Below are 72,089 nucleotides of genomic sequence, written 5' to 3'. Positions count from 1 at the left end.
AAATTATGGCACAAACATGAAATAAAACACTATTCAGCTATTTTAAATCCTGCTGTTGAGTACTACCCTTTCACTCTGAAAGACGTTTAGGACAATAAAAAAAAAAAGATTAGAAAGCAACAAATACAGTATGATGCCACATGGATCTCATATACACACCACCTTCTGTGAGCCAATCCCCAGCACAGCGTCAGCCCAGTCCAACACAAGGAGAGGAAAGAGTCAGGACCACCTGAAGTGAACGGCACAGTCCCAAGGGACAGGAAGCACTGCTGCCGATGTCAGCTGTTGCACCTGCTGCATGTACACTCTGCCATTTAGTTTCAATTCAGCCCTATTGGACCGAATTTTACCAAAGACCCCTTTTTTTGCACAAAGTTCAGAATATCATGCTGGGCAAAAAACACAAAGAGAATCTCATTCTGAATTTTGGATGTTTAAAAAGCCCCAAATCAAGACAGTGATATTGACAAAATCCATTTAGTGGATTTCTAGCCAATGGACACAGAATATTAACCAAATTGCTTCAGGCCTATTTTAGCATCCACGTGACGTGTGTCTGCATGGGTTCCCATATGTGCACACATGCATATGCGCAAACGCCCAGACACACAGTCACACACACACACACACAAACACACCATGAGACAACATGAAAAACATTCTGGGTTATTGGGGTGATATACAGTATTAGTCTAGTTCTTTTTTTAAAGTTGTTTATTTATTTGAGAGAAAGAGAGTGAGCATTAACAAGAGAGAGGGGAGAGAACATGAGTGGGGCAGAGGGGCAGAGGGAGAGGGAGAAGCAGGCTCCTCGATGAGCAGGGAGCCCAATGCGGGGCTCAATCCCAGGAACCCAGGATCACAACATGTCCTAAAGGCAGATGCTTGACCAATGGAGACACCCAGGTGCCTAATCTAGTTCTTTGATTAAAAGAAAAATGCAGGGATCCCTGGGTGGCTCAGCAGTTTGGCACCTGCCTTTGGCCCAGGGCGTGGTCCTGGAGTCCCAGGATCGAGTCTCACATAGGGCTCCTGGCATGGAGCCTGCTTCTCCCTCTGCCTGTGTCTCTGCCTCTCTCTGTCTATCATAAATAATAAATAAATCTTAAAAAAATAAAAAAGAAAAGAAAAATGCATTTTGGCTGTATTATTTCAAGTAATGAGAACTGTACCATCTGAACACTTGGAAAGAGAGGTTCCTGGGTGACTCAGTCAGTGAAGCGTCTAACTTCTGATTTCAGCTCAGGTGAGATCAAGCTTTGCATCAGGCTCTGAGTGGGTAGAGACCCTGCTTAAGATTCTCTTCCTCTCCCACTGCCCCCCCCCATTAATAAAAACCAACATCTAAATAAAGAGAAATTTTAGTTGAGATGTCAAACTTCAAAGGAATTCACAACTGCCAAGACACCAGCCACACAGATACCAAGGTGCTTCTCAATTAGAAGGCCGATGTTGCCTCTATGGATGTGCTGGAAACCAGCTGGAAGCCCAGCTAGTTAACATGACAGCTAATAAGCACCAAAGCTTATCAGATAAAGTACACTTACCATAAAATTGTCACCACTGAAGAGATTTAAATTTTGACCAACAGGATACCATGAATATAAACAACAACAACAACAACAAACAAATACTTAGGGGCTCCTGGGTGATTCCATTAGATCAGCATCTACCTTCAACTCAGGTCATGATCTCAGGGTCCTGGCATTGAGCAGTCAGGCTCCCTGCTCAGTGGGGAGTCTGCTTCTCCCTCTGTGTTCCCCTCCCCTCCCCACTCCAACACCATGTGTGCAATTCTCTCTCTCAAATCAATAGTCTAAACACCCACACTCACACACTAAAGAATACTAGTTGGCAGAAACCAGAGAAAAAGAATAAAAATATCACAATCAAAATAATAAATCACATTTCCCATAATGAAAAAGTACAAGGAGGGCTTCAATTAAAATAAAAGCAAAATCAAAGTCGATGTTGGCAGCAATAAAAAGCATGATTCGTGCTACAGAAAATCAGTGATGCAGAGGATGAACCCTTGAGTAGCTACCCCGCAGTAGAGCAAGGGTATAAAAAATGAAAATTAGGGAAAAGAAAACAGTCCTAAGTGACCAGAGAAGGGAGTGTTAACTAATGGGAAACCATTAGTTCCTCAAAAGAAGAGAGAATAGATGGAAACCAGCCAATTACCAAAAGTAACAGAAAACAAAAATCTTCCTCAGCTGAAGAAATTAACTGTGTATAAAGCTTATCATAATCCTGGAAAACCAACTAAGAAACTGACACAGGGGGATCCCTGGGTGGTTCAGCGGTTTAGCACCTGCCTTTGGCCCAGGGCGCAATCCTGGAGTCCCAGGATAGAGTCCCACATCAGGCTCCCCGCATGGAGCCTGCTTCTCCCTCCTCCTGTGTCTCTGACTTTCTCTCTCTCTCTCTCTCTCTCTCTCTCTGTCTGTCTATCACAAATAAGTAAATAAATAAATAAATAAATAAATAAATAAATAAATAAATAAATCTTTAAAAAAAGAATGAAACTGACACAGGCATTTCAAGGTGATAAAGGAAAAAGGATAGAAAGCTGCAGTAGGAACCTAAATTAACAGAGCTGGAAATGAGGCTTAGATGACAACACATGTTGTGCAGCAGGAGAACAGATACACAGCATGGCCACAGTCACTCGAAGGTGTGTTCCAACAGTTCCTCCAACATGAGGAGCCCCTGGTACAGGTAACCACAGGATGAATCTCAAAAACATGTTAAGTGGAGGAAGCTAGACACAGAAAAATGTATGAATCCATTCAAACGTAGTAAGAGCCAAAACTTAATTAGGATGATACAAATCAGAAAGTGAGTGGTAGAGAGGGGGTGGGGAAGCAGGAGAACTGACATGAAAACGGCAAAGGACTGTGAATGGAGGGGGGGAATGTATGTGTTCTATAGATCTTAGGTGGTGGTTTTAAATAGGTAAGTGTCAGAAATGCACTGAAAGAAACCACAAAGATCTGTGTATTTCACTGCATGTTAATTATACATCAGTAAAAATCTAACAATGCATACTGTGAAAGCCTTAAATTGGGTTAAGAGTGAGCCAGAAACCTGACAGTAAGCATGGTAGTAGTCTAAACCACACCCCAAAATGATTCACGGATTAATCTACAGGCCAGAGACTGATGGAGAGATCTCTACTAGTATTTGCTTTAGTGGCTAGAGCAGCAAAACACGTATGCTGAGCAACTCAGCAACATCTCATCAATCTCGTTTCATCCTCCCCAGTGATGTTAGTTCAGAGAACACTTACCCTCTTCTAAATTGGCCATTTCCCATTATGTCCTGTGGTTTTGCCCCACACTAAGAGGTGGGGATGCAGGTATTTTGCTAGCTTATGAATTCCAAGGTCGCTTCAGAAAGATTACACATGATGCCCTCATTCAAAATATCTGAACATATACCAAGTTCATGAGACACTTCAGTTTCTCTCCAAGGTCTCTTTCTGACACATAATAGATAATTTTCTTAGAAGTGCACACACGTGCATGCACACACATGCGCACGCGCACACAACACAAAAGCAGGTGGGTCCAAGAGTAAGGCCAGCCAGCCAGCATTCTGTCTCTGACCAAGGGCAGTATGGAGGAAAACAATAATAATGGAAGGTTTTAGATAAGAGTACTTACACATTTCATTCAATGCCTTCATATACATTTTTTAAAAATATCAAAACCACAGAAAATAAGATAAAACTGGAAAGTACCAGGGGAGCAAAGAACACTGCAGATAGCACTGCAAGGAATGCAGAGATTAAATTGTGAAATGCAAACAAGATGAAATCAATAAAGAGGCAGATCACTGTGGTGATGCTGAAGTTCTGTATCTCTGATTTTTGCATGGCAGTTCCATGAATTTACACCTGTGATAACACAGTACCCAGGACAAGTTCCTGGTTATGACACCATGGTATCATGATGGGAGATGTAACCACTAGGGGAAATGGTAATCCCTCTATAAGATCTTTATAACCTACTGTGGATCTATAATTTTTCAAAAAAAATAAGATCTTAATGTATTACAGAGACAATAAGTGCCAAAGTCAAGCAAAATAGATCCCACATATGCATCACCCAAGTTCTGGGGGCTGGAGCAAATTGTCCTTAATAAATAAATTGCTTGAGTCTACATAAGGAAGAGTAACCATGAATCGTCAAGTCAACAAGAGACTCAGCAAACTGAAGTAGACTTGAAGGAGAGAGCATCTTTGGCAGAAGCTTACAAGAAAAACATTCAAGTGTGAGGCAGGAAGAACTGAGGTGCCTCAGATTTCCCTCCTACATTCCACAGAAACAGGAAAGCTATCCCTACAAAATAAAAAATATAAGGGATGAAAACAGAAGCAGACAATTTGAAGCACACCCTGATATGCTTTCATTATCAAAGCCACAGGTTAACTGTGGAACATGAAAGAGCCTAGTGAGTACTGTTCCCTCTCCTCTGAGCAAAAGACCACAGAGTACATTCTTTAGTCAGTTGGGCGGGGAGTGGGGGAGAGGGACACCTGATGGCTAGATAAGAATATATTTAACGACAGAATAAGAACTAAACAAGTGTAGGATATGGTGATCAATCAAAATGCAAATGAAATGCCAATGTAGAAATTATGAAACTAAAAAAGAAAAAGGTGGAAAGGGAAAGAACATGAGAATAACTCCCCAATTGTGTCCTTGGTCAAGGATGCTATTATGGGTTGAGCTGTATTTCCAAGAAAACAAATGTTTAAGTATTAAGACCCAATACTTCAGAACATGACTGTATTTGGAAATGGGATCCCTGTGGATGTAATTAGTTAAAATAGGATCATATTGGAATAGGCTGGGCCCTTAATTCACTGTGAATGCAGAGACAGAGATTAGAGTAATTCATCTACAAACCAATGGATGCCTAGGACTACCAGGAGCTGGAAGATGTAAGAAAGGTTTCTCCTGTAAAAGCTTCAGTTGAAAGGCTTGATTTTAAGTAATCTCTACACCCCACAAGGGGTTAGACTCCACATCCCTCAAATCAAGATTTACGGGCTCTACCAACTGAGCCAGCCACGCATCCCTAAAAGTTTCAGGGAGAATATGGCCCTGAACTTCTAGCCTACACAGTGTGAGGCAATAACTTTCTGTTGTGTTAAGCTGCCCAGTTTGGGACACCTGGCGATGGCAGCCATGGGAAACTAATAAACTTGGGACTCAAAGTATATCATTTAAAAACTGACAAAGCAAGTGTCAGAAGCAGAAGCATATTGGACAGTACAAAGATAAATGCTCAGATAACTTTACACACAAATATGAGAGAGGAGACCAAGAAAAATCAGTAGATGACATCAGTCATGACAAGGACAGATCATGTTCAAATTTCGTTGGGCTAGATGAATTTTAATGTCTTACATAAACTGTTGAGACAAGGCTGTACATATGAAAAAGTGTTAAGATGAGGTATCTAAGTGTCACTGGAACAGGAAGGAATTTTAGCCCTCTACTAAGCGTTCTAGCTTACCCATACCATTTCAGACAAATATGCAAAACTCCAATGGCAACTAGGGAACAACTTACTAGGTAACTTTGAAATCAGATTGAATTTCAACTTGTTTACTGAACATTTTTGATAATGTCACTGTTTAGGTAAGTTTTCCTATTTATAAAAATCTTCGAATAGGGAAACATATAAAAGATCTTTTATAAAGCCATAAGAGGGGCACCTAGGGAACTCAGCTGGTGTCTGACTCTTGATTTTGCTTCAGGTCATGATATCAGGGTTGTGAGCCTGAGCCTCACATCAAGCTCGACGTGGGGCACAGAGACTGCTTAAGATTCTCTCTCCCTTTACATCTTTGGTTAGGTTTATTCCTAGGTATCTTACGCTTTTGGGTGCAATTGTAAATGGGATTGACTCCTTAATTTCTCTTTCTTCAGTCTCATTGTTAGTGTATAGAAATGCCATTGATTTCTGGGCATTGATTTTGTATCCTGCCACGCTACCGAATTGTTGTATGAGTTCTAGCAATCTTGGGGTGGAGACTTTTGGGTTTTCTATGTAGAGTATCATGTCATCGGCGAAGAGGGAGAGTTTGAGTTCTTCTTGCCAATTCGAATGCCTTTAATGTCTTTTTGTTGTCTGATTGCTGAGGCTAGGACTTCCAGTACTATGTTGAACAGCAGTGGTGAGAGTGGACATCCCTGTCTTGTTCCTGATCTTAGGGGAAAGGCTCCCAGTGCTTCCCCATTGAGAATGATATTTGCCGTGGGCTTTTCATCGATGGCTTTTAAGATGTCGAGGAATGTTCCCTCTATCCCTACACTCTGAAGAGTTTTGATCAGGAATGGATGCTGTATTTTGTCAAATGCTTTCTCTGCATCTAATGAGAGGATCATATGGTTCTTGGGTTTTCTCTTGCTGATATGATGAATCACATTGATTGTTTTACGGGTGTTGAACCAGCCTTATGTCCCAGGGATAAATCCTACTTGGTCATGGTGAATAATTTTCTTAATGTACTGTTGGATCCTATTGGCCAGTATCTGGTTGAGAATTTTTGCATCCATGTTCATCAGGGATATTGGTTTGTAATTCTCCTTTTCGGTGGGGTCTTTGTCTGGTTTTGGAATTAAGGTGATGCTGGCCTCATAGAACGAATTTGGAAGTACTCCATCTCTTTCTATCTTTCCAAACAGCTTTAGGAGAATAGGTATTGTCTCTTCTTTAAACGTTTGATAAAATTCCCCAGGGAAGCCATCTGGCCCTAGACTCTTGTGTCTTGGGAGGTTTTTGATGACTGCTTCAATTTCCTCCCTGGTTATTGGCCTGTTCAGGTTTTCTATTTCTTCCTGTTCCAGTTTTGGTAGTTTGTGGCTTTCCAGGAATGCGTCCATTTCTCCTAGATTGCCTAATTTATTGGCATATAGCTGTTCATAACATGTTTTTAAAATTGTTTGTATTTCCTTGGTGTTGGTAGTGATCTCTGCTTTCTCATTCATGATTTTATTAATTTGAGTCTTCTCTCTCTTCTTTTTAATAAGGTTGGCTAATGGTTTATCTATCTTATTAATTCTTTCAAAGGACCAACTCCTGGTTCTGTTGATCTGTTCCACAGTTCTTCTGGTCTCGATTTCGTTGAGTTCTGCTCGAATCTTTATTAACTCCATTCTTCTCTTGGGTGTAGGATCTATTTGCTGTTTTTTCTCTAGCTCCTTTATGTGTAAGGTTAGCTTTTGTATTTGAGTTCTTTCCAGTTTTTGAATGGATGCTTGTATTGCGATGTATTTCCCCCTTAGGACTGCTTTTGCAGCATCCGAAAGATTTTGGATGGTTGTATCTTCATTCTCATTAGTTTCCATGAATGTTTTTAATTCTTCCTTAATTTGCTGGTTGCCCCTTTCATCTTTTAGCAGGATGGTCCTTAACCTCCACGTGTTTGAGGTCCTTCCAAACTTCTTGTTGTGATTTAGTTCTAATTTCAAGGCATTATGGTCTGAGAATATGCAGGGGACGATCCCAATCTTTTGGTATCGGTTCAGACCCGATTTGTGACCCAATATGTGGTCTATTCTGGAGAAAGTTCCATGTGCACTTGAGAAGAAAGTATATTCAGTTGAGTTTGTATGTAAAGTTCTGTAGATATCTGTGAAATCCATCTGGTCCAGTGTATCATTTAAAGCTCTCGTTTCTTTGGAGATGTTGTGCTTAGAAGACCTATCGAGTATAGAAAGAGCTAGATTGAAGTCACCAAGTAGAAGTGTATTATTATCTAAGTATTTCTTCACTTTGGTTAATAATTGATTTATATATTTGGCAGCTCCCACATTCGGGGCATATATATTGAGGATTGTTAAGTCCTCTTGTTGAATAGATCCTTTAAGTATGATATAGTGTCCCTCTTCATCTCTCACTACAATCCTTGGGGTAAATTTCAGTTTATCTGATATAAGGATGGCTACTCCTGCTTTCTTTTGAGGACCATTCGAATGGTAAATGGTTCTCCAACCTTTTATTTTCAGGCTGTAGGTGTCCTTCTGTCTAAAATGAATCTCTTGTAGACAGCAAATAGATGGGTCCTGCTTTTTTATCCAGTCTGAAACCCTGCGCCTTTTGATGGGGTCATTAAGCCTGTTCACATTCAGAGTTACTATTGAGAGATATGAATTTAGTGTCATCATGATAACTATTCAGTCCTTGTTTTTGTGGAATGTTCCACTGAACTTCTTCTTAAAGGGGAATTTCAAGAGTCCCCCTTAAAATTTCTTGCAGAGCTGGTTTGGAGGTCACATATTCTTTTAGTTGCTGCCTGTCTTGGAAGCTCTTTATCTCTCCTTCCATTTTGAATGAGAGCCTTGCTGGATAAAGTATTCTTGGTTGCATGTTCTTCTCATTTAGGACCCTGAATATATCCTGCCAGCCCTTTCTGGCCTGCCAGGTCTCTGTGGAGAGGTCTGCTGTTACCCTAATACTCCTCCCCATAAAAGTCAGGGATTTCTTGTCTCTTGCTGCTTTAAGGATCTTCTCTTAATCTTTGGAATTTGCAAGCTTCACTATTAAATGTCGAGGTGTTGAACGGTTTTTATTGATTTTAGGGGGGGATCTCTCTATTTCCTGGATCTGAATGCCTGTTTCCCTTCCCAGATTAGGAAAGTTTTCAGCTAGAATTTGTTCAAATACATATTCTGGCCCTCTGTCCCTTTCGGCACCCTCGGGAACACCAATTAAATGTAGGTTTTTCTTCCTCAGGCTGTCGTTTATTTCCCTTAAACTATCTTCATGGTCTTTTAATTGTTTGTCTCTTTTTTCCTCAGTTTCCCTCTTTGCTATCAACTTGTCTTCTATGTCACTCACTCATTCTTCCACCTCGTTAACCCTCGTCGTTAGGACTTCTAGTTTGGATTGCATCTCATTCAATTGATTTTTAATTTCTGCCTGATTAGCTCTCAATTCTGCAGTCATGAAGTCTCTTGAGTCCTTTATGCTTTTTTCTAGAGCCACCAGTAGCTGTATAATAGTGCTTCTGAATTGGCTTTCTGACATTGAATTGTAATCCAGATTTTGTAACTCTGTGGGAGAGAGGACTGTTTCTGATTCTTTCTTTTGAGGTGAGGTTTTCCTTCTAGTCATTTTGCTCAGTGCAGAGTGGCCAAAAGCAAGTTGAACTGGGAAAAGGAGAAAAAGAGGCGAGAAAGAAGGAAAGAAAAGAGAAAGAGAAAAAAAAGGAAGAAAAAAAACGAAAAAAAAGAAGAAAGAAAGGAGAAAAAGGGGGGGGGTGGGGGAAGGAAACAAATCAAAAAGCAAAACAAAAAAAAAAAAAGAAAAAAAAAAGGAACCACGGGGGAGTATCTTCTGATTCTGTGTACTTAAGTCCCTTGGCTTCCCCTGGAAGTTGTCAGTCAGTCTAGCTGGTCTTCTGGGGGAGGAGCCTGCTGTGCTGATTTTCAGTTATTAGCAGTTGGGGGAGCTGCTCTGCCCCTGCCTGGTGCAGGGCTCAGTGGGGGCTGTTTACCCCGTGAGGCCCCAGGAGCAACAGCCCTAGTGGCGGGGCCAGCTCTGGAAACCTGGATTCAGCCCCCGCAGGAACTCCGGAGCTCTCCGTCTGCAGGGCCTGGAGGATCTATACCCTCAAAACTATAGAACACTTCTGAAAGAAATTGAGGAAGACACATAGAGATGGAAAAATATTCCATGCTCATGGATTGGCAGAATTAATATTGTGAAAATGTCAATGTTACCCAGGGCAATATACACGTTTAATGCAATCCCTATCAAAATACCATGGACTTTCTTCAGAGAGTTAGAACAAATTATTTTAAGATTTGTGTGGAATCAGAAAAGACCCTGAATAGCCAGGGGAATTTTAAAAAAGAAAACCATATCTGGGGGCATCACAATGCCAGATTTCAGGTTGTACTACAAAGCTGTGGTCATCAAGACAGTGTGGTACTGGCACTAAAACTGACGCATAGATCAGTGGAACAGAATAGAGAATCCAGAAGTGGACCCTGAACTTTATGGTCAACTAATATTCGATAAAGGAGGAAAGACTATCCATTGGAAGAAAGACAGTCTCTTCAATAAATGGTGCTGGGAAAATTGGACATCCACATGCAGAAGAATGAGACTAGACCACTCTCTTTCACCATACACAAAGATAAACTCAAAATGGATGAAAGATCTAAATGTGAGACAAGATTCCGTCAAAATCCTAGAGAAGAACACAGGCAACACCCTTTTTGAACTCGGCCATAGTAACTTCTTGCAAGATACATCCACGAAGGCAAAAGAAACAAAAGCAAAAATGAACTATTGGGACTTCATCAAGATAAGAAGCTTTTGCACAGCAAAGGATACATTCAACAAAACTCAAAGACAACCTACAGAATGGGAGAAGATATTTGCAAATGACATATCAGATAATGGGCTAGTTTCCAAGATCTATAAAGAACTTATTAAACTCAACACCAAAGAAACAAACAATCCAATCATGAAATGGGCAAAAGACATGAACAGAAATCTCACAGAGGAAGACATAGACATGGCCAACATGCATATGAGAAAATGCTCTGCATCACTTGCCATCAGGGAAATACAAATCAAAACCACAATGAGATACCACCTCACACCAGTGAGAATGGGGAAAATTAACAAGGCAGGAAACAACAAATGTTGGAGAGGATGCGGAGAAAAGGGAACCCTCTTACACTGTTGGTGGGATGTGAACTGGTGCAGCCACTCTGGAAAACTGTGTGGAGGTTCCTCAAACAGTTAAAAATATACCTTCCCTACGACTCAGCAATTGCACTGTTGGGGTTTTACCCCAAAGATACAAATGCAATGAAACGCCGGGACACCTGCACCCCGATGTTTATAGCAGCAATGGTCACGATAGCCAAACTGCGGAAGGAGCCTCGGTGTCCATTGAAAGATGAATGGATAAAGAAGATGTGGTTTATGTATACAATGGAATATTACTCAGCTATTAGAAATGACAAATACCCACCATTTGCTTCAACATGGATGGAACTGGAGGGTATTATGCTGAGTGAAGTAAGTCAGTCGGAGAAGGACAAACATTATATGTTCTCATTCATTTGGGGAATATAAATAATAGTGAAAGAGAATATAAGGGAAGGGAGAAGAAATGTGTGGGAAATATCAGAAAGGGAGACAGAACGTAAAGACTGCTAACTCTGGGAAACGAACTAGGGGTGGTGGAAGGGGAGAAGGGCAGGGGGTGGGAGTGAATGGGTGACGGGCACTGGGGGTTATTCTGTATGTTAGTAAATTGAACACCAATAAAAAATAAATTAAAAAAAAAGATTCTCTCTCCCTCCCTGCCTGCTTTAAAAGAAAAAAAAACATGTAAAACAAATTGGGAAATTTAATAAATTTTCTATATGGCAAAAAATACAAGCAAAGTAAAACAAAAAAATTTTCTGAAGACTAGGAACTATAACTCCTTCTTTACAAATGGTTATTCATTCTCCCTAATACATCAAGAGTTGCTTGAAATGGAGGCCAAAAGAAGACTAAAAATCCATGAAAAAAAAAAGGAGCAAGAAAAATGGATAGTCATAGCAAATAGAGAGGAAATGATGCTCACAATCACCCCAACAATTTGAATTAAAGTTATACCAAGATACTATTTCTTTTGCCTATCAAAATGTCAACCATCCAAAAGTTTCGATGAGGGTATGGGAATACAGGCCCTCTCTAAAACTGTTGGTAGGAAAACTAAATAAGTACCTTTATGGAGTGGTTCTACTAATTTAATATGAACATGAATACAAATACTCTTTGATCCAAAAATCTTTCTGAAAACTTACCCTATAGACCTATTTCACATGACCAAAGTGATGATAATACAAATTAAGCTGTAATAAGTAACCTTATATAGCCAAACATCCACAGTAAGGATATATATTCTTATTTGGTTATGCATGCATAAGAAAACTCTAAGATACCTAATAAACTAATAACAGCAGTTCCCTGGTGGGAAGGGATTCGGGAACAAGCAGACAAGGGACGCTGTAATGAAGGAAAATGCACACAGGTGCACGAGTGCATCTAAACGCAAATACACATGTAGACATTTCATAAAGCGATGAATTTCCACTGTTCAAAAGGTACACACACATATACTTATATATATGCAGACAATTTTCAAATAATGCAAATTATGGCCTTTTAAAATATGACACTTTAAAAAGTCCTTATAACTGGATGGTTAAATTAGTTTACAGCTTCAGTTAAAATCTATGAAGTATCAGTATTCTTCTAGTATTTACCAATCTCCAGGCTTAAAACCTTAAATTAATACTACAATATAAAAAAAAAAAAACAACCTCTAAACCTTTAAGCTATTTCAAATTCTGATAAGAAAACAGTGAGATGGATATTCTCCTCATTCACTGAGGTGAGAACATGAGTCTTTGAGACCTATTTAGAAAATAATATGCTAATAGTTTCACCTCTAGGTATTTACCCTTAGGAATTCAGACAAAACATTAAAAAAGTTTTACAGGCAAAGCTGTTCATCACAAATGGCAAAACAGACAATAAATAAAATAAAATGGCAAAACATAGTAAAATATAGTATCAACCCCTACCCACCAGGGGCATCATATAATCCCTGACTGATTCACGATGTAGGCTGTAACATTATTACTTTTCTCTTAAATACAAAGAATCATTATAATAAGTGCAAACAAGAAACTATTAAAAGTTGCAGAGAAAAATGGTTTGAAACAAATTCAAAAAATATTTGCAATTGTTACCTTTGAGAAATGAACCTATAAGTGATACTTTTCTTCTCTACACTTTTTCCAATTTTCTTATACTGAACACATATTTTTATTAAAGAAAATAAAAGGTTAAGTACCTACCCTCATAAACTTTTTCCAGAAATTTCGCTAGGAGAAGAATGATTCAGTGGAGAAGAGGAAGGTCTGAAGCTATCTTGGTCATCCTCTGAGCCATGTCCACCATCTTCAGGAGAGGGATTTTTGCAAACCTATCAGAAAGGTGTCATTTTCCAATGAGAACAACAACACAATCACTTATAATTCTGTGAACGTGAACAATTACTTCAACACTTACCAACATTCTTAGGTGCAACTATGCAATGTTTTCCAACAAAAGTCACATGTTTTCCGCTGTTGCTTGCTTCACTAGCACACTCATTTTCCCTCTGATTTTCTTCATTATTTGGTATTTCTTCACACTTTTCTGACAGCCAATCAGTTGCTAGGTGGGGATTCCTTACTTATGAATCACTATCAGATTTTGGAGTGGATACCGATGGGGCTGTTACACGGTTACCAATATCTGGTAATTTGCTGTCAATAGGATAGGGCTTCATGTCAACTACCATATGTTCACTCTCTTTTGTATTTGTAAGAACTGAACGTGGAAAGTTTGTTCTAAATGATTCCTGATTCTCACTCTTTCCATTTTCACCATAAAAAGTAAATACTATATTTTCTTCCGGTTCCCTTAGGAACCGGGTTTTATTAGTAGCACCCAAGTCCGCTGTATGGATGTCTTGTATAGTCTGTTCTTTTGGCAAAGATAAATCCCAAATATCAGATGTACTACTGGCTCTTGAAAAGTTTTCCAGTCCGCATTCATATCTACTAACTTCTGTTCTTGTAAGGTATTTCTCCATATCAAACATGCTGGAGCCACTACTTTTTCTATATCACTAGGGAAGAAATGAGACTCCGTGGAATAGTCCTTCTGTTCATTATCCTCCTGAAAAGTCTCCCTGGTTTTATTTGAAAGTGCCTTGATCATGGCAGCAAGTTGGGAAGGATCAGTACTCACTGATGTATCTGCAATGGCTGAAGCAATGGTGCTTATCAAATGTACAGAATCAACACCAGTTGGTAGCTTGTGTTTTGTCTCTTTTGGGTTTACTACCCATGAGGAAATTGTCCTAGAAAGAAGAAAATTCACATCAGATAAATATACTCAGTTCCATGGACATGTACATATTAGTGTAATCTTTAGACATTACATAAAATTTCACAGCAGCTAAAAGTTAATGGCATACCGATTAAATACCCTCATTAAAGGACACTTTGTATCAACTTAAACAATAGAGTACTGGGTTATTCAGAGTTGGATTATCAAGTAAACAAAAATCTCCAGGAGTTAAAGAGATGATAAAGAGGAGTTAAAACTGAACCAGACAGTAATTGAAAGCAAAAAATTTGGGCACCTAGGTAGCTTGGTTGGTTAAGTGCCCAATGGTGGCTCAGTTCATCGTCCCAGGTTCCTAGGACCTAGACTTGCATTGAATTCCCTGCTCAGGGAGGAATCTGCTTCTCCCTCTCCCTCTGCCACTCACCTTGGTTGGGACCTTTCTCTTTCTCTCTCTCTCTCTCTCTGACAATAATTAAAAAATGAAACAGAAACTTAAGATACTGAGATTGAGAAGCCATTGAGACATTGTGATTCCAAGTATAATTCTTGGTAATTTCATTCAATTGTTAGAATGATTTATATACCAGACATAAATGGGAAGCATGGGTAAACAACTGAAATGCAACCAAAAGCAAAGAAACATAAACCTATCTAATACTTAAAAATCCAAGGTAAGACTTCTATCTCCAGTACTAGCAGACTAAGCAATGCAAACTAACTCTGGCTGAGAGCAATTAGAGCTGGATAGCATATCCAGAAGCATCTCTTAGAAGGCATTGGAGAGCTAAAAATGAACAAAAAAAACACCGGCTCAAAATCAAAGACAAGAAATGATACCAGTACTGAGGAGGCTCTTACCGGGGGGGGGGGGGGAATCTGTTGATTCAAGATGATGCTGTGGATAAGACTTGAAGAAGAAATTCAGCAAAGCTATTCCTATGGGAGTGAGGGTATAGAAACAGAGTTCCATGCCCCAAAATGATTAGCGGTAAGGAATAGCCGGGGCAAACACCCATGCTTTCGGATGAGACCACAAAGGGCTACATACCCTCAGAGAAAAGGAAAACCAAAACTAGGCTGCCCCTCAGAAGGACAGAGGGCCACTTCCAATCAGCTTCAATCTCAGAACTGGACTGAAGAGATCTGAGACTGCTAGTATTCCTCATTCATGTTAGAAGCAAACAGAAGTCCTGTCTGGAAGATTGTACCTCCCATGCCCTCAAATTATTTCCGTGACTTTTCATGTAAAAGTCCACCCCTCCATTCATGAATGACACATGACGTTCCAAGATAATGTGGCCCAAATTCCAGAGAAACAGACTCATGAGGGATATACAGCAATGAAGTCATCAGAATTCAAAACACATCTAAATCTAAAATAAGTATCAAAAACATAAAATCTAAAACATACTTAAGGAAATAAAAGAAAATAATGAGAATCAGAGGACTAGAAATTATTAAAAAGAATTAAATGTAAGTCGTATAATCCAAACTTACAGTAACAAATTAAGAATCCAGTGGATGGGTTGCATAACAAACTGGATCCAACTGAAAAAAAGAATGAGACTTAGAAGTCTGGAAAAAAATCCAGAATAAACTATGAAAGAGAAAGTAACAGAAAATACACAACAGAACAGAAGAACCAGAAAAAGGACTACTCTGAGAAAACCTAACATACTTCTACATGAACTTTCAAAAGAAAAAGGACAGATAATGGAACAAATGGTTTCTAGGAAGATATACAGGCTAAGAATTTTCTAAAACTTGTGAAAGTCAACAATTCAAGATATTAGGAGGCCTACACACACTAAGCAGGATAAAACAAGAGATATCTAAGCACATCACAGTAAAATAGATAAAAATCCAAGTAAAAATTTTTGAGAGCAGCCGGAGATAGTGAAATACATTATCTTTAGTAAAGTTACCAAGAAGATTGGTAACAGACCTTTAAAATGAAATGTGAAATGGTCTATTCAAATTGCTGAGTTATTTGTAACATGGAAGTCTACACTAAGTAAACACATGCTTCAAAAATAAAGGTGTGAGCAGCCCTGGTGGCTCAGCAGTTTACTGCCGCCTTCAGCCCAGTGTGGGATCTGGGAAACCAGGGATTGAGTCTCACGTCAGGCCCCCTGCATGGAGCCTGCTTCTCCCTCTGCCTCTGAAATCCATCTGGACCAGTGGATCATTTCAAGCTCTTGTCTCTTTGGAGATGTAGTGTTTAGAATATCGTTCATTAGCAGAAATTGCCGTGTGGAATTCTTCAACTATTAGTGTATTATTTTCTAAGTAGGTCTTTACTTTGGTTATGAATTGATTGATATTCTTGGCAGCTCCCACATTTGGGGCATAACTATTCATGATGTTTAGGTCCTCTTGTTGGGTAGACCCGGTAAGTATGATATAGTGTCCCTCTTCATAGAGATAGCATTCTAATTTGTATGTACCTAAAAAGAGAGCTTCAAAATTTTTAAAGTAAACACTATCAGACTCACAGTGAATATCGGACAAATTCATCATCATAGTGTGAGACATTAATATCTAAGTAACCAAAAGAGCAAGTACAATAATTTTAAGCGAAGTTTCCACACTATGATTTAATGTTTTACCTGAATAAAAATATAGAGAAGAGAGGAACCAAGGATCACACCAAGGCATTCCTGTCACATGCATAGAAAATATTTTGAAAAACGGAAAAGGGTATCCCTGTGTGGCTCAGCAGTTTAGCGCCTGCGTTCAGCCCAGGGGATGATCCTGGAGTCCTGGTATCGAGTCCCACATCACCCTCCCTGCATGCAGCCTGCTTCTTCTCTGCCTGTGTCTGTGTGTGTCTCCCATGAATAAATATTAAAACCACTCTGAAAAACTGTTTGGAGGTTCCTCAAAGAATAAAAATAGATGTGCCCTACGACCCAGCAGTTGCACGGCTTGGGGTTTACCCCATAGATAAAGATGCAATGAAATGCCGGGACACCTGCACCCCGATGTTTCTAGCAGCAATGTCCACAATAGCCAAACTATGAAAAGAGCCTCAGTGTCCATTGAACGATGAATGGATAAAGAAGATGTGGTCTATATATACAATGGAATATTACTCAGCCATTAGAAATGACAAGTACCCACCGTTTGCTTTGACATGGATGGAACTGGAGGGTATTATGCTGAGTGAAATAAGTCAATCGGAGAAGGACAACGATTATATAGCCTGATTCATTTGGGAAGATAAAAATTAGTGAAAGGGAATAAAGGGGAAAGGAGAGAAAAAGAGTGAAAATATCAGTGAGGATGACAGAACTTGAGAGACACCTAACTCTGGGAAATGAACAAGGGGTAGTGGAAGGGGAGGTGGGCAGAGGGTTGGGGTGACTGGATGATGGGCACCGAGGGCAGCACTTGGTGGTCTGAGCACTGGGTGTTATGCTATATGTTGGCAAATTGAACTCCAATAAAAAATATTAAAAAAAACAATCTTTCTTCTTTTCAAGGACATTACTGTCTGGTAATTCCTGAGACTGTTCGAATAATTCTAGGACTGAAAATGAAGCAAGTTTCTAAAAATGCATAACCCGTGACTTCAGTGCATCCCCGCCCTCCTGCCCTGGCCCTGAGCTTTCCCATGTCCTCACCAGCCTTAAGCAGATCCCTTTGTAGCTTACCTGCAGGAAGGAAGTGCACACTCAGGGCTTTGTGTTCCCTCACTGGCTGCAAATCCGTAAGCATCTCTAAGGCCTTCCTGCATGTCACATGATCTGGGAAGGTGGGGGAACACCTAGGGATGAGGCTCTGTGCTACCGCCTGTTCCCCAAGGTGGTCTTCTGTCTCCAAGCACAGGGCGGGAGGAGTAAGTGAGTGAGCATTACCCAGGGTGTGAGAGTGTGAATAAACACCCATTGGGGGGAGGTTAGTGAATGGGCAATGGCATGAGTGGAATATGTTCAGCATGAGACCAGAGTTTCAGTCTTTCCCATTTATACTCATACCCTTGGCATCTGGATTACGGGAGGTGCCAATAAATATGCCGATAGCTGAATGCATGAGTGAGCAGTGCCATAGACATTGTCAGGATGCCCACTTCTCAGATGAGCACACTGAGACCAGAGAGGTTGGTAAGGGGCAGAGATGTCACTCAGACGAGGAATTCCTACTCCCGATCCACTGTGTCTTGTGTCTCCATATTAAAGTGGTCGTGTGTAGGAGGCACCAGACCCCATCTTTTCAGTCCATGTGGCCTGCGGACAGTTGCCCCACACTTTCAGAGGCTGGGCAGGTGCAGGAGGGGAGGGGAGCAGAGGCATCAGGTAGGGACATGAAGGGCTCCCAGGGCTTCCCCACCCGCTAGACTCAAGCTGGGCACAGAGCAGGGGGAAGTGCTTGTCCTAGAGGGCAGCAGGCCATGGCACAGGAGCTGCCCTTCCTTTGAGGGACAAAGTTTGGGGGACAATCAGCAGCCTGGGCTCCAGGCTCTGTCTGTGACCAGAGCAAACCCAGCACCTCTGGACGTTCATTTTCCAATCTCTGAAAGGTGGGCCTGCCCCTATTTCCCCGCTGTAAGCTCCTGACCTCTCCCTCTGCCTTCTCCCCATCTACTGGCAAGGACAGCCGAAAGGATGCCCTGGGCCAGACAAACCCCCAGGTCAGGACTCCCCCATGCTCTCCTCCCACCGACAGAGGCTCTTCTGGCCACTGACCCAGGTGGGCACCCAAGCCTGCTGGGGAAGAGACATGGCCCATGGCTGCTGCTTTTCTTCTTCTCCGTTGAAACCTGCCCTAGGAGGCTCCACAGCACTTCTGCTGCCTGACACCCATTGCTCTACAGATGCCCTTGGTCCAGGACTGAGTCACCTCATCACTATCCCCTTCTCAAACAACATTCTCCTCCTTGAGGCAGCCTAGGAATCCTCCGTGTCTCAGCCCTTTTACCTGCGAGGGTCACCACTGAGTAAGCCTGTATTTGTGTGTGTCGTTCAGTGCACAGCCCTAAGGAACGTAATCTCATCATGGTACAGGGAAGAGCATCCCACGGGCCTGGGGAACAGACACCCAAAAAGCTCTACACAATAACACTGCAGTTCAGAGATCCCCTCAAGGGCTGGGGTTGGCAAAGTGGACCTGGGGCCCTAGATCCCCTCACAGGTGAATAGGGAGCAAATTTCTGGATCTGGTCTCTAATGTCAGCATTCAGGGTGTGAAAAATAGAGCATCACGGTGTGAAGTGGACCCTTTCTACAATGAATATTAATAAAATGGTATAGCATCTTCCCTAGACAAAGCTTTTAAGAAAAATGAGGTATCATAACATGAAAAGAAATGCAAAAATTGTACGTTCTGTAAGATAATTACTCATCTTATGAATTCTTAAAATCAGAATTTAGTTTTTCTTTTAGAGAAAGTTGAAAAATCGCATGCAGAGCCTCCTTGGAGTTAGAAGGCCCTGAGACCATATCTAGAACACGTATTTGAATAATTTGACACCCAGACAATCTTCCCAATGTTTTTCTGTTATCCCAAAGTGGCCTTTAACTACAGGCTACCAACTTGCCAGGATTTATGTGTCAGGCTGTTTTCCTGGCTTTTCCAATTAAGTGTTGCAGTGCTCTCCACTTGTGTACAGCAACGAAGTCAGATTTCTGCTCCATGGGGTTTTCAGCCCAAAATAAAACATTTGCCTCTGCCCACCCCCCAAACTCCATTTTATATCTGAGCCTTCTCAAAAGAGAGGCCATCCCTTGTCTATTTGTTTAAAACATAACATGGAATCAGGTGAAATTTGCACATTCGAATTCAATTCAAACGTGTTTGAAACGGTATATGCATTATTTTTCAGATTTGAGTTAAATAAAGCAATGAGATCCAAAGCAGTGGTAAAACCCATGGGTTTCCTGTCTGTCATCCACCCTGCTATTGGCCAGCAGCTTTGTCTCTGGCACACAGAGCCACAGTCAGGCTTACTGAGCGCCAATCCTTTGACTAAATCCCTTTGGGGGACAGGACCTGGACAGAGCTTTGTTTCAAGTCATTCACAGCTCTGGGCTGCAGGGAACAGACATGGGACTGTCTGCAGATCTTGCGGCAGGGGCTAGGGAGGGAGCTCTGTGTGGCCTGCAGCAGGAGGGATTTGGGGGACACAGGGGGCCGCCAGTCTTGGTGCTTTAGGGTCTTCTATCGAGATGTATAAACCAGATCCCCGGCCCCCAAATGAGAGATTCTGATTCTTCAGCTTCTGTGCTGAGAAACACATATCTGCAGGGAACAAAACGTTCCCACATGACGTTCCTGCATGGAAGAGAATGAAAACCGCTGAATGAGATCATCGGGACAATGAATGGCCTTGAAAAATGTGAGGTAGTGAGTTGTATTTCTGCCAAAAGAGGGACTGGGTGGCACAGAGGTTATGAGCACAGATTTTTCCTGGTTCACACTCGGTGTTGTTGGGCACAGAGCTGAAGACCCAAAGTGTGAATCACCTACTTTAGCTTATGTCATTTCACATAAATATCACACAGTTATAGAAACCCAGCATTTGGATTTCTTAGAAATCATCTGGGTAACTTCTCTCCATTCAATTCATGAATGTCATCTGTAATATCTCCTTCACTTCATCTTCTACTGTTTACTGGAATTGCTCAAATGAACTATTTGATCATCAGTAAATTGTGCCTCTCTGTGAAAAAAAAATATAGGCTCCACAGAATCAATAGCATTTTCCTCACATGTGAACCAGAATCTCTGAGTCTGAAACATTCCACCAGCCTCTGTCCTCAGTATCAGGGCTGACTGCTGTTCCCGTAGACTTCATGTTGACCCCATTTTCCCCTCCATACTGTAAGGGGTGTGACTTGCATCTCCTCTCCAGCATGACGGCTGCAAGATTGATCCCACTTCAATGAGGACATCACCTCAGGAAGTCAGATGTTGGGACCCGCCTGCGTCTTGGGATAGGCTTCCAAAGTACAGAGATGGAGCAGTAAGCAGGGGCTCCCTGGTTTATAGACCCTTAATGAATCTGCCAGACAGCTAATGGTATCCATAACAAAACTTTGGAAAAGTCAGTCACAAACTACCATCCTGAGATTCAGCTTCCAAGAAAGGATTATTCAGTGGGAGGGAGAGGAGTAGCACGGGTGAAGGACTTGCTGCCCATCGTCCTGGGACCCATGGGTGATCAGACCTGCTTTCTCCAACCCCCAAAACAACCATAGGTTAGAGGCCTTTTTGTGCAGAATCCAATTGCAACCTGCATTTCTCACGCATTTGAGCCCAAATCCTTTCTCTTTTGAGCAGCCAGTGTGCAAGTCCTTCCTTAGCTAAGGTAAACTGAATTTGTAAGCTGCTGAATCATTCTGTTGTCCTGTTTGCTGGCTTCCATTGCTTCTTGAATTCATGGCCCAGGTGTGGGCAGCTTCCTTCTCTAGAGAAATAACTTTTTATCTCATATGGATCTTCTGCAGTGGACGGAAGTCACAACCTACCTTGATAGTCTTCCCCCAGGGCCTTGGTCACCCTCTTTTGAAGATCCATTTTTTAAAAATTATCTACCTTAAATATATATTGTTAAGATTAAAACTTGTTTTCCCCTCTTATGTTTCATTCTCCAAAACATCCAAAAACAGGAACTGAACATCTGCTTCTACACGGGCTCCTTGCAATTGTCTTTGCCATGCTTAACGACATCAGTCACCCTCTATGCCAAACCCACCCTGGCCACCGTCCAAGAACAGGTTCTAAATGCAATATTCTGTCCTGGGTTGCGTCTTGGAACCAGAAAGACACACTAGTGAAGTTATGACTTTGTGAAGTCCAACAAAGTCTAGAGTTTAGTTCATAGTAATGTGCCAGAGATAAACTCTTTGTTTTAACAAATGTACTATAATTATGTAAAATGTTAACATGAGGGGAGATTGGGTAAGGGCAATGTGAAATTCTCTGTATTATCTTTGCAATTTCTTGTGAATCTAAAATGATTCCAAGGAAAATATTTTAATCACACTAAGGGAAAAAAGTTTTCATTTGAAATTTCCCAAGGATAAAGTTTCCAATCATCTAAAATCTGGAAGTTTGAAAGACGAAAATCAAAATGGGAATTTTATTTACTTTTTTAAAAACCTTAAATTCAATGAAGCCACCTATAGTACATCCTCAGTCTCAGGTGTAGTGTTCAGTAATTTTTCGGTTGCCCATCACAGCCAGTGCCCATCACGTGAAGTACCTTCCTTCATGCCCATTACTGTGTTACCCCCTCCCTCCACACCCTCCCCTTTATAAACCCTCAGTGTGTTTCCTATGGTTAAGTGTCTCTCCCTCTGATTTCTTCTCAGTTTTCCCTCCCTTCCCCTACAATCCTCTGTGCTGTTTCCTATATTCCACATATGAGTGTCTAGATTTGTGCTGTTCTTAAAATGTCTGAAGCACTTTCACACTCCTCTCTTGTACCCAACACACCTGTTCGATGAGTCAGGCACTAGATCCACATGGTACCTTGAGAAATCCAGGGCCCAGGGGGACAACAGCCTTTGTGTTCTGGCTCTAAAGTCAGCAGGCTTCCTGCACGCTACCTGGGCCATCGCAGACCACAGACTCACAGCTCTGACCTTCTCACCAACAAGCACAAATTGGGATTCCATGGTCCTTGGCTGTTTATCCACATCATCTAGTCTCACCACGCAAAACACAGAGGAGATTCCAGCCCTCCTCTAGGCTGGAAGCCCAGGACAGGGGGCATGAAGTACCTGGGAGAAGAGAAAGAACACCTTTTGTGTCTTTTCCCTCTAAAATGCCCCTGCCAACCTCTAATAGTCTCAGTCTCAGTGGTTTTGTTGCCTCCCTACACATAGTAGCCAGAGGACCTGTGAAAACACAAATCAGATCATGTCACCATCTAGCTCTGCACCTGCAGGGGCTCCATGTCTCACCCAGGGTAGTAGCCAGCACCTTCACAGTGCACCCCCTGAGCTGGTTCCTCTATCATCCCATCCTTCTCCTCTTCCCTCACTCGGCCCTAGTCCCACTGCCTCAAGGCCTTTGCATTTGCTCTTACTTCAGCCTGGAAGGCTCTTTCCCTGAAGCACCCACACAACTTCCTCCATACTGATTCCAAACTTTCCTCACATGGAATCTTTCCAGTGAAGCCCAACCCAGTGACCCAGCATAAATCTGCCACCCTCACCCACCATTCCCACTCAGTGCCTCTTCCAATTCCTTCCATAGTACTCATCACTACTTGTTCATACACTTTAGCATTTATTATTTCTGTATTTTGGCCCTTGTCTGTCGCTTCTCACGGGAATGTGACCTCATGGAGGACCTGGCGTTCATGGTTTTGCTTTGTTCACAGTGTGTGGCTCAACACCAAGAGTAGTAGTCACTTGGTAGATATATACCAAATGTTGAAATTCTGATTAAATAAATGAGTGAAATGCAAGCTCAGAGAGGCCATTTCACCGTCACCTGCTTGTCACACATAAGTTACATCAGCTCATGATTTTCTCAGGGCAATTTGCTATTTCCTTTGAGGAGGTGCTATGACTTGTAATTAATCATATGATTGTTTTTACCTCTTCCATGTTTTTCTCCCCGACTAGAATCAAATCTCCTCAAGGGTAACTACTGAGTGTCTGTCAGATGTTTGCCCCAAACAACAAGTAGAATTGGTTAGATTAGAGTATTCATGAATTAGTATGCAGCAGACTAGACAGACTTATCATGTTTCAGAGAGTTAAAAATTATATATTTTTTTCTGGAATGTTGGCCATGGATGTGACTGGTGCACACGCACGTCCCCCCCCACACACACACGAATGAACTTACATGTACCAGCACTGACTGTCCAAGAGCCTGAGGATGTTCTCAGCTCATAAAGCCAGGTCATGAGATGTGAGTTATTCATGGGAAAGTAAGAGAAAGCATGTTAAAGGTACTGTGTATGTGATTATTTCCTTCACTGAGTTTAACGTGAAAACTTCATTGCCCTCGACTTGTCTAGCCTCTCACACAGACCTCTAGGTGTCTGGGGTTCTATGGCACAATTTTTCCCAGGAATCTTCAGCTGACACATTCAGGAAAGAGAGAAATCTAGTTCCTTTACTGAGTCTGACTTTTAAAGATCATATTTTTTTAAAGGCTTATCCCTAAAACAACAGTTTTGAGATCAGAGAGTGGGTGTGAGAAGGTTGAGGAGGGGAGAAAGGATCATCTCATACTACATTTTGTGGACTGATTTCCCTGGCGAACAAGCTACCATCTGGGGATGGAATCCTGTGATCACAGTCACACATGCACCCATGCACACATGCACTATGCAAGAGGAAAGGGATGTGACTAGAATAGAGGACTGTGACCACACCTGTCACACCCATGGTGCAGCTTCTGTGGCTCCTCTCTGAGGTGAGCACCGCCCCGAGGGATCCTGCCACCCTTCACAAAACATCAGTCTTCTCTGTTGGAAGGCTTTTGGTTGGAAGAGTCTTCTTCACTTGGTTTTGGGGTTGTTGCTCTCAGGGACCAAGACAGGAGTAGCTTACTGCCTCCTTACTGGCCACCTGAGAACACCCAGGACTTCTCTTGGCCCAGGTTAACTCAGTCATGAAAAAGAATTCAAGAAAATGGCAATGAAAATGAAGGTGATGTCAGAGTCAGGAGGAAATGTCATTGCCACAGTAGAAGATGCACTGCTCTTGGTTTCTCATTCAACACTCATGACACAGTTGAGTGACCCTTGTTTTAATTCTTTCATTCATGACTTCTCTTTTTCCTTGACCACATTCACCACCATGAGCAAGGATTTTCCCTTAAAACTGGGCTTATTTCAACAAGGATATTGTAACATTACAAACAGAATCCCATCCCCTAAAACAAATCCTACAACTTGCCACTGCTTTAGCATGCCTTCTACTCCCGCAAAAGGCCTCACTCAAACATTCCTTGGCTCCTAAATGTCTCCGCTCACCAACTACCTGTTCCTCTCAAGTCTCACCTCCTCTAAGAGGTGTCTCCAACTCTCCCTCACTCAGATTCAAAAATTTGCCCTCTAGAGAACAAGTTCCTCAACAGTGCCATGACTGTGGGGTATGAGACCCTGAGGGGCTCTGTGGGCCCAGCTTAGAGCCTTCCACATAGTAGAAATTCGGTCAATGTGGACCAACCTTGATGCCAAACCTGATAGGCTGAGGGGCCTGTAAGGCTGCATCTGTCCTCCTCTACAGGATGACACGATGGAGCAGCTGTGCTTACTGCAGGATGCCAGTCCTTCCTGCTAGCCACTGCCTGATTCCCCTACCCCAGCACATAGGAGATTCTTCCAGGCAATCTCCTCTCCCCTAGGGCTGCCCTGCAATGCTCACCCTGCTTCACCTGAAGAGAGGAAGTGCTTCGTGAAAAGTCTCAGCATGCAGTTGAGACTGTGCCCAGTTGCTGGGCACACAGCATGTGCTTCCTCTCCTCCTAGCCAGGGAAGCATTATTACCTAACAGAAATGCCCAGAAGAGGTTCCTAGGCCCCTGTGAATGAGATTCTTATGGAAGCTGGAGGTCACCTGTATGCCACTGGCTCTCCTTCACTTCTCTTCTTCCTTCCTCCTTCCTCCCCTCCTCTGCTCATTCCTTCCTTTCCCTCTCCCTCACTCTCTCCCTCTTCTTTCCCTCTGCATCTCTTTCCCCCTCCCTCTCCTTCCTTCTCCTACTTTTTTTTTTTTGAATCCAAAAAGTATTTATTGAGTGCCTGGTATGTGCTAGATAATGTTCCAGGTACTTGGAACACAGCAGAGAACATGACCAAGGGCCCTGCCTTCACGGAGCTTACAGTCTAGCATTTTTCATCCCCACACCTGCATGTAGTCTGTGACCCTGAGCAGGCCACCGCTCTGTGCCTGCTCTTGGCTCCTTGACATGGGAACAGGCAGGCCCGGCTCAGAGGGGGACAATGTGCCTGCTACACCATGAAGGCCAAACAGGACACCCACCCCCAACCCACCACCCAGACAGTAGAAAGGGCTGGAAGTTGACTTTTCATAATAAAGTACAAGGGGGGAAAGGCAGAGAGAATCGAGCCAGGTGGTTGTGTGTCTTACCGCACCAGGGCCTGGGCTAGCTACACAAAGTGCTGCTGCTGCTTCATGGCGGCCTTGCTGGCAAGGTCGTTGGCCTTCTCTGTAGTTGCCAGCGCTGTCGTCTCCTTTGCCTTCTCCTTGGCTTCCTTGGCTGTCTTCACAAGGGTTTTGGAAGGGGCATCACCTTGCAGCTTGGCCAAGATATATTCGAAGGCCTTCATTGTCTTGGTCACATTTATTTTGAATCAGGCAAGATCAAATTCCTGGACAGCTCTGGAGACACGAAATAAGCTAGAGGAGACCCAGGCTTCCTGGCAGATTTTGGTCCAGCCAGTGTTATCAGAGTTCACACAGTAAACACATCGTTCCTCCACCACCATCGGCTGGGCGTGGTTGATGTTCCAGGTGAAGGTGGTCATGGTCTGGTTCTTTGGGTCCACAATAGAATCCTCCAGGATGTACATCGAGTGAGCAACATTGGCAGGAAACAGTCTGTCTCCCCCAGCAGGGCATACTGTTGGTCTTGGTCAGGAGATGCTGGGACAGGAGTTTCTGGTCAGGGGTCACCTCCCAGTGCACTATGTCTTCCATCAAGACATGTTTGCTATAGAGATTCGGGTACTGCTGCCAGAAGGCAGTGAACACTTGGTCCCAGAAACTCCAGAGCACGCTCTGGCTCAGGCAATACTTCATCATCGTCCCGGCCGGGGTGGGCTAAGAACCCGCACAGCATCAGGGGTGTGAGGCTGGTGGGGGGTGGGGGGATGCGGAGGCCGGGTCGGGACTCAGCGCACACTCACCAGACTCATAGCTCAATAACCACCACGCCTGCCCAAGGAGCCGCCGCCATGAGGACCTCCTCATCCTTTTTCTTCCTCATTGTCCCCTTTCTCCCTTCTCCTTTCTATCTCCCCTTCCCCTCCTCCCTCATCCTTCCTCTTGCTTCCTCTCTTCCATTCCCCTCCCTCCCTTCTCTCTCTTTCCCTTCTCTCCTTCCCTGCCCTTTCCTTCACTTTTGCCTTCCCTCCTTCTTCCTCCTCCTCTCTCTACCTTCCTCCCCATCTCCCTCTTCTCTCCCTCACTTCCCTCTGTCTTTCCCTCCCCTGTCTACTGTCCCTTCTACTCCATCTCTTTCCTCTCTTTCCCCCTTCCTCTCTCTCTTCCTTCACCCCTTTCCCAACCTACCTCCATATGTCTTAGAGGAAGTTCTTTGTGAAGCTTGAGATGTGTTATTCTCAGTGCTTTCTAGTTCCTGGACAAGAAGATACTGAGGTTGACACTTGGGGTTTGCTCGGAAACCATCTCTCAACCATGACATTTCTTTCATCTCAGAGGAGATGGGACAGTCTCCTCCTCCTCAGCTAGGGACGAGGTACCTGCTGTAAGGGCAATGCCTTCAGCACCCACCTGCCCCTCTGACTTCTAGCCAAGGCAGGGTTTCTGATTGAGAAACACAAAGTTAGGGGAATCCCTGGGTGGCTCAGCGGTTTTGCACCTGCCTTTGGCCCAGGGTGCAATCCTGGAGTCTCGGGATCGAGTCCCACGTCGGGCTCCCAGCGTGGAGCCTGCTTCTCCCTCTGCCTGTGTCTCTGCCTCTCTCTCTCTCTCTCTCTCTGTCTATCATAGATAAATAAGTCTTTTTAAAAAGAGAGAGAAACACAAAGTTAGACTGAAAAGGAAGTTCAGCAGCATCCAAAGTCATGACTGTGAGAATATGTACTTAGATTTTGAGGTCTGACACATCACTCCTTTGGAGAGGACAAGGGGGCAATAAAAGTGATGGGTCATGGATGGGTCAAATGATCAAGGCCTTTTATAACTGCCATGAGACTCAGCACATTTACCAAACTACATGCTCACATAGCTACAAGAATTATAGAAAATCAATTGATCCTTTTATTGTACACTGGGTGAATACAATGGCCTGAATTTTTTTTGAGAAGCATTTACAACAGAAAAGTAGAGATCCCCGAGGCCAGGAAACAGAAGGTTTTGGATTCCCATAAATAGATCCATGGGGTCAAAGGGCTTGAGAATTCTGGGGGCAGCACTGGGGAGAAGTCATACTGGGCTCTTGCTAAATATCAGGGACAGGTGACCAGACACCCTAAAAACTCCAGCTCTGGCTAGAATTATAATCATGGGTATTTGTTAGCATCCAAAAATAAACCAAATCATTCTGTCAAAATTAAAGTTTATTTGTTTGTCATCAAGGATGGCAAGGTGCAATAAAACATACAGTAACTTTGTAACTTGTAGCAGTAGACTGAGGGAATCAAATTATCCCCAAAGATCAGAGTGAGAAATATGTTCTCCTTGTTAGGTTCTGGAATTTGCCAAGAGACATTTGATTTAAAATGAAGGAAAAGAGGGAGGAATAGGCAAGAAAAAAGAAAAAGAGGAAGGCAGGAAGGAAGGAAGGAGAGGAAGAAAGGAAGGAAAGAAGAGATAGAAGAAGAAAGAAAACCACCACAGCAGTGTCTTCTTTAGAACCTCTAAGACCCTGCTTTTGCAGTGCCAGTAAGTAAGCCCAGAGCCCCAGGCCTGCAGGCCCAACTTGTATGGGGAGCCAAGGAGGAATGCAGCCCATGTCTACCACCTGCAGGAATCCTTATTTTACTGGTGGCATGTGGTTTGTGTAAAACATTCATCAAAGGGAGATCACACTGCAAAGGGCTCCCCATTGTTCACATGTCTCCCCATGTAGGAAGTCCCAGATTGGAATCATCATCATATAAACCAGCCAGTACTCTATGTCCCTATCTCTATATTTTGCCCCTAGATATAGGATAGTCTGTTACTTATTGCCATGAATCCTTATGAGTCAAACATACTGATTAACACTTCACTTTTCTGTGCATCATGGTAATTATAATCACATTTCTTCTAACACTTAAGGCCTGGTTTCTCCTATCCCATTCCAGAAACCAAGAATCTCCATTCTAGAAAACAGTATCGCTGCATAGTTCTTCACCATAAATACTAGTCTTCAGAGGTCCTCCTTCGCTGGACTTGTCAAAATATTCCGATGCCCCTCTAACTACTGAATCCCTTCTTGCTTTAGTAAAGATTTCCTCCTGTCCATTCAAGGAACACAGTCAGAAGATGTATTCCCAGGAGTTACATGGTAGAAGTATTCTAGTTTATTTGAATTCATGAGTCTTCTGAGTCCATCCTCAATGCTATACCAAGGGAGCTCCAATATCTCCACCTCATTGACTATTCTCCATTGAAGTAGATAAGCTTCAGAGAATCTTCTGAAGCACCCTTTCAGAATACTTCCATTATTGTTCTCAACTTCCTACTGGTACATACTAGCCAAATCCTGCAATGTATTCAGCAACTAGGTGATTGCCTCTCATGGAAAGAACTACACCTTTCATTCAGCTTAGAAGATAAATAAATGAGAAGAAATAGTTTCATCTTTACATGCATTTAAAGGCTGCATACCTATTATTTCCTTTTGCAAGGTTTCAAATGCCACAATAAATGTCAACAGATACCACATTTTTATATTTATCCTTGCACACATATAAACCAAGCATCATCATTATTCGTATCCCAGGCTCTCAATGTATAATTTTACTTCATCCCAGTACAAAAGCCTTCGAATTCTGAGACCAAAGTATAGCAGGGATTATCACTAGTAGCAGTGTGGAACCCTAACACTCATACTGAGGATTTGATTATAAATATTGTCAAATTTGGGCACACTAGAATATGTGGCAACAGATTATGTGGTACTGAGAACTTTGGCTCCTGGGAAGATGAAGTAGAAGTACTTTTCCTTATTATTCCTGTTAAGTATGAATAAAACTTTTAAAACTTTTAAAAAGTATAATACACTGAACTGTTGAGAGAAAAAACCAGACCAGTAAGATAACTTGAGGAATAACACCAGGTCGAGTTCTCTGAATTTTCTTTCTATCTCATATTCCATATTTGGAGACAAGGACAGCAACTCAGAAACAGCAATGGGAATAAGCAGCAGCAACAACAAAATGGCCCCAACAAAAGTCTATTCTTTCTAGCTAAATGATCAGGGAAGGGATAATGTAGATGACAGAAAATGTAGAAAACAACCACCTTAATCCAGCCAAACATCATAGAAAATACCTGTGGTCCCATGTTACCCAATGTCAGGAAAGGCTGAGTAGGGAGTCTTGATTTCCACCCTTACAATGCTATATTGCGGTACCTCATCCTTCCTACATACCCTTCCAGGGATGTGGTAGAAAAGACTGGGTAGGAGGCAGACATTTTTAACTCTGTTTGGCATCAGCTTCAATGGAGACCATATAGGGGACATGGGCTTTCATTTCTACCTGGCAGTAATGAGGTGCCTTCCTCCTCCCCGTTGAGTGATATTAGGAGAGACCTCATAGAATTCAAGACTGTCACCACTGCCTCTGCTAAAGAAACCCTCCTCCTGCCTCTGGTGTCATTTAAGGACATCTGAGGAGCAGTAATGAGGAGGAGCCTCTCTTAACCAGACTGATATCAGTGGAAGACCATGGGACCCAGAATCCCAATTCTTAGTCACCAGTAACAAGCACACCTCCCTACTTTGTCAGTTGAGATTAAGGGGTAACCTGAATTTCTACCACCACATGGCAGCAATAAGCCAGTAGAAACAGATGGTTTAAATAAGATACAAAGTCTCATTACATAATATTCAAAATCTAGGTTCAATTAAAAATCGCTTGTCATGCCAAGAAACAAAAAAAATGTCCATTTGAATGGAGACATACAGGTGACATAACAACACTGAGATAATAGAGGTGTTAGAATTACCTGAAAAAGATTTGAAAGCAGTCATTGTTAAAATACTTCAATAGGCAATAATGAAAATGCTTGAAACGCATGAAAAATTAGAAAGACTCAGCAAAGAAATAGAAGATAAGAAGAAAAAAATGGAACATTTCAAACTGAAAAACACAATAAAGGACACTCAAAAACTCAATGCATTGGTCAACATCAGAATGATGGAGACAAAGGAAAGAATCAGTTAATTTGACATTTAACAATAGAATTACCCAATTTGACCAATAAGAAAAAAAAAATAGATTGAGGGAGAAAAACTGAACAGAGATTCAGGGAATAGTGGGACTATATAAAATATCTAACACTTGTGTCATCAGAGTCCTGGATTAAGATGAGAAAATTGTTGGAACTGAAAAAAATATATACAAAAAAATAGTGGTTGAAATTTTCTCAAATTTATCAAAAAACACAAGCTAATAGTTTTAAGAAGCCAAACTAATCCCAATGACATCCAGGCAAACCATAGTCAAATTTATGAAAACTAAAGTCTTTTTACTTATAGGAGGGTGAAAATATTGAATGGCAATACATTTCTCAACAGAAACCATGAAGATAATAACGTATTGACACAATTCTTTCAAGCACTGAAGAACAGACTATCAATCCAGAGACATATCCAGGAGAAATACCCTGTAGGAATGAAACAGATATCATGTCAGTGTCAAAAGAGGAAAAGTTAATACAATTTGTTGCCAGGAGACATACTTTAAAAGCATAAACAAGAAATGTCTCTAAACAGAAAATAATAAAAGAAGAAGTCTTGGAGCATATGGAAAGGATAAAGCTATGGTAACAGCAGAAATATGGATCAAAGGTAGCCTTTAGAACTCTTAATGATTTTTCAAATTGTCCTTGGACCTTTAAGCAAGAATTATAACAGAATATAGGAAATGCCTAAGACAATTACACTACAAACGGGAAGGATAAAGGGCTATGAACTGTGGTAGGGATTTTACACTTCACTCAAACTCTAGCAAAGTTCTTATGTACTAAATTATGTTAACGTTCATTCAAATTTCATGGATATAAGTTAAAATGTTAATTTTAGTCTCCAGGGCAAGCACTAAGAAATTAACTCCAAAGAAAAATTAATGAAAAGAGAAACAAAGTGTTACACTAGAAGGTATTTTTTTAATGATTTTATTTCTTCCCGAGGACACACACACAGTGAGAGAGAGGAGAGAGAGAGAGAGAGAGAGAGAGAGAGAGAGAGAGAGAGGCAGGCAGAGACAGAGCAGAGGCAGAGGGAGAAGCAGGCTCCAAGCAGGAAGCCCAATGTGGGACCTGATCCCGGGTCTCCAGGATCAGGCCCTGTGCAACCGCTGAGCCACCCGGCTGCCCTAGAAGGTATTTTTTAAAAACAGACTAATGAAGCAAATGGAGGAAAAGAGAAGCCATTACTACCAAATTTACAGAAATAAAAAACGTAATAGATTATGAATAACTGTATGCTGCCATATTAGATAACCGTAGAGGACATAAACAAATTCCTAGGAAGACACAAACTGCAAAGCTGGACTCAATAAAAAACAGAAAGTGTGAATAGGCCTGTAATAAGTAGATAGAGTCAGTAATTTTTTTTAAAGATTTTATTTATTTATTCATGATAGTCACAGAGAGAGAGAGAGAGAGAGAGAGAGAGAGAGAGAGGCAGAGACACAGGCAGAGGGAGAAGCAGGCTCCATGCACCGGGAGCCCGACGTGGGATTCGATCCCGGGTCTCCAGGATCACGCCCTGGGCCAAAGGCAGGCGCCAAACCACTGCGCCACCCAAGGATCCCTGAGTCAGTAATTTTAAAAAATGTTTAAAGAACTTTTAACAAAGAAAATTCAAGGTGAGATGACCTCACTGGTGAGTTTTACCAAACACTTAAGGAATACCACCATCCTTCAAAAACTCTTCCAAAATGTAGAAGAGGAGAGAACACAATTCAGCTAATTCTGGTTTCAGCTAAGAAACCAGAAGAATTGAGAAGAAAAGAGATACATATCAATAACTTTTATGAACACAGATGCAAAAAATTCTCAATAAAATACTGGCAGACAGAATCCAGGAGCATAGATTCCAACAACATGATCTAGTATTATTAATGTCATGAATAAATCTTAGCTTAAGATATAAACATCAATAAACATAAAACAACATATCATAGGGTAAAGAAAGAAAACATAAATATCTTAAAAGACAAAGAAACATCTTTTGAGAAATACCAACATTTTAATGGTAAAAACACTCAGTGAATTAGATATAGAAGAGAACTTCCCCGATCTAATAAAGGACATCTTTGGGGGGAAAAAAAGGTCTTGAAATGTCTAACAGTGAAAGAAAAATCTTTCTACCATTAGGAATAGGACAAGAATATATGCTTTCCATATGAGGTTTAGGATTAGCTTTTCTATTTCTGCAAAATAAACAGCTGGGATTTTGATAGCAATGGTATTAAATCTGTAGATTACTTTAGGGAGTATTGCCATTTTGACAGTATTGCATGGCAATGAACAATCTGAAAACGAAATTAAGAAAACAATTCAATGCATAAAGCATTAGAAAGAGTAAAACACTTAGGAATAATTCTAAGAAATACATTTTCGAATAAAAAGTACAAGACTTGTATCCTGAAAACTAAACAATCATTGAAAGAAATTATAGAATACCTAAATAAATTGGAAGATATCCGGTGGTCAGGGATTGGAAAATGTGTGATGTTGGTGTTAAGATAGACAGATAAATCAATGGGATAGAATTGAAAGTCTTTTTTAAATTTAATTGAAATTTTAATTTAATTGAAACTCTAAAAATAAATTTATACATTTATGTAATGAATGTAATAAATGCATACATTTATGGATAATTGATTTTCAGCAAGAATTCAAAGACAATTTGATGGAGAAAGAAGAGTTTTTTCAGCAAATGATGCTGATACAACTAGATATCCACATATAAAAGAAGGATATTCAGCTCTTAACCTTGCATCATGTGCAAACGTTAACTCAAAATAGAAGATAAAACCAACTAAATATGAAATTAAGGCTAAAATAATCTCCTAGAGGAAAACACAGAGTAAATCTTTGGGAAGTTAGGGTAAATAATAATTGGACAAAAACACTATCCAGAAAGTGACTTCTTTACAATTCTCAGAAAATTAAGTACAACTGACAAATTATTGGACACTGCACCTGAAACTAATGATGTACTACTATATGTTGGCAAATTGAATTTGAATTTAAAAAAGAAAAAGAAAACTAAGGCTGGAAGTAACTTCTTCAACTTGATCAAAAATACCTGAGAAAGCTCCACTTAACATTATATTCAATGATAAAAGATTAAATACTTTCTGTTATGTGGTTAAAGACAAGAATGTCCATTCCACAACTTTTATTCAACATATACTTGAAGTTGTAGCCTAAACAATAAGGCAACAAAAGGAAATTAAAGGAATACAGATTAGGAAAGAATAAATACCAGTACCTGGATGGCCCAGTTGTTTAAGCGTCTGATCCTTAGGCTCAGCTCATGATCCTTGGGTACTGGGATAGAGCCTCATGTCAGGCTCTCTGCTCAGTGGGGAACCTGCTTCTCCCTTTCTCTGCCTTCCCCCACCACCACATTCAGGGGCTCTCTCTCACTCTTTCTTTCTCTCTCTCTCAAATAAATTAGCAAATAATCTTTTTTTTTTAAAGAAAAGCAAAGAATAAAGTGTTGTTATTTGCAGATATGATTGTCTAAGGAGAAAACCACCAAGAATTCACAAAACAAGAATAGAAGTAATTAGTAAATTCGTGAGGTCACAGCATATAAGATTTATCTACAAAAACCAATTATGGTTCTAAATACCAGCAGTCAACACATGGATACCAAATTAAAATTACAATTATAAATATTGAAAGTACTGTGAAATTCTTAGGAGTAAATATAACAAAACATAAAGGACATGCATGCTGAAACTATCAAATACAATTGGAAGAAATAGGACAAGATCTAAATAAAAGAAGACACATCATGTTCATGAGTTAGAAGGATTAGAAGACGACATAGTAAAGGTGTCAATCCTCCCCTAATTTGGTATCTAGTTTTAAAGCAATTATTATCAAAATTCTAGCACATTTTTTTTCTATAAACACAAATAGAATTATTCTGAAATTTACATGGAAGGAAAAAGAATGAGAAAAGCTAAAACAACTTTGAAAAAGAAGAAAGCAGGAGAAATCAGTCTCGTATATTCCAAGACATATTATACAACTCTAGTGATCAAGATTGCATGGTATTGGTGGAGGGATTGACATAGAGGGTAATGAAATAGAAAGGGGAGCCCCAAAACAGACTCATAAATTTGTCCACTTTATCCTTACTAAGGTGCAAAAGAATTCAATGAAAGAAGGGTAGCCTTTTTAACAAATGGTTTGAGAGCAGTTGGACATCTATCTATGGGCAAAATATTTAAAAATTAAAAAAAAATGTCATAGACCTAAACCTTACACTTTGTACAAAAATCAACTCTAAATGGGTCACTGACTTACGTATAAAATATAAAGCTATGAATATTTTTAAAAATAGGAGATAATTTGGGAGTTTGGGCCAGAATTGATATCAGAAGCATGATCCATAGAAGAAAAAAATTGACAAAATGGACTTCATCAGAATTACATAAAAACTTTTGCTCTGCAAAAAGGCTCTCTGGGGGCAAAAAGCCTCATAAGTGGAAGAAAATATTTGCAAACCACATAAGCAATAAAGGGCTAATATCTAGAATATGTAAAGAACTCTCAAAATGAAAAATAACAACAAAACAACTGGAAAATGGGCAGATATAAATAGAGACTTCACTGAGAAAAATACACAGATAGTAACTAAGCACATGAAAAGATATCCAACATCCCTTGCCAATTCGTCATTAGGGACATACAAAGTAAAACCACAATAATATATCACAAACTAATATATACCTATTAGATTGTCTGAAATTAAAAAAAAAAAACCTGTGATGATAGCAAGTGCTGGTGAGATTTCAGAGAAACAGGATCCCTCTGGTCATGAGAGCATAAGATGGTGGGAAAGTAAGCTGGTATGGCCATACCATCCTGTACTCCATTATACAAACCAGGAATCACATCTCTGGGCATTTATTCCAGAGAAATGAAAATTTTTGTTCGCATAAAACTTTCACACAAGTGACCATACTACTTGATTCATAATATTGCAGGGTGGAAACAATGTGGATGTCCTTTGGTAGGTTACGGGTTAAGTGCACAGTGGTGGCACTAATGGTACCATGGGGAGGCGCTGAGCAAGCTATCCATGTGAGTGAACCTCCGAGGAATGATGACAAGTAAAAAACACCAACCCCAATAGGTTGCATACAGTTTAATCTCATTTCTATCACATTCTTAAAATGATAAAATTACAGAAATGGAGAGCAGATTAGTAGTCGCCAATGGAAGATGAAGAAGGACGGGAATGGAGTATCCCTCCATGAGGGCACCATGAAGTATTTTGGGCTGTGTCTTGGCTGTATCAAAGTCAATATCATGGTTGTGATCTTGCACTATAGATACTGCATGAGGTCATCACCGGGGGAAGCAGAGTGAAGGGTAAAGGATCTCTCTGCATGATTTCTGTCAATTACTTATGAATCTATAATTATCTCAAAATGAAAAGTCAAATTAAAAATTAAAAATAATTATGTGGTACCATTTCATTGGGGCAGGCACTCCGGAGAGGCAGGATAGAATGAGGGAAGGAGGGGCAACAAATATGAGGCCTGTCACGGAGCCAGAGGTCCTATGAACCACTGCTCCTCAGGACTGCTGTACCCCAGGACCAGGAGCCAATGTGCCCACTGCACCTTCCCTTTCTCCTGCTGCTCCTCAACCCCAAGAGGTCCTAACTTCTCAGCACTTCCGGATTATGTCACGTCTAAACCAAAGGTCTGTGTGTGTTTGAGTATGCCCCCACGTCAGCTAGAACATAAACACCTTGAACTGTACCTGTTCTTGGTTAGGCTAGAAGACAAACACTGAGAAGGTGAGGAGCCCTACATGTATCCTTGTTTCCCCAGAATAATAGCACCAAACACAAAAGAGGAGTGGCGATTACATGCCAGGGGCCTAGGAGCCATCACCACATATGTCAGTCCATTTCAAGATCAGAGCAACCTGTTGTGTTTCCCTCTAAGTCTGTAGAAGAACAACTATGGCCAGGATTGTAACCCAGGAACATCACATCACTAGGAGGGGAGGTCCTGCAGCTTATGGTAAGTAGTCGTCCCCCGCTTCCTTTCTCGATAACACATACACACACACACACACACACACACACACACACACACACAAAAAAAACTACTCAACAGCATTATGAGTTTCGAGTGCTAACACTTTTGCCAAATTATATAAGCTTTTTATGACTGGAGTATGGTCTAACAGATTGTTTGGGTTTCTGAGGCTTTTATCCAAAGAATACCCTGGATCACCTTCAACAAATGAAAGATCCCTAGGGAAAGGCTAGGCTGCGAGAGTGGGGCTGTAACATAGGGTCTCAGGAAGAATCTGGAAGGTAGGACAGAAATGGCCTCTGGATGGTGGAATAAAGTGGGGATGAGATGTCTCGCCGAAGGACCTGTGCGGGGTGGGGGGCATGGGGGTCGCTTATGGAAAGGAGTAGGAAGGAGTTTGCAGCATGACGCCTACCCCACACAGGACCAAACCCATCTATGTGCGGTGCTGATTTCACAACAGTCCTTTGCAAGGGACAACTCCCTTTCTGTTTTTATTTCCCATTTTTTTATGCTTGGTAAATTTCATGTGGCCCGAGGGAGAACATAAAACCCCCTACATCAGCTCATTATCCTTATCACTCTGTAGTTTTGCCTTGTTCTCTATAAATAACCCACATTATGTAGAGCCCTCTTAGCAAACCTACGTTCTCTGTCCCTGCCCCCTCAAGGCCACCCCTCACCGCACCCCACTGTCCCCTCACAGCACCTCCGCTCCCCACTGTCTGTGCCTGGAACCTTGTAGATGGGCCCAAAGGTTGAGGATGAGGCTCTCAGGGACACAGCTTGAGAGGGGATCCCAGTTTCAGGCTTCCCAGCTTTTGCTTCCTACAGTACTGGTTCCCACTGGTCGCAGTGCAGCAGCCTGAGCCAACAGCAGTGGGACAGTGAGCTACAGCCTCTCTGGGTGACAAAGAGCAGAGGGGGAAGATGTGGGCGGGACCCAATGCTTGTGATGCCACAGGGGTCCCGGTGGGCCACCTGCATGCCTGGGGTTGCCACCACGTGATCCCCATGTCCCTGTTCACACTCTTGGGGTGGGTCGTCCAGCATACCTAGGATTGTTAGAGAAGGACTGAAAGCTCCATTCCTACAGGATGCGGTAACTTTGCTTGGCTCCATGCGTGTCCTCAATGAGGAGAAAGAGCCTTAGACACACAATAAAATAGAGAATTGATGACTCTGACAGCTAATCATTTGAAGAAACAGCAGATGCACTTGCAATGAAGACAGGTTTTGTGATATTTTTTGAAGTATGTTTAACTAACTGAATAATGTGTTATAATGATCACACTGGTATTTCTAAAGGTTTTAAGGATGATATTAAAATTTTTCTTCTGAGGACGCCAAGGAGATTTACCTAATTGGTGATGAAGTTAAAATAGGGGTAGGTGCAGACTTTTTACAAACCCCCCACCCGAAGCTGCAGACAGTTTTGACAGAGGAAAATGCCTCTGGGTTTTGAAGACGGGGATAAGGGCCCTCAGTGAGAGGGACACAGGCCACGGAAACACACCCTGGGCCACAGCACCTACAAATGAGATGTTCAACGGGTGACATGCAGGTGGGGACCCAGCGGTTGCCGAGCCCCTGGAGGTCAGCACAAGAGGTTCTCAGCATAGCAGGAGGCTTGCCTGAGACCCCATGAGTGTTTCCTGAAGCCAGGAGCTGGGGGAAAGCCTCCTGGGAGGTGAGGCCTAGCTGGCCAGGGAAGTAGGGCCTGGTGGTGGGAGGAGCCAGGTCGGGAAAGGCTCTGGCCCAGGTCAGCTCGGTTGCTGACACAGCATCTGGACCTGCCTGCGTGTCACAAACACCTGGACAGCGGGCAACGTCTGCTAAACGACCCTTTGCAGAAACTGGAAAAAGGATAAGGTTACTGAGCAGCATCCACATTCATGAAGCCTTCACCATCCTGGGGTCCAGGAGGCCTGCATCTTCCGTCAGGGCCTCTGATGGGGATGCCCCGTCAAGAGGCGGCCAGGTCATGAGTGTGACTTGTTGTATTACTCTGCTGGCCCTTGAGGCTAAGCAAATATCCCTCATACAGGCTCATTACAGAAGCCACCTCATCTAAGAGCTTCGTTGATTTTATTAATTTTATAATGACCTAATTATAGCTAATTAAAGATAGGAGTTCTGTTCTTTTTTATTGTTATTTTTTAAAAGATTCTGTTTATTTATTCATGACAGAAAGAGAGAGAGAGAGAGGCAGAGACACGGGCAGAGGGAGAAGAAGGCTCCATGCAGGGAGCCCGACATGGGACTCAATCCCGGGTCTCCAGGATCACACCCCAAGCCCAAGGTGGCGCTAAACCACTGAGCCACTGGGGCTGCCCAATTCTGGTCTTTTTATAGTTGAAAATCAGATTGTGTCACTTTCTAAAGTCTCCCCATCACTTTAAATACAAATCAAAATTATTACCATGACCTACAAGGCTTGACACTGCCAGACCTACAGTCCTCCATGTGCAACCTCTTCTTCTGAGACAGTGGCCAACAACAGGCTTCAGCCTCTGCTCATGCTGCATCTCCATCCCTAGCCCCTGTGGCGGCATCTGAACCCACAGAGGTCAAATGCAGCTCCTTTTGGCTCCTTGGGTTCATTCCTTATCAGAACTGTAGGAAGCTGATAAAATACACTTGGCATCAAAATCTACAAATTATTTTTTATAAAGGTTTTATTTATTTATTCATGAGAGACCCAGAGAGAGAGAGAGAGAGAGAGGCAGAGACACAGGCAGAGGGAGAAGCAGGATCCATGCAGGGAGCCCGATGCGGGACTTGATCCTGGGTCTCCAGGATCATGCCCTGAGCCAAAGGCAGACACTCAACCACTGAGCCACCCAGGCATCCCAAAATCTACAAATTCTTGAACAAAGATTTTCAGTTGGCTCAGATTTCCCATTTCAAGGCCCATTGTCAAACTTGCAGAGCTGAGAACTCTCAATTTCGTGTTCACTTCAATGAATGATGCATTTTTATCTGAGAATCTTGAAGCCAGGATTCCCAGAGACTCACGGGAAGGAGGAGGTATCTTGGCCCGAGCTATATTCCATACACCAAACACGACCAGGCCCGCCTTCTTCATGCCATCAGTGCTCTGCACATGGGCCTGTGAGTGCTTGGCTCCCTGAGCCCTCAGAGGTTCGTGTTTCTGTTCTTTTTTTCAATTCAACTAGTGAACATATAGCACACCCTTAGTTTCAGGTGTAGTGTTCAATAATTCATCAGTGGTGTAAGACACCCAGTGCTCTTCACCCATGCCCTCTAAAGAGCTAAACCGCTGAGCCACTCAGGCTGCCCCACCATTTCCATTTTTGAGAAGAGACACTGAGGCTCACAGGGGTTAAGTCACTGGCCAGAGATTATGTTTGTCTAGTATGTGGTTGAATGGGTCAGGGGCTGGTGTAGAGGCCTGAATGGCAGGCTGCAGATATGGTGGCACTGGTGGATTGAGAGCTTGTGGGAGCCAATGCCCTCTGATTCCTGCATCTGGAAAAGCTTCCCCAGAGTGTATGCTGTTGTGTCATAAATGGAGGACTTTGGAGAGTCACGTCAGGGAGAGCTTTGTTTACTTTTATCTCTATTTCATTACAGAAACTTTCAATAATACACAAAAGTAGGAAGAATACTAAGGGAGCACCTGGGTGGCTTGGTGGTTGAGCGTCTGCCCTCAGCTCAGGGTACGACCCTGTGGTCCTGAGATCGAGTCCTGCATCAGGCTCTCTGCATGGAGCCTGCTACCCCCCCTGCCTGTGTCTCTGCCTCTCTGTGTGTGTCTCTCATAAATAAATAAATAAATAAAATTTAAAAAGAATATTAAATAACATTCCATTTAACCTTATGCACTCATCTGCCAGCTTCAAAGTATATATGTGCATCCATCTTATTTAACCTGCTCACTCTCCTTTCCTCCTGCAGATTTTAAAGCAAATCCCAGGCATTATATTAATTTTATCTGAGGAAAACTTCAATATGTATTTATGATAATACATATTTTTTAAGATTTTACTTATATATTTGAGAGAGAGAGAAAGAGAGAGAATGAGAAAGAAAGACACAGATGGAGAAGGGGAGGCAGATTCTCTGCTGTGCAAGGAGCCTAATGTGAGGCTTGATCTCAGGACCCTGAGATCATGACCTGAGCCAAGGCAGATGCTTCACAGAGTGAGCCATCTGGGAGACCCTATGATAAGTATTTTAATCATGACCACAATTCTAAATCACATCTAATAAGATTTCTAACAATGCTTTAACATCAATACTTGGCTTATGTTCAAATTTCTTGATTTTATTTTTTTAAAAAAAAGAATCCTTCCTACAGTCGGTGTATTTAATCAGGATCCATAGAAGATGGACACATTGCACTTCTGGGCTGTAAACCTCTCACACTTCCCCTTTTCCCATGCCTTTTATTGTGTTGACAGGGGGTTATTTGCGCCTATAGAATTTCCCACATTCTGTGTTTACCTAAGTGGTATATTTGACTGAAGTGTAACCTGGATGCTTAAATATAGAGGCTTGGTTAGCTTCTTGCTTGTTGTTGTGCAGGGATATTTCATCATGGTCTTGCATTCTTATCTCATGGTATCTGATTTTGTCAAACTGATGAATCCGGATGGAGGTTTTCAGATGATAGCGATATCCTGGTCATCACAATCATGGTGACAAGGAAACAACACCTGCCTGACACTTTGCTAAATGCTGCATGTATGTGTTTTCATTCCAATCTGTCTTCATTTTACAGAGGAAGTGGATGGACAGAAGGACTAAATATGAGATTACCTAGGCTACGCCGCTGGTATCTGATGAAGCTGAAATTAAGCCCAGATCGGTCTCACTGTGTTGTCTAAGTGTCTTCAGGGTTGGATAACTTGGGTGCGAGGAGGCATCCCACATGGGATGTTGTCTGGGGAACGGAAAGAGGGAGATTTAAGTGAGATTTAGTTTAAATGAGTCAAAGAGGGTGCCCCACAGCCCGGGCTCCTGAAGGAGACAACCAGGAAAGCTGTCTCTGACCTGTCTAGAGAAGGGATTCTGTGAACAAGGGCTATTTAGGGGTGTGTGTTAGGTATGGGTGATGCTTGCTTCATCCCTGTTCTATTTGATGGCAGGTATATGTGGAGTAGGGTAGAATTGTGAAGCCAAGCCAGGATCAATTGGGGAGGCTGCACTTGGCTGCCGAGAGGTGACCATGTGGGGGTCCCTGAGGGGTGAGGAATTCAGACCTCAGCCTATGTGTGAACCTGTCCTCAGAACAAGACACCATGGCCCACTTGTCAGGAAGTTCTGGTTGGCCTTGGGATTAGTATCCAAGAACGAGCGATGTTTGCGCTGGGATGGAAAGACAGGCCAGGAGGCCCAGTGGGAAAGGTCATGCTTTCTCATCATCAAGGAGGCTAAGACACGTAATCATAGCCTTAGAATAATTGTAGCTCTTACTGGATTCTCTTCTACTAGAAAAAAGTGTTGCCATTAGAATCAGAAGACCTGAATTTGTGTCCAGCCTTTAACACACTTAACCCTAAGTGTTCGTTGAAACTCAGTAGGCCTCTGTTTTCTCTCCTCCTTACTGGGGACAACCCCTTCAGAATCCACTCACTAACCAGTTGTGGTATGTTCCTTATGTGCCAGAAATTATGTCCTGAGAACTGGAAATAAAAAGTCATGATGGTGAGTCATGGCCCCTGTGCTCAAGAGCTATGGGTGAGGGGATTTCGAAGGAGCTTAAATGAGACAAACCACTGAGATTTGTTTATAAACTACTGCTGGATACCAAATGGGGTAAGGCCTCTTACTGATGGTTTGGATCTACTGTGCTTTTCATTGGATGCAGGGCAGAGTTTACCACAGAAGGTATGAAGAAGATGAAGAGGATCCCTGTCCTCAGAGCACTAGAATATTGAGGAGGAGGTAAATCACATACAAAAATGGCAACAGGACATGGCCAGAAAGTAAAAGTGTCACGATCAACTTATAAACAAAACATCATGGTTTCGGGACAGGAGAATATGGTGTTCAAAATGGAAGAGGTCATGTATCCGAAAGACTTCACTTTTTTTTATTTGTTTGTGTATTTTTTAGGATTTTACTTATTTATTCATGAGATGCAGAGAGAGGCAGAGACACAGGCAGAGGGAGAAGGAGGCTCCCTTCAGGGAGCCCATTGTGGGACCCTATCCCAGGATCCCAGGGTTGCACCCAGAGCTGAGGGCAGACACTGAAACCCTGCGCCAACCGCGCATCCCAAGGCTTCACCTTTGAATTGCATCTGGGAGACTGAGGCACCTGGAAAGATGGATTCTTAGACAAAACAACCTTCTGTCATTCAAAGATGAGCCAAAGAAATGGTCCAGCTTCCTGGCAAAAACACTGGGGAAATCATCCTCGAGGAGCCCATCAGCTGGGGAATCAGCTCCAAGCCATAAGTTCTTCTTTAGGCTAAAATTTCATGTGTGTCTCCAGATGTAAAGTGTTCTCTGAAACCACAAATCCTACCTTCAAATTGACAATGCAAAAAGGAGACCAAAGGGGACTCTAGGTGATAGGGGTTCCCTGGCAAACTGAGCCTACATACCAAAGAAGCCTTTTGTAGAGGAGAGCCCCCGGTGCCTTAGAGGTCGTGTTTCCAGAAAGCAGCCTAGTCATGGCAATGCCTGGAGAGCATCCTTTTAGGGACCAGTGTGGGAGCAGTTTCCACTTTCCTGCCCAAGCTCCTGGATCCAACCTATGCCCTAAGATGTACTTGAGCAGCCTCAGGCAAACACCTTATGGTGGTGATGCCCAGAGAAGAATTGACAGGTCTTTAGGGGCTATCATAATGAAGCTGCACTATGACTATAGGCCTTTCAAAGTTAGAGAGAGCTCTAACCCTGCCACCTCATCAGATCATCATCATGGGGTTTGTTCAAGGTCACAGTATGGGGAGAATCAACGTACCTCTGATATGAGTCCTGTTTGTACTATGGTTCCTGGGGAAAGATAGAGGACTAGAGATGAGGCAAGTTTCCAAACCTGACTTCATTGCCCTTCCCCACATCTAACCCACATGCAAACAAGAGGGCTTAGTCCCTCTCTGTGAGGTTGTAAACTACTGTCATGTGCGAGTGACGTCAGAGAGCTGAGAGGTTTGCACCATGGCCAAGCAATGCTTGGGGTCCTGCCCAGGACCACTCCACAGAACCCAGGGGGTCAAGGACCAAGTCTCAGAGGTTATGAGACTGACTCAGGACATAGGCTGGTAAGCGGTGGGCACAAGCTCATCAGCGTTTGGTGCTTTCTTTTGATGACTTCCTCGAGGTATCCTCAGTGACCACGGTTCGTTCTCAGTGTCTATGTAGTATTTGCAGTGTAAATAACACACCTCCTTCCTCCTTAGTCTGGAGCTTTTCTGGGACAAGACCAAGGTCTCCTCCCTGGTGCATTTCTTCACAGCTGCCCTAGGTCTCCTCGCCTACATAAAGACAACCTTTCTTTATTGTGTCCCAATTGAAATATAGAAGAATTGCATGTGCCTACGTCCAAAGCACAACTCATCGCCATTGGTGAAGTATCTCCTGTGGGGCCGCCCACCGAGGGGTTCTCGCTGGGTTGCCTCAGAGCACGGAGAGCTGGGTTCCAGTGTGGCACTTTCCCTGGCAACCTGACCTATCAGAGTACCCTTTCTTCTCCTGCTCCCCTTGTAGACACAGATGTCGTGCTACCTGCAGCATCACCTCTGAGGTTTGCCCAGAATGTGCCTCCCTTCTGTCTGCACCACCTGTGACCTCTCCAACTTGTGAACTGCCTCTGTTCATGTGGTCTAAAGCCCCAGATATTCACATGATGTCAGAGACCAATGATCCATTCTGTAAATGAGGAAACTGAGATCCAGAGAGAATAAAATAAGAGGCAAGAATAAAGTACCTGGTAAGTTGGCTGCACAACAGGGTGGAGCCCTGGGCTGCTGGTCCTTGTTCTGATGCTGCTCTCATTTCCACACCCTGGCCCCCTAGGAAGAATAAGGAGGGAACAAGCTCTGAGACCTGGGTCCCGTGGCATTTCCCTTGCAGGATCTCTGGACCCACTTCTCCCTTGACGCATAGTAATGATGGTTCACATTTCCTGAGCACTTGCTGTGTACCAGGCGCTTGGCTCAATCCTTACTATGCTTTATATCATGTTATCCCTTACCACCAGTCCTAGAAAGTAAGTGTAATCATTACCCCCATTGTACAGAATAGGGAGCTGAGGCTTACAGAGTTTAGGTCATTTAAGGAATCAGCACATTTGTAGGGAGGAGTCTCAAATCAATTACATTCGATGGAGCTGTGAATAGGGACTGAGCCTGGCCACACAGCTTAATCAGAGCGATCTGTTCTGGGTGATGCAGAAAAAGAAGGGAAATGATTCTTCTGGATTTCCAGGGGTAGGTTCACTGAGTCCAGGTTGCTATCACTTCTGATCAGCAGGATAAGTTGGCAGGGGCTGCTCAGAGAAGCCAAAGTAAAGGACTGGTCATGTTAAATAAATGTATCACAAGCTACTCATCTTATCCCCAGTAGAATAAGTAAAACAAAACAAAACAAAACAAAAAAACAAACATACAAAAAAATCTTTCCTGACTAATGAGCAGAGAAGCATCATGTCATTATGTCAACCTCTAGGACATGATCTTCACATCACCTGATTAAAAATCATGGCCACAGTCACATCCAATTGTCCTCAAGAAGTTACATGCCCATGTATGTCTTTATATATCCACCTATAGATACACATACATACCCCAGGCTTATGCTAAGAGTTCATCTTTCCTCTCAATTTTGCCACTATATCAGTCACTAATGCCTATTGATCTTACATGCAAAATGGTTGTTGCTGCTCCATTTATTTCCCTTCAGTCTCCTCTTGTGTGAATTCAGTCTCCACTGTTGGAAGACAGAGATGGTTTATCATGCAAGTCCGTCAAGGTGCAGTGCTTCAGGAGAGTGGAGCACAGCCATAACTGTAGGGGGTAAGGGGTGATGTCAAGGGAGGCTCAGAGGCTGACCTGCCATCTTGCCTCCTCTCGCATCCTTTCCTAAGGCAGCCTCACCATGGAGAACCTGCCTTTGTATTCTATTCACATCTGTTCACTCTTGTTCATTCCTTTGTACTGTACTCCTTTACTCCCTTGTCTGTGTTTCTGGAATAGTCTTAAAGGTGACAGCTGATTTCTCCCTCTATCTCTGGTTCTATGTTCAGAATCTTGTGAGAAACTTTGTAAATATTGGCTTAGTTAATGAGAAAATGGGGTTCTGGTTCAATCTGGATCAATAACTGATTGAAGCAGCAATGAAGAGTTATGAATTAATGGGTCAGTTGTATTTGTAAAATAAGCCAGTAAATGATTTTTTTCTGTTGATATGTCAATAAGGGAATATCAGGTTATCGATATTTACACAAAGAAGTTGAAAATTAGCGCCCATGCAAGCTTACACAGAGATGCTTTTAGCAGCTTTATTCATAACCGCCAAAGGTCGAAAGAAACTGACATGTCCTTCAGTAGGTGGATGGAGAAACAAACTGTGGCACATCCAGATAATAGAATATTATTCAGTACTAAAAAGATATGGATTATCAAGCCATAAAGAAGACCTGGAATAAATTTTAATATATACTACTAACTGAAAGAAACTCCATTCTTAAGGGGAAGAATTTACAAACGGTACGATTCCAATTACATGGCATTCTGGAAAAGGCATTTCAAATCAATATGTATTGAGTTTTGACTACATTCAAAGGCTTTGTGAAGTTAGGCATCATTGCTCCTGCTCTGCATATAAGAAAACTGAGGCTAAAAATTAGTGAAAGGGAATAAAGGGAAAGGAAAGAAAATGAGTGAAAATATCAGTGAGGGTGGCAAAACATGAGAGACACCTAACTCTGGGAAATGAACAAGGGGTAGTGGATGGGGAGGTGGGCTGGGGGTTGGGGTAACTGGGTGATGGGCACTGAGGGGGGCACTTGGCGGGTTGAGCACTGGGTGTCATGCTATATGTTGGCAAATTGAACTCCAATTTTTTTTAAAGAAAGCCAGTTCAGAAGCACAATTAAAAAGTTATTGGTAGCTCTGGAAAAAAAGGACAAAGGATTCAAAAGACTTCATGACTGCATAATTCAGATCTAATCAGGCAGAAATTAAAAATCAATTAAATGAAATGCAATCCAAACCAGAGGTCCTAAGGATGAGGTTTTATGAAGTAGAAGAACGAGTGAGTGACATAGAAGACAAGTGATGGCAAGGAAGGAAGCTGAGGAAAAAGAGAAAAACAATTAAAAGATCATGAGGAAACATAAGGGAATTAAATGACAGCCTCAGAAGGAAAAAGCTACGATTAATTGTGGTTCCAGAGGGTGCCAAAAGGGACAGAGAATCAGAAAGTGCATTTGAACAAGTCATAGCTGAGAACTTCCCTATCTTGGGGAGGGAAACAGGCATGAGTTCCAAGATATAGAGAGATTACCCCCTAAAATCAATCAAAACTGTTCAACACCTCGACATTTAATAGTGAAACTTGCAAATTCCAAAGCTAAAGAGAAAATACTTAAGGCAGCAAGAGACAAGAGATCCCTAACTTATATGGGGAGAAATATTAGATTAACAGCAGACCTCTTCACAGAGATCAGGCAGGCTAGAAACAGTTCTAAGTAGAAACCATATCATAGAGGTATCAAATCAGAGGGAAAAAGATTTCCACTGTGATGGTCCATCATACGAAGACTGGGTTAGCAATAGAAGAGGGACTTACTTCTGTAGTTTAACATGCCAGTCATATAAACTGTCATTTATGGGTCTCACTGAATAAATCCCTGTAAAGATACAGAACATGTAGGATTCTCTTTTTTTAAGGGAGATAGGTGTGGGAAGGGACAGATGGAGAGAGAGAATCCCAAAATGGCCCGGAGCCTGATGTGGGGATCAATCCTGTGACCTTGAGATCATGACCTAAGCAGAAAAAAGATATCAAATGTTTAACCAACTGAACTACCCAGGTGCCCCTAGGTTACTCTTTTTAATTATTACTTCAGTGTAAATGAACACGTTAGACAATCATGAAATCTACATATTTTGAGTTAAAACACAAAACAAAAAATAAATAAAAACACAAAACAATTAAGCTATATTGTAAATACTTTGCCATTGGACCTGAATAGCTTAGGCTCTTAACAGATAATTAAAGCCATCAACGAAAAGGCTTCTTTAAGGAGTTGAGAAAGTGTTACCATTAATTGTGAGTGGGAGGAAAAAATTATGCGAAATCATATGTCCTTAAATATTCTTCTAAACACATGCAAGTATTTTTATAAAAATGGAATCCCAGGCAGTCCTGGTGGCTCAGCAGTTTGGCGCCATCTTCATCCCAGGGCATGATCCTGGAGACCCGGGATCGAGTTCTGCGTCAGGATCCCTGCATGGAGCATGCTTCTCTCTCTGCCTGTGTCTCTCAAAAATGAATAAATCTTTAATGATTGAAATTACCAGATAGGGTGACAGAACATGATAGACTCCTAACTCTGGGAAATGAACAAGGGGTAGTGGAAAGGGAGGTGGGGCGGTTAGGGTGACTGGGTGACGGGCACTGAGGGGGGCACTTGACAGGATGTGCACTGGGTGTTATGCTATCTGTTGGTAAATTGAACTCCAGGGAAAAGAAAATTATAAAAAGAAAAAAATGGAATCCCTCTACATGGTTTATAATCTTTCTTCGACTTCCCAGGGCATCTTTTCAACTTAGTATATAAGGAGTCTATCGTAAATTTTTAAATAACTCAATGGAAAATTATTTTATTCATATACCATAATTTAACCAATTCCATGTAATATCTGATTATTAATTTTAATGTACTACAATGCTATAAAAACAGGAATTTTTAACATTTAAAAGTAAACCCATAGGTAAGTACTTAACTGTACTTTATTGGTTTTCTACAGATAAACTTTTAGATTTCTTTTAAAAAACAGGATCACAAAACATCTAATAACTCAGACACAAGGATGGTTTACCTTAAAACCCTAAAGCAAAAATTTTTTTTCTTGTTTTAATTTAAGTGAGCTCTAATGATTTATATTTGGTCACTCTGATAATTACTGAATGGATCACAAAGCTACCTTCAAACATATTAAAGTTCAACTGTTTCCCTTATTCAATACAGTTAGAATCTCTGTGACAATAAAAAGGAACTTTACTTCAAGTATTGAGATTCCACAATATTTAAGTCACAATGGGTAAGAAAGAATAAATGATGAAATGAACTAAAAATCCCACATATTTTTTAAACCCACCTATTTTTAAAGTTAGACCATAAATACACAATAAAAGTTGATTCTGTTGTTTAAAGAAAAGGAAAAAATCAACTCAGCAACAGTTCTTTGTTCATATAATCATATATATATACATATATATACATAATTATATACATCATAATATATATGTATCTATGTATCTTATTTCCTTTCTAAAGCAGATATTACTAATAGTTTTCCCAGAAGATAAAAATCATGAGTTAATCCCCATCAGCAAGAAGACAAATACTTTTTAAGATAACAATTTTCAAAAATCAAAAGAACAAATAAACAAGTAAACTCATCCTACTTTACCTTCCACATCTTTGACTTACTTGAGTAAATCTACATTTTACATTCCTAAAATCAAGTTGATAAGCCTTTCTGCTTCTATCTAGTTATAAGAACTGAAGTTTTCCTCTCTGAAAATTAAAAACAGCATTAAGGAGAGCAGAGATCCAGAGGTCCTTACCTGCTTTATACCTATGTGATTGTATATGTCCCTGAGCTCTGTCATAAGTCTATCTGAAGCCTGCATAGACCTAGACACTGCACCCTGCAACATAAAAACTGCTGTTGACCAGGATCTATGGAGTCAAATAACTGAAAATTTCAGTAGAGAAACCTGAAATGAAAATATCCAAAGACATTATAAAAACAGATCATAATTAGACAATAAAAAATCAAAGAAGTTTAATTAATTGATGATTATGAAGTTTCAACAGGAATATAAAATGGGGAATAAGTCTGGCCTATTTCCTGTTTGTTAACATCTGAATAAAAAATGTCTAACCAGCACATCTATTTTACCACCGCTCCTGCAATAACCTATAACTTAGAATTAACCTATTTCAAACTCCACTTATTTTTTGAAATATTACTTTTTTTTAGGATTTTATTTTTTAGAGCACTTTTAGGTTCACAGAAAAATTGAGACAAAGTACAGGGAATTCCCATATAAGAGCTCCCACCACACACGGTCCCCCTCATGATCAATATCCCTCACCAGAAGGCACATTGCTTAAACTGAAGAGTCTACACTGACACATCATTCCTAGTGAAATCCATTATTATCTTAAGGCTCACCTTTGGTGCTGTACACTATATGGGTTTGGAAAACGCAAGGACACATATGCATCATTATATTAGCATACAGAATATTTTCATTGCCCTAAACATCTTCTGTGCTCTGTTTATCCCTCAACCTCAGATTAAATGAATACAATAAGATGGAAGAAGAGAGACTAATCTATCTCCATACAACATCTGGTATCTCCCTACATAGCAATTCAATCCTGGTTTCTGAACCTGTGTCTAAAGCAAAGGTCCTCCGATGTCATGGGTTGGGAGGAGTGGCAAGATGGTGGAAGAGTAGGGTCCCCAAGTCACCTGCCCCACCAAATTACCAAGATAACCTTCAAATCATCCTGAAAATCTATGAATTCGGCCTGAGATTTAAAGAGAGAACAGCTGGAATGTTACAGTGAGAAGAGTTCATGCTCCATCAAGGTAGGAAGACTGGAAAAAAAGAAACAAAAGACATCCAAGGGGGAGGGACCCGCCAGGAGCCGGGCTAAGGCCAGGCGAGTGCCCCCTGGACAGGAAAGCACCGTCCTGGAGAAGCAGGAGCTGCACCAATCTTCCCGGGAGGAAAGGCACTCGCAGGGAGTTAGAGCGGGACCCCAGGAGGGGTGGGGATGCCCTCAGACTCCCTGGGACACTTATAGATACCTGTGCCCCAGGGAGAGTGAGCCGAGCTCCATAAAGGGCTGCATTGCGTACACGGCTTGACCTGGGAGCAGCTCGGATGGGATCGGGTGGCGGCTCGAGGAGAGGGGGATGCGAAGCCCCTGCAGCAGCTCCAAGGAGTTCAGGCGGAGGCTCCGCAGAGAGGGGGCTGCCCGGCTGGCTGGGAGAGCCAATCCAACAGCACAGACCCGGGAGCACAGGGCACCAGGGACACAGCCCAAGATCCGACCTCTCTCTGGGACAGGCAGAGGCCAGGAGAGCCCAGGACAGCAAGGACACTCCTGCTCCAAGCTGAGCAGATCAGCAGGCCCGTCCGCGGAGCATCCAGGCCTCTGCAGGCTGAGAGCTCCATAGTTACTGCGGGAGCTGAATCCAGGGCTCCAGAGCTGGCCGCCGCCACTGTGGTAGTTCCTCCTGGGGCCTCACAGAATAAAGAACACCCACTGAGCCCTGCACCAGGCAGGGGGCAGAACAGCTCCCCCAAGAGGTAACACCTGAAAATCAGCACAACAGGCACCTCCCCAGAAGACCGGCTAGACGGACAAGATCCAGGGGAAGTCAAGGGAATTAAAGAATACAGAATCAGAAGATACTCCCCCGTGTTTTTTTCTTTTTGATTTCTGTTTCCTTCACCCACCCTTTTCTTTCTTCTTTCTTTCTTTCTTCTTTCTTTCTTTCTTTCTTTCTTTCTTTCTTTCTTTCTTTCTTTCTTTCTTCTTTCTTTCTTTCTTTCTTTCTTTCTTTCTTTCTTTCTTCTCTTTTTTTCTCTTTTTCTTCCATTATTCTTTTTGCTTTTTCTCTTTTCTTTCCTTCTTTCTCTCCTCTCTTTTTCGCCTTTTCCCAATACAACTTGTTTTTGGCCACTCTGCACTGAGGAAAATGACTAGAAGGAAAACCTCCCCTCAAAAGAAAGAATCAGAAACAGTCCTCACTCCCACAGAGTTACAAAATTTGGATTACAATTCAATGTCAGAAAGCCAATTCAGAAGCACTATTATAAAGCTACTGGTCCCTCTAGAAAAAAGCATAAAGGACTCAAGAGACTTCATGACTGCAGAAATTAGATCTAATCAAGCAGAAATTAAAAATCAATTGAATGAGATGTGACCCAAACTAGAAGTCCTAAGGACGAGGGTTAACTAGGTGGAAGAACGAGTGAGTGACATAGAAGACAAGTTGACGGCAAAGAGGAAAACTGAGGAAAAAAGAGACAATTAAAAGACCATGAGGATAGATTAAGGGAAATAAATGACAGCCCAAGGAAGAAAAACCTACTTTTAATTGGGGTTCCCGAGGGCGCTGAAAGGGACAGAGGTCAAGAATATGGATTTGAACAAATCATAGCTGAAAACTTTCCTAATCTGGGAAGGGAAACAGGCATCCAGATCCAGGAAATAGAGAGATCCCCCCTTAAATCAATAAAAACCTGTCAACACCTCATCATTTAATAGTGAAGCTTAAAAATTCCAAAGATAAAGAGAAGATCCTTAAAGCAGCAAGAACAAGAAATCCCTGACTTTTATGGGGAGAAGTATTAGGGTAACAGCAGACCTCAAACAGAGACCTGGCAGGCCAGAAAGGGCTGGCAGGATATATTCAGGGTCCTAAGTGAGAAAAACATGCAACCAAGAATACTTTATCCAGCAAGGCTCTCGTGAGAATGGACAGAGAGATAAAGAGCTTCTAAGACAGACAGGAACAGAAAGAATATGTGACCTCAAAACCAGCTCTGCAAGAAATTTTAAGGGGGACTCTTCAAATTTCCCTTTAAGAAGAAGTCCAGTGGAACAATCCACAAAAACAAGGACTGAATAGATATCATGATGACACTAAACTCATATCTTTCAATAATAACTCTGAACGTGAACGGCCTTAATGACACCATCAAAAGGCGCAGGGTTTCAGACTGGATAAAAAAGCAGGACTCATCTATTTGCTGTACACAAGAGACTCATTTTAGACAGAAGGACACCTACAGCCTGAAAATAAAAGTTTGGAGAACCATTTACCATTCAAACGGTCCTCAAAAGAAAGCAGGGGGAAGCCATCCTTATATCAGAAAAACTAATATTTACCCCGAAGACTGTAGTGAGAGATAAAGAGGGATACTATATCATACTTAAAGGGTCTAACCAACAAGAGGACTTAACAATCCTCAAAATATATGCCCCGAATGTGGGAGCTGCCAAATATATCAATCAATTAATAACCAAAGTTAAGAAATACTTAGATAAGAATACACTTATACTTGATGACTTCAATCTAGCGCTTTCTATACTCGAAGGTCTTCTAAACACAACACCTCCAAAGAAACGAGAGCTTTAAATGATACACTGGACCAGACGGATTTCACAGATATCTACAGAACTGTACATCCAAATTCAACTGAATACACATTCTTCTCAAGTGCACATGGAACTTTCTCCAGAATAGACCACATACTGGGTCACAAATCGGGTCTGAACCGATACCAAAAGACTGAGATCATCCCCTGTGTATTCTCATACCTTAATACCTTGAAATTGGATCTAAATAACAACAAGAAGTTTGGAAGAACTTCAAACACGTGGATGGTAAAGACCGTCCTGCTAAAGGAGGAAAGAGTCAACCAGGAAGTTAAGGAAGCATTAAAAAGATTCATGGAAACTAATGAAAATGAAGATACAACCGTTCAAAATCTTTGGGATGCAGCAAAAGCAGTCCTGAGGGGGACATACATCGCAATAGAAGCATCCGTCCAATAACTGGAAAGAACTCAAATACAAAAGCTAACCTTATACATAAAGGAGCTAGAGAAAAAACAGCAGATAGATCCTACACCCAGCAGAAGAAGAGAGTTAATTAAAATTCGAGCAGAACTCAATGAAATCGAGATCAGAAGAACTGTGGAACAGATCAACAGAACCAGGAGTTGGTTCTTTGAAAGAATTAATAAGATAGATAAAGCATTAGCCAACCTTATTAAAAAGAAGAGAGAGAAGAATCAAATTAATAAAATCATGAATGAGAAAGGAGAGATCACTACCAACACCAAGGAAATACAAACGATTTTAAAAACATATTATGAACAGCTATACGCCAATAAATTAGGCAATCTAGAAGGAATGGATGCATTTCTGGAAAGCCACAAACTACCAAAACTGGAACAGGAAGAAATAGAAAACCTGAACAGGCCAATAACCAGGGAGGAAATTGAAGCAGTCATCAAAAATCTCCCAAGACACGAGTCCAGGGCCAGATGGCTTCCCAGGGGAATTCTATCAAACGTTTAAAGAAGAAATCATACCTGTTCTACTAAAGCTGTTTGGAAAGATGGAAAGAGATGGAGTACTTCCAAATTTGTTCTATGAGGCCAGCATCACCTTAATTCCAAAACCAAAGACCCCACCAAAAAGGAGAATTACAGACCAATATCCCTGATGAACATGGATGCAAAAATTCTCAACAAGATACTAGCCAATAGGATCCAACAATACATTAAAAAAACTATTCAACATGACCAAGTAGGATTTATCCCCGGGACACAAGGCTGGTTCAACACTTGTAAAACAATCAATGTGATTCATCATATCAGCAAGAGAAAAACCAAGAACCATATGATCTTCTCATTAGATGCAGAGAAAGCATTTGACAAAATACAGCATCCATTCCTGATCAAAACTCTTCAGAGTGTAGGGATAGAGGGAAAATTCCTCAACATCTTAAAAGCCATTTACGAAAAGCCCACAGCAAATATCACTCTCAATGGGGAAGCACTGGGAGCCTTTCCCCTAAGATCAGGAACAAGACAGGGATGTCCACTCTCACCACTGCTATTCAACATAGTACTTGAAGTCCTAGCCTCAGCAATCAGACAACAAAAAGACATTAAAGGCATTCAAATTGGCAAAGAAGTAGCCAAACTCTCCCTCTTCGCCGATGACATGATACTCTACATAGAAAACCCAAAAGACTCCACCCCAAGATTGTTAAAATTCATACAGCAATTTGGTAGCATGGCAGGATACAAAATCAATACCCAGAAATCAGTGGCATTTCTAAACACTAACAATGAGACTGAAGAAAGACAAATTAAGGAGTCAATCCCATTTACAATTGCACCCAAAAGCATAAGATTCCTCAGAATAAACCTACCCAAAGATTCCTCGGAATTAACCTACCCAAAGAAAGAAATTGAGGAAGACACAAAGAGATGGGAAAATATTCCATGCTCATGGATTAGCAGAATTAATATTGTGAAAATGTCAATGTTACCCAGGGCAATATACACGTTTAATGCAATCCCTATCAAAATACCATGGACTTTCTTCAGAGAGTTAGAACAAATTATTTTAAGATTTGTGTGGAATCAGAAAAGACCCCAAATAGCCAGGGGAATTTTAAAAAAGAAAACCATAACTGGGGGCATCACAATTCCAGATTTCAGGTTGTACTACAAAGCTGTGGTCATCAAGACACTGTGGTGCTGGCACAAAAACAGACACATAGATTAATGGAACAGAATAGAGAACCCAGAAGTGGACCTTGAACTTTATGGTCAACTAGTATTCAATAAAGGAGGAAAGACTATCTATTGGAAGAAAGACAGTCTCTTCAATAAATGCTGTTGGGAAAATTGGACCTCCACATGCAGAAGAATGAAACTAGACCACTCTCTTTCACCCTATACAAGGATAAACTCAAAATGGATGAAAGATCTAAATGTGAGACAAGATTCCATCAAAATCCTAGAGGAGAACACAGACAACACCCTTTTAGAACTCAGCCACAGTAACTTCTTGGAAGATACATCCGCGAAGGCAAAAGAAACAAAAGCAAAAATGAACTATTGGGACTTTATCAAGATAAGAAGCTTTTGCACAGCAAAGGATACAGTCAACAAAAACAACCTACAGAATGGGAGAAGATATGTGCAAATGATGTATCAGATAAAGGGCTAGTTTCCAAAATCTATAAAGAACTTATTAATCTCAACACCAAAGAAACAAACAATCCAATCATGAAATGGCAAAAGACATGACCAGAAATCTCACAGAGGAAGACATAGTCATGGCCAACATGCACATGAGTAAATGCTCTGCATCACTTGCCATCAGGGAAATACAAATCAAAACCACAATGAGATGCCACCTCACACCAGGTAGAATGGGGAAAATTAACAAGGCAGGAAACCACAAATGTTGTAGTGGATGCAAAGAAAAGGGAACCCTCTTACACTGTTGGTGGGAATGTGACCTGGTGCAGCCACTCTGGAAAACTGTGTGCAGGTTCCTCAAAGAGTTAAAAATAGACCTGACCTACGACCCATAATTGCACTGTTATGGATTTACCCCCAAGATACGGATGCAATGAAACGCTGGGACACCTGCACCCTGATGTTTATAGCAGCAATGTCCACAATATCCAAACTGTGGAAGGAGCTTCGGCGTCCATCGAAAGATGAATGGATAAAGAAGATGTTGTTTACGTATACAATGGAATATTACTCAGCCATTGGAAATGAGAAATACTCACAATTTGCTTCAACGTGGATGGAACTGGAGGGTATTATGCTGAGTGAAGTAAGTCAATCGGAGAAGGACAAACATTATATGTTCTCATTCATTTGGGCAATATAAGTACTAGTAAATGGATTATTGGGGGGAGGAGGGCAATGAATGGGAAAAATAGAGAGGGAGACAAACCATGAGAATCCTAACTCTGTAAAATGAACAAAGGGTTGGGGAAAGGTAGGTGGGCGGGGGGCATGTGGTGACTGGGTGATGGGAACTGAGAGGTCACCTGTTGGGATAAGTACTGGCTGTTATACTGTGGGTTGTAAATCGAATTTCAATATACATGAAACGTCAAAGATTCAGGTTACCAAAATTTTGGAAGGTATTTTAAAGGTTTACCCATAAAACTTTTTAAAAAATTTTATATATATGCCCTTAACAATGAAACGGAAGGTATAGAAGACAGACAAAATCGACCATTTTAAGTAGTTTTTGTGCACAAACCGCAACAGGTACAATTTGCCTAATCAATTGAGGTAACAGCAAAACTGAATAGGCCCCTCCCTCGGGCCTGATTTTTTTTTTTTTTGAAGAATTTCAGAAGAGCAGGTGTTACCACTCCTTCAGTGTTTGGTCGAAATTCCTGTGAGGCCATCTGGTCCTGGACGTTTGTTTGTTGGCTATTTTTATTACTGACTCAATTTCCTTGCTGGTATTCTGTCCATTGAACTTTTCACCTACTTCCTCCTTCAGTTTTTGTAGCTTCTAGACTTCTAGGAATTTATCCACTGCATGTAGGTTGTCCAATATGCTGGCCAATAGTTTTTCATGATATTCTGTTTCAATCATTTAATGAATGTATGGAATTGGCTGTAATTTCTCCTTTATCCTTTTTTATTCTGTTTGAGTGCTTCTCCCTTCTTCTTTCATGAGTCTAGCTACAAGATTATCATTGTGTTGAGCTTCAAGGAACTAGATAGTGGTTTCGTTAATCTGTTCTACTGGTTTTTACTTATGTTTCTGTAACATATATTTCAGCTCTAATTTTTAGTACTTGTGGCCTTCTGCTGTTTTTTGGTTTTATTTACTGTTCTTTTAAGAGTCCTTTAGTGTAGGTATATGTGGTTTGAGATTTTTGTTTGAGGTAGGTCTGTATTGCAGTAACCTTCCTTCTTTAGGATCCATTTTGCTGTCTCTCAAAGATGCTGGACAATGGTCTTGCCATTTTTATTTGTTTCCATGTAATTTTTTCAGTCTTCTTGGAGTTTTCGTTTGATGCATTCATTGTTTACTAGCATGGTGTAAACCACGTGTATGTGTTTTTTTACAATTTTTTTCTCTTGGGATTGATTTCTGGTTCCACAGCATTGTGCTCAGAAAAGATGCTTGGTATGATTTCAATGTTTTTTAATTTCTCAGACTTGTTTTGTGGCCTGATCTGTGACCTATGCTGAAGAAGGTACCACGTGCACTTGAAAGGAATGAGTATTCTGCTGTTTGAACAAGTTTGAACCAGTGCATTAGTCCAAGTAATTGTTTCCTTTTTGATTTTCAGTTTGGGTCATCACTCTATTAATGTAAGAGAGGTGTTAAAGTCTCCTACTATTGTTGTATTACTGTCAATTAGTTCCTTAAAGCCTAATTGCTTTATGTATTCAAGTGTTCCCTATGTTGTGTGTACATATATTTAAAACTGTTAAATCTTCTTGCTGTGAGGTCTCCACTTTATTACATAATGTCTTTCTTTGTCTCTTACTACACGCTCCATTTTAAAGTGTGTTTTGTCTGGAAGAAGTGTTCCTACTCCTGCCTTCTTCAGACAACCTCTTGAGTGATAAATATTTTTCTCCATCTGCTCACTATCATTCAGCAGGTGTCTGTAGATCTGAAGTGAATCTCTAATAGTCAGCATATAAGTGAAACTTGTTTCCTTTTGTTGGTGCTGTTGCTGTTGTTGATTGAAAGAGTTTAGTTTGTTTTGTTTCATTTTTTAGAGTTTTGTTTGTGAATCCACCCTGTCACCCTATGTCTTTTCATCAGAGTGTTTTGTCAATTTACATTCATAGTAATTATTTTTTTATTGGAGCTCAATTTGCCAACATATAACATAACACCCAGTGCTCATCCCATCAAGTGCCCCACCCCAGTGCCCATCACCCATTCACCCCCACACCGTGCCCACTTCCCTTTACACCAGCCTTTGTTAATTTCCCAGACTTAGGGGTCCCTCATGTTCTGTCTCCCGTTCTGATATTTCTCACTCATTTCTTCTCTTTTCCCCTTATTCCATTTCACTATTTTTTATATTCCCCAAATGAATGAGACGATATAATGTTTGTCCTTCTCCAATCGACTTATTTCACTCAGCATAATACCCTCCAGGTACATCCATCTCAAAGCAAATGGTAGGTGTTTGTCGTGTCTAATGGCTGAGTGTTCATTTCCCAGAGTAAGAAGTCTTTCATGTTCTGTCTCCCTTTCTGATATTTCCCACTCATTTTTTCTTCTTTCCCCTTTATTCCTTTTCACTATTTTTATATTCCCCAAATGAATGAGACCATATAATGTATGTCTTTCTCCGATTGACTTATTTCCCTCAGCATGATAGCCTCCAGTTCCATCCACGTCGAAGCAAATGGTGGGTATTTGTCGTTTCCAATGGCTGAGTAATATTCATTGTATACATATACCACATCTTCTTTATCCATTCATCTTTTGATGGACTCCAAGGCTCTTTCCACAGTTGGCTATTGTGGACATAGCGCTATAAATATCAGGGTGGAGGTGTCCCAGCATTTCATTGCATATGTAACTTTGGGGTAAATCCCCAGCAGTGCAATTGCTGGGTTGTAGGGCAGATCTATTTTTACCTCTATGAGGAACCTCCACACAGTTTTCCAGAGTGACTGCACCAGTTCACATACCCACCAAAAGTGCAGGAGGGTTCCCCTTTCTCCACATCCTCTCCAACATTTGTGATTTCCTGCTTTGTTAATTTTCACCATTCTTACTGGTGTGAGGTGATATCTCATTGTAGTTTTGATTTGTATTTCCCAAATGGCAAGTGATGCAGAGCATTTCCTCATGTGCTTGTTGGCCATGTCTATGTCTTCCTCTGAGATTTCTGTTCATGTCTTTTGCCCATTTCATGATTGAATTGTTTGTTTCTTCGGTGTTGAGCTGAATAATTTCTTTATGGATCTTGGATACTAGCCCTTTATCTCATACGACATTTGGAAATATTTTCTCCCATTCTGTAAGTTGTCTTTGAGTTTTGCTGACGGTATGTTTGCTTTGCAAAATCTCCTTATCTTGATGAAGTCCCAATAGTTCATTTTTACTTTTGTTTCTCTTGCCTTCATGGAAGAATCTTGGAAGAAGTTACTGTGGCCGAGTTCAAAAAGGGTGTTGCCTGTGTTCTCCTCTAGGATTTTGATGGAATCTTGTCTCACATTTAGATCTTTCATCCATTTTGAGTTTATCTTTGTGTATGGGGAAAGAGAGTGGTCTAGTTTCATTCTTCTACAAGTGGATGTCCAATTTTCCCAGCACAATTTACTGAAGAGACTGTCTTTTTTCCAGTGGACAATCTTTCCTCCTTTGTCGAATATTAGTTGACCATAAAGTTGAGAATCTACTCCTGGTTTCTCTGTACTGTTCCATTGATCTATGTGTCTGTTTTTGTGCCAGTAGCACACTGTCTTGATGACCACAGCTTTGTAGTACAACCTGAAATCTGGCATTGTGATGCCCCCAGGTCTGGTTTTCTTTTTGAATATTCCGCTGGCAATCCAGGGTCTTTTCGGATTCCACACAAATCTTAAATAAAATGTTCCAACTCTCTGAAGAAAGTCCATGGTATTTTGATAGGGATTGCATTAAAATACAAAATCTAAAAAAAAATAAAAAAAATAAAAAAAAAATCTATCACGCTGTAGGAGCACCACCATGGTCCAGGTCACAACGAAAGCCCCGCTGAAGGTGAGCTCACATTCCAGAATAAGGGAACAGACGAGCAAACAATCCATGTGAGAGATGGTCAACAGGTATAAAAAAGGGCTTATTTACACAAACACTTCACCAATAATTTCATGTCATGAAAGGCGTAGAACAAAAACGTGAAATTCTATTAAAAGGTACAAGACACTGAAGAACAGATGCCAAAAGAAACAAACAACGAAACCAACCCCAGAAAGAAAAATGGAGTCATTGAGATAAAGAAATCAGTGGATAGTATACACTTCAGATGGACACTACGTACTTTTTAAACATTGTATATATTTAATCACGAGAGACACAGAGAGAGACAGGTAGAGACACAGGCAGGGGGAAGGCAGGCTCCAGGCAGGGAGCCGGATAAGGGGCTCCTTGCCAAGACTCCAGGAACGCGCTCTGGGCCGAAGGCAGGTGCTAAACCGCTGGGCCACGCAGGCATGCCCAAGATGAAGGATTTGAACCAGTGCATGCGGGCAGAAAAAAGTGAGGCTCCACAAAGGAAAGGTCCGACTGACGCTTGAAAGTCATCTTTATTTATCCACGCAGCACACAGGCTGGGTTTCAGGAACGAGGCTGAGATGGGCGCTGAACACTCCGCGTGGCGATCATCTTCTCCCAAGCTCCACACTTTAGCGTTGTGGATCGCGATATCGCTGTGCACCCTGACATGGTACAGCCTGTGGTCATCACGTTCCGGGCTGACCCAGAGAGGAGATCGTGGGCATCCGAAGGATGCCCCAGGGGAGGGAGGGCGACTTGGGCTCCGAGTCCGTGGGGCCTGGGCCAGCACACCCCAGGGGCTCAGCACACCATCATAGGATGAAAGAATGGACGTCGTTGACGTGGTTACACGGAGAAGCAACAGCAAGCAATCTGACACGTCCATCTTAGAGAAGCTGTAAGATTAACTTACACAATTAACTTAATGGATCCATTTTCCTCAAATTTACCAGGAGGGCAGAAGTTGGGGGTGTTTGAGTGTGGCTTCCCCAGTGTCCCCACAGTGGGAGTGGTGTGGTCTCATGTCCGGGAGGGGTGCCAGAAGATTTGCTATTGGAGTGGTGTAGAGGGGGCCCTAAGTTACATTGGGGCTGATGGAGCTCTCTCAGGCTCAGCTCCCCTTGTGGAGGTTGGGCTTCCCCGCTGGACCCTTTGGTCTCCCAGTCTGCTCTCCACGGAGTGATGCCCCACAGGCGAAGAGAAGCTCCAGTAAATGAGGAGCTTTTTACTAAGGCCTTCCTTCCTTCCGTCTCTCCCTCCTTCCTTCCCTGCCTATTCCTTCCTTCCTTCCTTCCTTCCTTCCTTCCTTCCTTCCTTCCTTCCTTCCTTCCTTCCGTCCTTCCCTCCTTCCTTCCTATCTTTCCTCTCCTTCCTTCCTTCCTTCCTTCCTTCCTTCCTTCCTTCCTTCCTTCCTTCCTTCCTTTCTTCCTTCCTTCCATCACTTCCTGCATTCCTCCCTTCCTCTCGCCTTCGGTCCACACCTCCCTCCTTCCCTTGATTTCTGAGAACTGAGCTCTTTACCCCAATACCCCGTAGGCAGGCCTGTGGCAGAGACACCCGCCCGGACTAGAGTTAGAATGGGGTGAGAGGACCACGCCCCACAATAGAAAGGCAAGAGCTAAGGATTTTTGGCTCCTGTGGTAAGTCTGGTATCCGGTAGTAGCAAAATTATTCTTACGAGTTCTTAAAGGAGTCATGGGTATTCTTGGCTCTTTGGCCTGTCGTTGTAAAGTACAATCAACTCCTCACGTTTCCTGAAGATATGTGTTAGAATTTTGAGTGATCTTCCACTGAATCTATATTGCTTTATGTTGACGATTTTAAGATATATATATATATATATATATATATATATATATATATATATAATCTGTTTATTTGATGCTATCATCTGGAAAGGATAGGCATGTATACTTTCCTTCTAGGCTTTGGTGCCTGCCATTTTCTGGGATTCAGGTGTTAAATGGTCAGAGCTTCAATGAGATCATAATTGGGGGCCCCCTTCCTTTTGGCAGGAGGCATTTCTGAAAGGCAAAAAAGTCCCTAGTCCATTTCCACAAATCCTAGGGTGCAGAACAATAGAGACTTGTAGGAACCGCACCAAGGAACCTTGTATCCTTCTATGTTTATAATAGGGGTTTTGTGCTTGTGTGGGAGTTCTTAGAGGTCACCCATTCCGGCATTCACTTTCATCAAGGGCAGATCAATAGGACTCACCCGTGTAGATTTCAGATGACATGATTTCCACTCACTCTTCTCTACCTTGTGTCCCTGGTCTTGCTGTTTGCTCGGTGGTCACAGTCCAAATTCCATGGAGAAACCAGTTATAAATGTAGAATTCATTCAGGCCGTCTAAGTAGGAAAGAGAGGAAAGAAACTGGTTTTTGGCAGAGACGATCTTGTAAAGGTATCTCTGGCATCTGAAGGCGATTTACAAGGATGAAGATAACATACACAGAATAATACGATAACCATGTTGTGGGTGAAAACACCAACATGGACAAGGGTTACCCTCCGAGCTAAATGTTGATTGGCTTTGTCTTGAGTTCCCAACATTCACCAAGTGAAGCTCCTGCGGATCGATTGTTCTGGCAATTCTGGATGATATCAGAACCGTCCCACTCACAGGGAAATCATCTCTCCAGGATAGGATTTGTGTATCACGGAGGTCTGGATGGAGTTGGCTGGAATGTTGGGGAGGATAAGACTTTAACGTCTACTTAGGGCTGGGAGGGGGAGTAGGAGCAAAGAACAAACTGGAGTAACGGAGAACAGTAGCGGGAGAAAAGGAGCGGGGGCTGGAGGTTTTGGAAGGAATAGAGCAATATTTGGGTGGGGAAACCTGTACGTTAGGGCGGCAAGGAGGGACAGCACTATGAACAGGAGGGAAAGAGATAGGCTTATGAGTTGAGAGAGGTGGCCGACGCTGGAGAGTATTCTGTGGATGAAAAGAGTTACACACAAGAGGAAACTTCCTCGGACAATGAGAGGAGGAAGGAATAGAGTAGATAGGAGGACACCGGGGTTGAGGGGAGGAAGGAATAGAGTGGGTAAGTGGAGCCCGGTGTCGTGAGGAGGAAGGAAATGAGTGGGGAGTTGGAGCTCGGGGTGGAGAGGAGGAAGGAATAGAGTGGATAGGTGGAGCCTGGGGTGGAGAGGAGGACGGAATAGAGTGCGTAGGTGGAGCCTGGGGTCGAGAAGAAGAAACCCGAGGCAGCTTTTTTGTCATGTCTCCAACGGCCTTTGGCTAGTTACTCATCTTGACCAAATGAGTAACTGGACATAAGCTCAGACTTACCCCATTATTTATGTCCCAAGCTAGGCCGTGCATCATCCCCTGGCTCAAAGCCCATTATGATATGTTTGTGCCCCTCCCTCTGGGCACGTACGCAGGCTCACCAGCCATGGGCATGGCCCCGGGTGCGAGGTTGGAGAGTGATCCCAGGAAATAGCAGACAGAAGAAATGTGATAGGGGTCCCTAGGCCTTGGGAGAACATGTAGTGTTGCCCCTCACTACACAAAGATCGATCAAAGGGCTGTGCTGCAGTCAGGGGCTGGGCACCAAGAGAATGCATCAGAAGCAGGTGTGGGTAATGTGGGAAGTACATGCCACCAGATACTTAACTTATTCCCTTCTCCAAAGCCCTCCTACATCACTTAGAACACTCCATGAATATCAGTGATATTATTATTTTTTTTAAATTTTTTAAATTTATTTATGATAGTCACACAGAGAGAGAGAGAGAGAGAGAGGCAGAGACACAGGCAGAGGGAGAAGCAGGCTCCATGCACCGGGAGCCTGACGTGGGATTAGATCCTGGGTATCCAGGATCGCGCCCTGGGCCAAAGGCAGGCGCCAAACCACTTCACCACCCAGGGATCCCTATCAGTGATATTATTAAGAAGTCTAGATGAATAGCTGGAAAACTCCCTGTTTCCTTAGACGGTTTCAGGACTTTCTGTTTCTTGAATCTCCTGGCTTTAACTGTAACCTGCATTTTCCATGAAAATACTGCTTCCTTTGCATATGTCTTAAATAGGGACCCTTCCTCCCAAACTCTACAGTACTTCGAGTTGCGGATGTAGAGTGTTTTCCTTGTCTCTTCTGACACCTTCAAGCTATTATTCCCCTTCCTCCTTAGGAAATCTCTTGTTCCATAGAAACTTTGCTACTCACCATTTCCCTGGCACTCCAGATCTAGATACCCGTTTTCTCTATGAAAACCTTGCGCTTATCTCAAAGTCTTAGTCTTGAGTCCATTATCTTCTTCAAAAAAAATATTGATTTATTAGAGAGAGTTAGCCAGAGAGAGAGAGACAGAGTGACAGAGAATGACAGCGAGAGCAGGAGGGAGGGAGAGAGAGGGAGAGAGAGGAGGCAGTGTGAGAGAGAGAGAACAAGCTGAGGAGGGGCAGAGGGAGAAGTAGAAGGAGATGTTCCACTCAGTGTGGAGTCTGACATGTGGCTTGCTCCCAGGAACCCAGGATCATGATTTGGAGCAGAGGCAGATGCTCAACGCACTGAGCAACCCTGGCACCCCTTGAGTCCATCATCTTGAGTGATGTCAGCATATACGTAGATGATCCCGTTGAATCGACAATGTCCATGTAGATTCAATTCTTTGGCTTAACCTTTGATTTCTTTATCAATAATATCCACCCATCCATTCTACCTCAGCTGCTTATGGCCATACCTGGTGTTTTCCAGTACCCAAGAATGATCCCACTTCTGAAATCATGTACTCATACGTTGCATTTTCTGACTACTACTTCCTGAGCTTACAATGTAATCACTGAATTGTTCCTACTTCATGGAGACTACAACCACTGACCCTTCCTTTCTTCTTATTGATTCTGATTCCTTTCATCTTGATTTCTCTCCTCACCCACTTCAGAGTCTATCATTCCTAATTTCAATGATTTTCTTCCCAAAGTCTATGCTCTCATGCCAGATCTCTTTATTCTGCTTTCTTGGGCAGAAAATCCCCAGTATGACAGATCCCAGCAATTTGATATTCTGATGTTGATGAATGCTGCTGGAAAAAAAATGTCATTCAACGAGGAAGATACAAAATAATACCCATAATTCTCAATACCTGTAAGACTGTTCATGGTGAGATTTTTTTTATCAGAGTTAGAGAAATATGCCAGACAACCTTAATGCAAGTCAATAAGGACTTAGGCACACTGTAGTGCAGCCATGAGAAACTGCTCTGCATCACTTGTCATCAGGGAACTACGAATGGATCCCACAATGAGATACCACCTCACACCAGTGAGAATGGGGAAAATTAACAAGGCAGGAAACCACAAATGTTGGAGAGGATGTGGAGAAAGGGAACCCTCCTGCACTGTTGGTGGGAATGTAAACTCGTGCAAGCCCTCCAGAAAAGTTTGCGGAGGTTCCTCAAAGAGTTAAAACTAGATCTGCCCTACGACCCAGCAATTGCACTGTTGGGATTTACCCCAAAGATTCAGATGCAATGAAAAGCCGGGACACCTGCACCCCTATGTTTCTAGCAGCAATGTCCACAAGAGCCAAACTGTGGAAGGAGCCTCAGTGTCCATCGCAAGATGAATGGATAAAGAAGATGTTGTTTATGTATACAATGGAATATTACTCAGCCATTAGAAACAACAAATACGGAATCCCTGGGTGGCGCAGCGGTTTGGCGTCTGCCTTTGGCCGAGGGCGCGATCCTGGAGACCCGGGATCGAATCCCACGTCAGGCTCCCGGTGCATGGAGCCTGCTTCTCCCTCTGCCTGTGTCTCTGCCTCTCTCTCTCTCTCTCTCTCTCTCTCTCTCTCTCTCTCTGTGACTATCATAAATAAATAAAAATTTAAAAAAAAAACAAATACCCACCATTTGCTTCAAAGTGGATGGAACTGGAGGGTATTATGCTGAGTGAAGTATGTCGATCGGAGAAGGACAAACATTATTTGTTCTCATTCATTTGGGGAATATAAATAATAATGAAAGGGAAAAAATAATAATGAAAGGGAATATAGGGGAAGGAAGAAAAATGTGTGGGAAATATCAGAAAGGGAGACAGAACATAAAGACTCCTAACTCTGGGAAACGAACTGGGGGTGGTGGAAGGGGAGGAGGGCAGGGGGTGGGGGTGAGTGTTTTACGGGCACTGAGGGGGACACTTGACGCGATGAGCACTGCGTGTTATTCTGTATGTTGGTAAATTGAACACCAATAAAAATTATTTTATTAAAAAAAATAATAAACCTAACCCTCACCATAAAGCTGTGGCCTAACCCTGAGGCCTAACCCTAACCGCTAACCCTGAGGTCTAACTCTAACCCTCACCCAACCCCCTAACACTGAGTCCTAACCCCTAGGCCTAACCCTGAGGGTTAAACCTAAATCCTAACCCTGAAGCCTAACCCTAACCCTAAACATGAGGCCTAAATCTAACCCTTAGGCACAACCCTGAGGCCTAACCACTAACCATGAGGCCAAACTTGAGGCCTAACCCTAACTCTAACACTGAGGTCTAACCCCTAACACTGAGGCCTAACCCTAACCCAAATCCAAACCCTTAACCCTGAGGCCTGACATCAACCCTAACCCTGAGGCCTAATACGAACAATAACCCTAACCCCTTACCTTACCCTAACCTTGACCCCAAGGCCTAACCCCTAACACTAACCCCTAACCCTAACCCCTAACCATGAGGCCTAAAGCCTAGTCCTAACCCTGATGCCTAAACATAAACCCTAACCCTAAGGCCTAACCCTAACCCCTAACCATGAGGCCGAACCCTAACCCTAACTCTAACCCCTTACCCTAACACTAAACCTGAAGCCTCATTCTAACCCTGTTAGTGTTAACACTCTAACACTAACCCTGTTAGTGTTAACACTCTAACACTAACCCTGACCCAGACCCTAACCCTGACCCTGAAGCTAACCCTGACCCTGACACTAAACCTAAACATGACCCTAACCCTGACACTGACCCTAACCCTGACACTGACCCTAAACCTGAGCCTGAGCATAACCCTAACCCTGACCCTAACCCTAACCCTGACCTTAACACTAACCGTGACCCTGACCCTAAAACTACCCTAACCCTAACCCTAACCCTACGCTGAGGCCTAACACTGAGGCCTAACCCTAACCCCTAACACTGAGGCCTAACCACTAGGACTAACTCTGAGGCCTAAACCTAACCCCTAACCCTGAGGCCTAACCTTAAACCTCACTGTGAGGCCTAACCCTAACACTAACCTTAACCCCTTACCTTAACCCTAACTCTGACCCCAAGGCTTAACCCCTAACCCTAACCCCTTGGCCTAACCCCTAACCCTAAATCCTCGGCCTAACCCTAACCCCTAACCTTGAGGCCTAACACTGAGGCCTAACCCTAACCCCTAACACTGAGGCCTAACCACTAGGACTAACTCTGAGGCCTAAACCTAACCCCTAACCCTGAGGCCTAACCTTAAACCTCACTGTGAGGCCTAACCCTAACACTAACCCTAACCCCTAACCTTAACCCTAACTCTGACCCCAAGGCTTAACCCCTAACCCTAACCCCTTGGCCTAACCCCTAACCCTAAATCCTCGGCCTAACCCTAACCCCTAACCTTAAGGCCTAACCCTAACCCATATCCTAACCACTAACCCTGAGGCCTAACCCCTAGTCCTAACCCTGAGGCCTAAACTTAAACCCTAACCCTGAGGCCTAACCTTAACCCCTAACCAGAGGCCTAACCATGACCCTAACACTGAGGCCTAACCTTTACTCTAACCCTAACCCCTTAACCTAACCCTAACTCTCACCCTGATCCTAACCCTGACCCTGACCCTAACCCTAAACCTGTCCCTAACCCTAACCCTGACCCTAACTATGACCCTACCCTAAACCTGACCCTGACCCTAACCCTGACCCTAACCTTAACCCTACCCTGACCCTGACCCTAACCCTAACCCTGAAGTCTATCCCTAAGGCCTAACCCTCAACCCTAAACCTGAGGCCTAACCCTAACACTAACCCTAACCCCTAACCCTGAGGCCTAACCCCTAGGCCTAAACTTGAGGCCTAAACCTAAACCCTAACACTGAAGCCTAAACCTAACACTAACCCAGAGGCCTAAAACTAACCCTAAGACCTAACCCTGAGGCCTAACCCTGAGGCCTAACCCCGAGGCCTAACCCTAACCCTAACCCTGAGGCCTAAACCCTAGTCCTAACCCTGACTCCTAAACATAAACCCTAACCCTGAGGACTAACCCTAACCCCTAACCGTGAGGCCGAACCCTAACCTTAACCCTGAGGCTGACCCTAACCCTAACTCTAACCCCTTACCCTAACACTAACCCTGAAGCCTAACTCTAACCCTAACCCTAACCCTGACCCTAACCCTGACCCGGAAGCTAACCCTGACCCTGACCCTAAACCTAACCATGACCCTAACCCTGACACTGACCCTAACCCTGACACTGATCCTAAACCTGAGCCTAGCGTAACCCTAACCCTGACACTAACCCTAACCCTAACCCTGACCCTAACACTAACTGTGACCCTGACCCTAAAAGTCACCTTAACCCTAACCATAACCCTACGCTGAGGCCTAACACTGAGGCCTAACCCTAACCCCTAACACTGAGGCCTAACCACTAGGACTAACTCTGAGGCCTAAACCTAACTGAACTCTGAGGCCTAACCCTAACCCTAACCCTAACCCTAACGCTAACCCTAACCCTAACCCTAACCCTGAGGCCTAAGCCTAAGCCTAACCCTAACCCTGATCCTAACCCTGAGGCTTAACCCTGAACCTGACCATAAACCTAAACCCTAACCCTGAAGCCTAACCCTAACCCAAAGCCTAACCCTAACCCTAACCCTAACCTGGAGGCCTAACCCTGAGGCCTAACCCTAACCCCTAACCCTGAGGCCTAACACTAACCCTAACCCGAAACCCTAACCCTGAGGCCTAACTCCTAATCCTAACCCTGAGGCCTAAATGAAAGCCCTAAACCTACCCTAACCCTGAGTCCTAAGCCTGAGGCTTAACCCTAACCCTAACCGAGGCCTAACCCTGAGGTTTAACCCTGAGGCCTAAACCTAAACCCTAACCTTTAGCCCGAATCCTAACACTGACCCCAGGCCTAAACCTAACCCTACCCCAAAACCCTAATCCTTACCCTAACCCCTAGGCCTAACCCCTAACCTTAACCCCTCAGGCTAAGCCCTAACCCTATCCATGAGGCCTAACATTAACCCCTAACCCTGAGGCCTAACCCTAACCCCTAACCCTGAGGCCTAATCCTAAACCTAACCCTGAGTCCTAACCCTAACCCTAACACTGACCCTAACCTTAGCATAGACCCTGACCCTAAACCTAACCATAACCCTAACCCTAACCTGAACCCTAACCTTGAGGCCTAACCCTGAGGCCTAACCCTAACCCTAAGCCTAACCCCTTACCCTAACCCTAACCCTGAAGCCTAACTCTAAAACTCACCCTAACCCCTAACCCTAACCCTAACCCTAACCCTAACACTGAAGCCTAACCCTGACCCTAATCCTGAAGCCTAACCCTCACCCTAACCCTGAAGCCTTACCCTAAACTTAAACACAGATCAATTTGGAAATTAGATGTGACATGCCATTGAGTTGGATGTATTGTGTTAGTCAGGAACCAGTCACGAAGGACCTCGGGGGGACACAGGGATATTTATGCCACAGGTCATTATCGCTGGGAGCCATGATGAAGGCTACGACCCCCAGAGCCCAGAAGGAGGCACCTCTGTCTCATTCAAAAGAGAACAGGAAAAATTGGACCGTTTGACTACAGAAGATCACCATGTCTGCATCTTAGAGCATTCCTACCCCATCATGGTGCCCCCATTGAAATGAGGCCAGAGGTAAAGTGAAAACTGTGGAACCCAGGCCACTTTCAACTGGTCCTCCATGCCACATCTCACCTCTTCATGTCAATCCACCATCCTGAAAATTGCGCCTCAGATACACAGGGCACCAGCTCACGTGCGTTGCAGATATCATTCATAGACCCCTGATGATGTCCCTAGGAAGGAGATTCTGACTCTTCTATCTCTGTGCAGGTTGGGAACCTGTGGACTATATGAGAAACATGGTGGGTTAGATAGGTCACAGATCTTGGAAGGCAAGCACAGAGAGTAAGGTCTGAATTCAGCTATTCGTGTGTGCTGAAGTTTCCAATACTCTGCCCTGCCTCTGAACCAAACAATGGTACTTCGAAGCCTAAAACCTTTTTCTGTGTGGGCCCTGAACTCCTTTTTCCAGTACTACTTCCTGAGGGGATGGGTGTCTCTGGGCTGAGCGCCAGACCCTGATCTTCCCAGTGGCTTGTGGTTTGGAAGCTCACTACAGTGCCCCTCCTTGTGTCTCTGGTGTGGAAAGGAATCATCCACCCTGACCCCGGGTGAGTCCTGGACCATGCGGACACTCCGGGAAGGCAGAATGGATACTTTTGTACAGTCCCTGCTGCGATCCTTCCAGGAGAGGATCCTCTCAGAAAATGCAGTCGTTTCCCATCTCTACCAGGTGTTCAGCACAGCCCAAATGGTCCTGGGCCAGCAGTTCCACAGGTGAGTGACCACCCCATACACAGCACAGGGCCTGAGGCTCGCCTCTACTACCGGCATGTTTTGGGAATGTCACTGCCCCTCTCTGAGCTTCCTTTTCCTCCTCTGAGAAGGGCTGTGGAAGAGGATGAACCTCATGGAGCTACTGTGGGCAATCCTGGCAGAAAACATGACCTAGACTTCTCTGCTGCCTGGCCCTGTCGAAAGGGCTGCTGGGCATCTTCCTGTGGAGCAGCTGTCTCTCTCCAGCCAAGAAGCTCTCCACATCAAGCCTCATGGGCCTGTGGCACCCTGGGTGTACAGAAGCACATGGAAAGCAGGCCGTTTCCCTGTTTGCAAAAGATTTCTGGGATTCCATCTAACTGGCCCTGATCCTTGTCCTTCATGTGCCCAGAGCAGAGGTCACTGGGGGAAGGCAGAACAGCTCAAGGTCCACTCACTAGATGGAAAGTACTGGTTGGGATTCCTTTCTCCAAGAATAGAGATAAAGCCCCTAGGATTGCAGACATATTTCTAAGCACTAAGATCATTGAAAGAATACAGTAGATACACTGTCTCGGTCTCAAGTCTAATCAGAGTGTCAGACAGTCAATCTATCTGTCATAGGCACGCATGTCCACAGTTGGTTAGATGTGACATGTTCATGGCCGCCGCATGGGATGAATGGATCCACCCACATTTCGACCACTCGGATGGACGATTAGATCAAGTAAGGGCACTGAGTGGCTCAGTCAGTGAGGCCCCTGCTTTCAGGTCAGGCCATGATCCCAGGGGCCTGGCTTTGAGACCTCCATTGGGCTCCCTGCTCAGTGGGGAGCCTGCTTTGCCCTCTCCCTCTACAGCTCACCCTGCTTATTCTCTCTTTTTTTCTAATATTAATTTT

At 42.7% G+C, this 72,089-nt stretch overlaps 1 long non-coding RNA gene and 1 pseudogene across 4 annotated transcripts; both read right to left on the bottom strand.

Moving 5' to 3' along the window:
* Positions 1-26,022: 26,022 nt before the first annotated feature.
* LOC140642160 (PRELI domain-containing protein 1, mitochondrial-like) lies at positions 26,023-26,677 on the bottom strand (annotated as a pseudogene).
* Positions 26,678-39,781: 13,104 nt separating this feature from the next.
* Positions 39,782-63,909, bottom strand: LOC140642573 (uncharacterized). Of its 4 annotated transcripts, none has more exons than XR_012039012.1 (6): positions 63,073-63,909; positions 62,836-62,970; positions 45,914-46,057; positions 44,980-45,064; positions 44,014-44,045; positions 39,782-41,983 (listed from the first exon to the last, which is right to left on the bottom strand). It is a non-coding gene; the product is annotated as an uncharacterized lncRNA (long non-coding RNA). The 4 variants fall into 4 exon arrangements; XR_012039014.1 differs by having other exon boundaries at positions 45,914-45,980; XR_012039013.1 differs by lacking the exon at positions 44,014-44,045.
* Between the last annotated feature and the right edge of the window lie 8,180 nt (positions 63,910-72,089).

Source organism: Canis lupus, chromosome 11 (genome assembly GCF_048164855.1).
Source record: "Canis lupus baileyi chromosome 11, mCanLup2.hap1, whole genome shotgun sequence".
Classification (NCBI taxonomy): domain Eukaryota; kingdom Metazoa; phylum Chordata; class Mammalia; order Carnivora; family Canidae; genus Canis; species Canis lupus.
Note: the sequence above shows the minus strand (reverse complement) of the source record. Positions and strands in the feature narration are given on the sequence as shown.